This window comes from Oncorhynchus clarkii, chromosome 18 (genome assembly GCF_045791955.1).
Source record: "Oncorhynchus clarkii lewisi isolate Uvic-CL-2024 chromosome 18, UVic_Ocla_1.0, whole genome shotgun sequence".
Taxonomy (NCBI): domain Eukaryota; kingdom Metazoa; phylum Chordata; class Actinopteri; order Salmoniformes; family Salmonidae; genus Oncorhynchus; species Oncorhynchus clarkii.
The window spans coordinates 19,869,852-19,941,940 of record NC_092164.1 but is presented as its reverse complement, the minus strand read 5'-3'; the positions used below and the strand labels follow the sequence as shown (position 1 = coordinate 19,941,940).

The 72,089-nt window shown below is 44.0% G+C and overlaps 2 protein-coding genes and 1 long non-coding RNA gene across 3 annotated transcripts; all 3 read left to right on the top strand.

Annotated features, from left to right (window-relative positions):
* The first annotated feature begins 13,773 nt into the window (after nt 1-13,773).
* LOC139372270 (FERM and PDZ domain-containing protein 4-like) lies at nt 13,774-53,356 on the top strand. The gene is given in 17 exon segments (XM_071112027.1): nt 13,774-13,790; nt 35,814-35,930; nt 37,875-38,038; nt 39,769-39,871; nt 40,720-40,765; nt 40,883-40,987; nt 43,357-43,464; nt 43,718-43,849; nt 45,337-45,456; nt 45,836-45,972; nt 46,140-46,266; nt 46,698-46,787; nt 47,052-47,234; nt 47,693-47,828; nt 47,991-48,590; nt 48,593-49,024; nt 49,272-53,356. Coding segments are annotated over 17 exon segments (6,087 nt in total). The 3' UTR covers nt 52,742-53,356.
* Nucleotides 53,357-54,709: 1,353 nt separating this feature from the next.
* LOC139373177 (ribose-phosphate pyrophosphokinase 2-like) lies at nt 54,710-67,654 on the top strand. Its single transcript, XM_071113348.1, has 7 exons — nt 54,710-55,054; nt 59,724-59,907; nt 62,888-62,986; nt 63,234-63,358; nt 63,640-63,813; nt 64,430-64,589; nt 64,856-67,654. The coding sequence occupies exons 1-7, from the start codon at nt 54,933-54,935 to the stop codon at nt 64,946-64,948; spliced, it is 957 nt and encodes a 318-aa protein (XP_070969449.1). The 5' UTR covers nt 54,710-54,932; the 3' UTR covers nt 64,949-67,654.
* Nucleotides 67,655-67,845: 191 nt separating this feature from the next.
* Nucleotides 67,846-69,486, top strand: LOC139373178 (uncharacterized). The gene is made up of 3 exons (XR_011627540.1): nt 67,846-67,909; nt 68,860-68,972; nt 69,361-69,486. It is a non-coding gene; the product is annotated as an uncharacterized lncRNA (long non-coding RNA).
* The last annotated feature ends 2,603 nt before the right edge of the window (nt 69,487-72,089 follow it).

Below are 72,089 nucleotides of genomic sequence, written 5' to 3'. Positions count from 1 at the left end.
ACAGAGTTCAAGTAACAGACACATCTCAACATCAACTGTTCAGAGGAGACTGCGTGAATCAGGCCTTCATGGTCGATTCACGCAGCAAAGAAACCACTACATTTGAATTTTTGTTACCTTAAAAAAAAAACGTATTTTGTACATAATGTTGCCGTTACTGTCTCTTATGACCGAAAATTACTTCTGGACATCAGGACTGAGATTACTCCCCACGGACTGGCAGAATCCTTTTTTCCCTTTAACGAGTCTGACAAGCCCCGACGTGAACAATATACTGCTTCCTCGGGAACAGGCCCAGATCCCCGTGATTTGCATGAAGAGGAGGCGGAGAAAAGGAGGCCAGAGGGCCAGAGGGCGGGCTGCCTTCGGAGAATCCATAGGCAATCGAATAAACCCCCACTTCCTTCCATTCTGCTAGCAAACGTGCAATCTTTGGAGAATAAAATCGATGACCTACGCGCAACGGGACATTCAAAACTGTAATATCTTATGCTTCACGGAATCAATGCTGAACCGGCAGGATAGAACAGTGGCGTCTGGTAAGACAAGGGGCGGCGTACTATGTATTTTTGGAAATAACAACTGGTGCATGATATCTAAGGAAGTCTCGAGCTATTGCTCGCCTGAGGTAGAGTATCTCATGATAAGCAGTAGACCACACCACACTATCTATGTAGAGAGTTTATCTGTATTTTTTTCGTAGCTGTTTACATACCACCACAGTCAGAGGCTGGCACTAAGACTGCAATGAATGAGCTGTATTCCGCCATAAGCAAACAAGAAAACGCTCACCCAGAGGCGGCACTCCTAGTAGCTGGGGACTTTAATGCAGTTGAACTTAAATTATTTTTACCAAATTTCTATCAGCATGTTAAATGTGCAAATGTGCAACCAGAGGGGGGGAAAAACCCTGGACCACCTTTTCTCCATACACAGAGACGCATACAAAACTCTCCCTCGCCCTCCATTTGGGAAATCTGACCATAGTTCTATCCTCCTGATTCCTGCTTACAAGCAAAAATTAAAGCAGGACGCACCAGTGACTAGAATAAAAAAGGGGTCAGATGAAGCACAGACTGGAATATGTTCTGTCATTCCTCCGATGGCATTGAGGAGTACACCACATCAGTCATTGGCTTCATCAATAAGTGCATCGATGACTTCGTCCCCACAGTGACCGTACGTGCATATCCTAACCAGAAGCCATAGATTAGTTGTGAAGAGGGCACGACAAAACCTATTCCCCCTCAGGAGACTGAAAAGATTTGGCATGGGTCCTCAGATCCTCAAAAGGTTCTACAGCTGCACCATCGAGAGCATCTGACTGGTTGCATCACTGCCGGGTATGGCAACTGCTCGGCCTCTGACCACAAGGCACTACAGAGGGTAGTGCGAACGGCCCAGTACATGGCTGGGGCCAAGCTTCCTGCCATCCAGGACCTCTATACCAGGTGATTTCAGAGGAAGGCACTAAAAATTGTTAATGACTCCAGCCACCCTAGTCATAGACTGTTCTCTCTGCTACCGCACGGACAATGATCCAACACACCTCAAGGCTGTGTAAGGGCTATTTGACCAAGAAGGAGAGTGATGGAGTGCTGCATCAGATGACCTGGCCTCCACAATCACCTGACCTCAACCCAATTGATATGGTTTGGGATGAGTTGGACCACAGAGTTAAGGAAAAGCAGCCAACAAGTGCTCAGCATATGTGGAAACTCCTTCAAGACTGTTGGAAAAGCATTCCAGGTGAAGCTGGTTGAGAGAATGCAAAGAGTGTGCAAAGCTGTCATCAAGGCAAAGGGTGGCTACTTTGAGGTTCTCCAAATGTGAAATATATTTTGATTTGTTTCACACTTTTTTGGTTACAACATGATTCCATGTGTTATTTCATAGTTTTGATGTCTTCACTATTATTCCACAATGTAAAAAATGGTACAAATAAAGAAAAACACCTTGAATGAGTAGGTGTGTCCAAACTTTTGACTGGTATTGTATATCAATCACTTTAGAATTAACATTTAATCATGTTGACCTTTAGAGTCACCCATTTTATATTTTCTGTAAAGGTCATTGTATTTATGAAACATAAATCTCAGAGCTACATATATTGGCAATGTCCAAAGAATTATCTCAGTTCAATGAAGGGGTAAAATAGAGATTATTGGAATAATGCCAAACCTTTGTCCCGATATTCAATCATAACCAGTGACATATTTTGATGATTCAAGAACATTATTCTTGTGACATATGGTTACATCCGGTAGGATTGTGACTACAGGTTACATAATATGACCAAGACCACGGAGTACAGGACACACCAGTGTTCTTGATCACATGACTTTGAAAAAGAGATTGCGAGATCACACATCGTTGTGGAGGATTACAACGATTGGGTGAAGGGTCACTCCCCATGAAACATGTGGCCTAGAAACCAGATAAATGAATTGTGCGTGTGGGTATTTGAATTGTTTGTAAGGATATTTTAAAGGTGTGTAAGGGCAGTCACCAGCCATTTCTCTTTCTTGTTTCACTCCTTTCTACCATTGGTAGTTTCAACAGGAAATGCAGATGTGTTGACACATTGATAACTCCTAATAATTGATTGATCATTTCTCATAAAACATGTCTTATAAAACGTGTAAAACAGGAGGGCGTTCAATAGACCCAACTGTTCAGTGCGGTCTCCAGACACATGGATGTCGCCACAGAGCTGGCAGGCATCTATAGCGCTGAATCTTGCATCCCCTAATCCCATGTCTGTCCGGCTCTGGAGCCTGGTGCATTATGGGATGCTGCTTTAGATGTCGCTGGGCCAGGCCGGCGGCCAAAGCGGTCAAGGCCGATTGGTTTACACCGCAGAGGCGTCCACATCCGAACACAGTCAGCGTCTCTTTACCTCAAACTCCTCCCCCTGTTTGTGAAACGTCATGGTGTCTGGACCTGACGCGGTTAAAGCTGTTGACCACACATTGACCATGCTGACCACTGAATCACTAGGGAGTGCAGACTCTCGCAGAACTGTCAATACTATAGAGCTGGCTTACACAGACATGCTGGGGTCAGGTTAGCCCGCTTGTCACTCATTAGCACGGAGCGCTTGTGGTTGTCTGCCCTACAGAGCTTGTTAACCCAGTGCTAATCCAAAAGCTAACAGGGACGAGATATTTTTTTCTGGTGTGGTGGCTGTGTGTTTGACCTATCGAAAGTCATTTCAACATGGTGATTGCTGTGGGCAATAGAAAGGTGTTGGGAACATCTGACTCACTCATCGTACCCCCAAAAGAGAAGCCTTCCAGAGTTCATATGCCACAACAAATATTAAGTAGCCCCGAAATGGCAGTTTTCCTAAACAAAAGAAACAGCATCTCTATATACATCACCAACAACATTTTAGAAGTGTGGGATTAGACAAATACATGATGTACTCGCTTACATTCCCATGACACTGTGTGTACACTCTCATCAGCCAATCATAGTCTTCTCAGTCCCCCATGGATGCAATAAGAGCGCCCATTACAGTTCCCGTGATAAGTAGGAAATAGGACAGATTGAGATGAATGACGTTGGGGGAAACACTGTGTCCACACAATGGCAAGCCGATGGGTTCCTGTGTCCCGTGATCATAATCTTCCAGTAAGAAGGATTTTAGCATCCATGTCAGCCTTACGGATAGAGTCCATAGCGTAAATGGGTCTACAACTCATGCTAAGTGGGGATTTACAGTGTTGATCTATGAAAGGCTCATGATGTTTGCAAACTGTCAGAGATCTTTTCATGAGGCAGAGCAGACCATGTTTAGTCTGGTTCTCACACAATGGATCAGATAGCCTCATTTGCCACCAATAAACCAGATCAAAGATTCAACTCTTGCCTTAATATACTCTTCTCCGGCTCAAAAAGGTATTTTGTTGGTTTTGTATTTCAATTCATCGCTACCAAATGGGTCCAGTGTAAATCTGTCCTTGAGTAAGATTTTAATAAAGACATCAAAACATAGTTTGGAGAACAAGCCCCTAGTGTAGAATGCAAAATGAAGTGCTCTCAAGTGGAGAGCTGACATGCAGAGAGAGCACCGCCAACTGGCTCTGAATACAGAGCATGTTTTTTCACAGAATTACAATGTCTGACATTCAGATTCTGGTCTGGGGTCAGCATATAGAGAGAGTGTCCACATGTTTAGTCTGGCATTGGTCTGACATGCAGCAGGTCTAGATTCAGTATTTAGGAAATGTCAGTATGTGCACGTCTTAGAGTCTATGTGTGTACATGCATTTTGAATTAGTGTGTGTGTTTGCATGTGTCCCTGCTTCCATGCATGGCTGTGCGCCTGTGTGTGTGTGTGTGTGTGTACCCTCTCTTCCTCTGCAGTGGTTCTGAATGTGGGGTGACAAGCAGACTGTGACACTCTCATCCAGACTGTGAAGCAGTGATAAATGGCTGTGGCTCTGTGACTCTGTCGTATCTAAACGTGCCACATGGAGCTCTACTATTCATTTAGTATTCTGACAGCAACCATACGTCGCTGATCTACCCTCCTCGATGTCACAGACTGCATGAGTCAGGGGAGAGAGAAAGAGAAGGCCCCGAACGCCGGTAATCCATAAAAAAAGATATACTTTCCCTCCAAGAGGGAAATTCACAAAGTTATAGCTTTCGCTTGACTCTACTGCCAAGTCAGGATCAAAAGCTTTTCGTTCCCTGCAGGTATAATTTATTGATGTGCATTTGCTTGAATAGAGAGATAAGAGAGATTGAGAGATGAAAGTTGTTCTTTCTTTCAAGACAGGTAGAGGTTTTTAGTGTTATGATGTGTTTGGACTATCAATCCACAGAGAGTTAGACAAGAGGCCATAACTGGTACTGAAGCGTTACTGTATAGCTTATTTCTGGAAGGTTTTGTCATTTGAAATGGTATTAGCGATAGCCTACAATTGCAATCAAAACATTCCCTCCATTAGACAATCTTGGTAGTGTTAATATATTCACAGTGCTCTGGACCCAGACATAAGCATGGACCCAGCATATTGTTGTGGTCAGACAGAGGTAATGGCATACCAGTCACAGGCCTATTCTTAAGCCCAGTCTACGTTATATTACTCTAAAGTTGCTGGCTGGTCAGATAATTTTTGCCAAAGACATGTGAGTTGGTCTTGAATAGGGCATTCGATCTCTCTAGGTAGACAGGTTGTCTCCCACATTAACAATGTTCCAGCATACACGTGTCCACAGGTACAATCGTCGGTTGGGCCAGGTGGAAATGGACATGCCGGAAACCCGTCTAGAGCCTTATCCGTATGTGCCCTGGTATAAACATCCTCACCAGACATAAAATTGGTAGCTAGCTAGTTGGCACTTGTGGAGGATATTATCAATGAGTGTATTTCGCAAGCGAGTGTTTATTTATTTTTTGATGCGCCAAGACAGCTACCACTGACTGGCTGCGGCTATAATAAGTCTAGCTATCTGCGTCCACATTGTGTTTGTCTCTGTCATGTTTTCAAGGGGATTATTTTTCAACAGCACAATTCCCGCTCTAATTTTAAACACCGCCTACGCAGACTCGTGATTTGTTGGGAGTTGTCTTTCTGAAGAGCACCTTCCCCATGAGTGTTTAAAAAAAAATCCCATCTAGAAATGGTCCAGAAAACCCACCATGTTACCCAGACCTAGTACTGTTGCCCTAGGTCTGGGATTTCCCAGACTACATGAGATCCTTCTCTTTATATCTGTCAGGGGAGCAGAGAATCACTCCAGCACTGTTTGGATGCCCCCCCCCCCCCCCCCCCCTCTATTTCTCTCTCCATCTCCCACTCTATCTCTCTGGAGGGAATGGCTACAGTGTTGTCTGGGGATTAGGCAGCAGGCTTCCTGATAAGGAAAGAAGACATTGCTGCTTGGATTACGGGAGATGGGGTGCGCAAATCTATGATCTTATTGTTTAGACAGGACACAGAAGGCTGACATGCACTTTATCCCTAATAATTACTGCAGGGTCTTCAGAGAAGCCAGAAAAAAGGGTTCCAAAAGGGTTCTTCGGCTTCCCCAATAGGAGAACCCTTTTTGGTTCCAGGTAGAACTCTTTTTGGTTGCATGTAGAACCCTTTTGGTTTCCATGTAGAAAGGGTTCTACATGGAACCCAAAAGAGTTCTACCTGGAACCAAAAAGGGTTCTTCAAAGGGTTCTCCTATGGGGTCAGCCGAAGAACCCTTTTAGATTCTAGATAGCACCTACCATAGCCGCACCCTCAGCACCCCCTGAAAATTATTATTTTATTCACAAAATTAGTGCACTGGGCCTTTAGTAGTCGTGTATTAGCAGACCGATATAGCCGTCTGTAGTAACCCCCACCCCCAAAATTCTTCCCACGGCTATGACTACTACTACTATTATGACTACTAAAAAGAGCTCTATAAATAAATGTGATTGATTGACTACTATTGTAGCCTGGTCCCAGATCTATTTGTGCTGGAAACTGCTATGGTCATTGTCATGTCAAACATGTTGCTATTCACACAGTCACCCAAACAGATCTGGGCCCAGACGACTAATACAGCTGCTGCTACTACTTTGGTGGGTTTAGTTGTATAGTTGTTCTAGAAGACATTCTCAATAATTTGAAGTGTATTGTTACTATAAGGTTTAGAAAGCAAAGCAGTTACTCCAATACACTATCTATTATGGACTGTTGATGATCCAACGCCAAAGAAACCAGTTAGTTAATGGAGAATTGGTACCACACAGTACCCATTGCAGTTCCACTGTGTAGAGTTAGAGTGTGTCCCAAATAGCACTCTATTCCCTATGTAGTGCACTACTTTTGACTAGGGCCCATAAGTCTCTGGTCAAAGGTAGTGCACTATATAGGTAACTGGGTGCCATTTGGGAGCTGCAGTACAAAGTGTACAGGACACTTCAGTGTACATTATGTCATGTTAATAATAAAGCTCATTAATCATAAGATGGAGAGATATGTGATATGTACTCTAGGTGAGAGAGCGCTGCCAGCCAGTCATGTAAGAGCAGAGACAAGGCATCACTGCTGATGAATTAGACACATGACATTGTGTTGATTCCTTTGTTAACATTCATTACCAGCACTGCTCTTTAATTGAATGCCACTATAAAATCGCACTCTGTAGGATGGTCATACTGTACCAATCCAAAGAGTGGACCACCAACAATGTTGCAAATGTGTCCTCCATGATATTTTCACATGCAAATAGCACTTGACAACCAAAACACGGGAATATAGGTCCTTTAGTTATGATAAGTTCATACAGATCCTATTAGTGTACATGACATTATACGTCCTTAATTGAAATGACTGGAAAGCTTACAGACTGTGTCTTTAAATGTGATTTTCAATACACCCATTTGGAGGGAGAACTGACAGACTATGGATAAGATGCGGGAGCTTGGGGCGTTGTTACGTAATACTGTGGATCAGCCTCTGTCAATCGCATGAGACACAATTACAAAGTCATCCTGATCAAACAATAGATGTCTCGTTAAGAAATGCTCCAAGTCACTTTGGCTTTTCAATACCCCCCTCATGGAAAAAAAGATTTACAAAAGGAGCATTTGTTGCAGCTGACGTACTACGGTATTTGAATAGTTAATCTTGTGGTTGTTCATGTAATGTTATTCATTACTACATCAAATGTGGAACTGATCCTAGATCAGCACTTCTACTCTGAGTGGCTGTGTTCATTTGTATTGCTATAACCTTCCTGCACATTATAAGGCATCTGCAGGTTCAGGTTTTACTACTGCAACTACATACGATCCCTGTGTGTGTGAGCTGATATAATTCATAGTGCTATATAACCTTGCATGCATATTATAGCAACCCTACAAGAACATACATCTAACTCTTTTCCCAGGCCCATAGCTGTTTGTTTTCAGTTTTCAACATTCTGGACCATCCCTTGGGTTACAAGGAGAATACCAAAGCAAAATACTAATGTGGTTTTTAATAAAACACACACAGTCTCCCGTTGTGACCTTGGGTATATTGGTTTCCCCCTGTGGACAGTGTAGCCGATCACGTCTTCCTTATCTCCCTGCAACACAAAGCATCATTGACGTTCTATCTAGACGAGCACCGCTGAGCACGTCCCTTGGCCCTATAAGGTTTAGAATCAGTGCAGGCGGTCTATTAAACCCAAGTCCAGGGCTTAGTGCTAGAAGGTCTCTTGTGTCTTGTGTAACTTTGATGTAGAGGCTCTTGGCTTCCTGTATGGATGGATTCTTTGGATCGCAGAAGTTCCAAAAGCTGAGTTGACTTTCATGGTGTGGTCTATGGCAGGGGCGCGACTTTGGTTTTAGAAATAGGGGGGGCGAGGCCTCCCGGGTGGCGCAGTGGTTAATTAATAACCTCTTGATACTAGCCATCCCGGATCCGGGATCGTGAATACAGCCTCAAGCTCATTACCATAACGCAACGTTAACTATTCATGAAAATCGCAAATGAAATGAAATAAATATGCTAGCTCTCAAGCTTAGCCTTTTGTTAACAACACTGTCATCTCAGATTTTCAAAATATGCTTTTCAACCATAGCAAAACAAGCATTTGTGTAACAGTATTGATAGCTAGCGTAGCATTTAGCGGGCAACATTTTCACAAAAACAAGAAAAGCATTCAAATAAAATCATTTACCTTTGAAGAACTTCGGATGTTTTCAATGAGGAGACTCTCAGTTAGATAGCAAATGTTCAGTTTTTCCAAAAAGATTCTTTGTGTAGGAGAAATTGCTCAGTTTTGTTCAAAAACGGAAGAAAAAAAAAGAAACGCCAAACTTTTTTCCAAATTAACTCCATAATATCGACTGAAACATGGCAAACGTTGTTTAGAATCAATCCTCAAGGTGTTTTTCACATATCTCTTCGATTATATATCGTTCGTGGAAGTCTGCTTTCTCCTCTGAATCCCATGGAAGAATGCTTGCAGCTGAAGATTACGCACCAATTTCGACAAAGGACAGCGGGCGGACACCTGGTAAATGTAGTCTCTTATGGCCAATCTTCCAATGATATGCCTACAAATACTTCACAATGCTGCAGACACCTTAGGGAAACAGCAGAAAGTGTAGGATCGTTCCTGGCGCATTCACAGTCATATAAGGAGACAATGGAAAACAGCGCCTCAAAACTTTTGCTCACTTCCAGTTTGAAGTTTCATCTTGGTTTCGCCTGTAGCATCAGTTCTGGGGCACTCACAGACAATATCTTTGCAGATTTGGAAACGTCAGAGTGTTTTCTTTCCAAAGCTGTCAATTATATGCATAGTCGAGCATCTTTTCGTGACAAAATATTGCGCTTAAAACGGGAACGTTTTTCATCCAAAAATGAAATACTGCCCCCAGAGGTTCAAGAGGTTTTAAGGGCGCTGTACTGCAGCGCCAGCTGTGCCATCAGAGTCCCTGGGTTCGCGCCCAGGCTCTGTCGTAACCGGCGGCGACCGGGAGGTCCGTGGGGCGACGCACAATTGGCCTAGCGTCGTCCGGGTTAGGGAGGGCTTGGTCGGTAGGGATGTCCTTGTCTCATCGCGCACCAGCAACTCCTGTGGCGGGCCGGGCGCAGTGCGCGCTAACCAAGGTTGCCAGGTGCACGGTGTAGCCTCCGACACATTGGTGCGGCTGGCTTCCGGGTTGGATGCGCGCTGTGTTAAGAAGCAGTGCGGCTGGTTGGGTTGTGTATCGGAGGATGCATGACTTCCAACCTTCGTCTTTCCCGAGCCCGTACGGGAGTTGTAGCGATGAGACAAGATAGTAGCTACTACAACAATTGGATACCACGAAATTGGGGAGAAAAAGGGGTAAAAAAAATAAAAAGAAAAAAATAAAATAAAAAAAGAAATAGGGGGGCATATAAAAAAATATTTGTATCCAATCTGATTAACACTCCAAACAGCCTACCCAACCGTTCGGGGGCGTCCGCATGGCCCTAAAGCACACCGAAGCCATTCCAATTATAAAACTGTGAGGGACAGAAATGCAATTTCAGAATGTGGGGGAGGCATGTCCCCAGGGAAAGTTGCACCCCTGGTATATGGTCTGAATATGGTCTCTAAATATGCTTTGTGTCTGCATCCCACCCATTCAACACAAAAAAGATCATCAAGAAGAAAGTTTAACCTCTTTGAATCTACATGACACTCTGTGTTGCCTATGTTTGAAAAGGTAGGAACAGGCTACAGATGTGAGAAAGAGTTTTACGCTTCAGGCTCGTCTTTGAGATGGGTTGTCACGGCGGCCCCTGGAGACAGCGCTCAAACACAGGTAGAGCTCTTTAGGAAACGCTGGGGTCCTCATAAAAAATGGATGCGACATAAAAGAGCCTCTCTCCCACATCAAAGCTGTCTTCTCCACTGCCTGACTTAAAGCGCTGTTTTAACTTCGCTTCCCGATGCTCTGTTTTTAGAAAAGGGACGCTCTGTTCTTAGTGCGCCTTTGATTCACGGGGGGATGCAGAGAATGGCATACAGCATTGAGCCATCAACCTCCATGGGATGAATGAAGGGTTCTGCAGCCTTGTTTCCAAGAGAAGTTCAAAGTTCAGCAAGTGCTTGGACCTCTTGGTCACTTTCACCATAGACACCCATACAGGTGTGAGATCAGTTTGAATTTGTTGAAAGTAACCCCAGGTCAAAAAAAGGTATACAGGTCTGGGATCAGGTTGAACATGTTAACATAGCCTGTGTTGACTGTGGATGGAGAATGTACACTGACCCCAGGACAGTGGTGGGTGTGTGTTCTGGTGCTGAGGAGATGAGCTGTGTAAAGGGGCCGCTAATATAACTGACACAATAAGGGCAGACCTGAACCTGTGCATCTCCAATATGTAACTTTTAGGGCAGCCCAATCAAATTCACATAGAACTATGAGTTATAGACCTGTCAATCTCATTGAAAGCAAGTCTAAGAAACAGTAGATCTGTTCTATGTGTGCTATTTCTATGCTTCCCTTTCTTAAGTTGAGGTTTTGTGCACCCCCTTCAAACAGCTGGAAATACAATATTTTTGGTTATGGAAAATATATTTCACAGCGGTTTAGATTGTACAATGATTATCTATGCTATACTCGCTTGTTTTGTCACATAAACTGAAATTAGGCGAACTATTAGAATTTTAGCTACCATGAAATATCTGAGCGATTTCAGCAGAGTGCATCTCCTAATCATGGGATTACATATAGGAAAACTGAAAACGATCCAACATGTTTCTGATAGTATTTCAGTTCATCTTGGTTGCATATTTTATGTGGTTGAAAATGAAATACTGTCATCTTTTATGTCATTGAAAGAAATGGCCTTCTTCGGCTATACAACAGGTCCCTAAGCGGGCGCTCATTCTCTCAAGATGCTGAAAGAGAGAAAAAAAAATGATCCACTCCTGTTCCCGAGACAAAAGGAACATTTCGGTCTATCATTTTACGGTAAGGAACACAGCAGTTAATATTATAATAAGCTACATGTGAGGTCTACAGTCAGTGTCCAGACAGTTACTATTCCAACTATTATGCTACTTATATTCTGCCATCCATCCATATAGTGCCATTTGATAAATTCAAAGACACCACTTACAAAACGCCAAAAAGTGTTATGACTTTCTGTGATTGTCATCCATTAATTAAGCCTACACAAGTCTTGTATTGATGCGTACACTGCTGCGGTCTCGGCCACTCATCTTTGGCAACATTTCAGTGATATCGGCCACTCATCTTTGGCAACATTTCAGTGATATCGGCCACTCATCTTGGCAACATTTCAGTGATATCGGCCACTCATCTTGGCAACGTTTCAGTGATATCGGCCACTCATCTTGGCAACATTTCAGTGATATCGGCCACTCATCTTGGCAACATTTCAGTGATATCATCGAACTACACTGCATTTTGGAGCATATTCCACCAGTTGTCAAGTCTATTTGCTCATTTTTCATGCGACTAAAATCTCGTATGCGGGCATTGATAAATACTGTAATAGCCTACAGTTTTTGGGAATCTGTTTTAATTATTGTGATAGACTCACGTGTCACCGGTTTGGGTTACCCCGCTATTTATTTTGCCTGTACTCCATATGGGACCGTTCCAGCTTACTTTCACCCCTGATTCTACCCTCGAACAGAATGACACAGTATAGGGCATCAGAAACAGATCTAAGCTATTAGTTAATATAGGAAAAAGAGGATATAGGTCGAAAAGGAATGAGGAAAGATCGAAATAATATGGTGTAATAAAATATACAATTAGAACAATATAATTTAACAGAAGGCTAGCCTGGCTAGCCTGAATGCCAGTCTGTCTGTGCTTTCATGCCAAAATTGTCACTCTTTGTCATGCCAAAAAACGCTTGACAATTCCATAAGGAGTTGGCATGTGAGTAGAAACAGACACCCAGGCTGATATGCAGTAAAAACACCACAGCACAGAAACAATCAGAGCAGAACTGAACAGACTTGCCTTTTGGTTGTGTTACATTGGGTTTGTGTGTTGAATTGTATTACATGGTGTGGTAAAATAGGCTGTTTTGAATTCGATTACAGTGTGTTGCTGCTGAGAGGCACGTTCATATGGCTGCCATGTTTTGTCCTTGGCCCCTGCGGGCTCACTCACAGAAGGTAGAGCATCCTGTTGCTCCCTGGACCATCTGCAGGACCACCGTCACTGCTTCAGGGTGAATGAGGATGGGTCCTAATGGACTTATGCATTCCTGTTTGATGGTGTGTGTGTGTGAGAGAGAGAGAGCTGGTGAGAGAGAGAGAGAGAGAGAGCAGTGTGCAATCGACGTACATAAAATGCCTACAAAGCATGTCAAGGAGTAATTACACAAAACGCAAACAGTCCTAACGGCTGTATCTCTGCTCATATGTAACTACATATATTTCTGAGGCTCATCAAAGAGTTGTCAGGCATAGCTCTGTTTCAGGTTTGTAATTATATGAAAGTTAGCAGTGTGCTGGTGTTCTTTCTATATGGCAGTGTGGTTGCTGTGGCTCACTTAGCAACACAAATAAACCAGAGAGACAGGGTCCTGCTCCCGCCAGCCTCCCTCCCTCTCTCTCGTTCTGCAGAGTCAGCGCTCCTCTCCTCTCCCAACGCTCGACACGTCTCTCTCTTTCCATTCCTCTGCTGCACTCCGCCCTCCCCAGGCAATTCCGAGCATCCCTCCCTATCTCTCTCCACCCCTCTCACTTTCGTAAAGGGGTGAAGACCAGGGGGACGGATGGCTCCTTTCTTCTCCGCGGAGGATGTGTGAGTGCTGGGATTTGTGATTTGAGTCCCTCCTCCTTTCCTTCCCTTCCCTCCCTCTCTCACTCCTCCATCCCCCCTCCTTTTCTTCATCACCTCCCTCTCCTTCTTTGCTTTTATTCTCCATATAGCTCTGGACCGGCACAATCTTTCAGTTGAGCTGAGATGGAGACCACCCAGAGAGGGCTCAGCGTTGCCCACCACGGCCAGGAGGAGAGCGGGATAAAGCGGACTGGCTAGTCAGAGGGGGGTCCTTCACTGGCCCACCCTATACCCTCTCAAGGGCTTTACTCTGGATAGGCAGGACAGGTCTTAAGGCTTTGCGCTTTCAGCAAGGAATGACACTTCTGCTTGTTGGATTTCTCCAATGTTTTGGCACCTTTACTTACTGAATCCTAATTATGGTGAAAATGTGGTTATCCCTACTCTGGATTTGAATCTGGATCTAATCGCCATCTGGAGTGCCTGAGTTTTTACAGCCGTAACTCAAACGCATGGACGTCTTTGGTTTCGCGAAGATGGCAAAGCTGTCAGGGTGAGTGTGTGTACTGTACTGGGACAACGGAAACTAAGCGGGCACGCGGGGAGGGGTTGAGGGTGGCGGAGGTTGTCTCTGCATAGGAACAAGGAGTGTGTGACCAATGAGCGAGCAGTCTGTTGTGCCTGGGAGCCGAGTGTGGATTGCAACACGAGCAGTGATTCAGGACTCAGGCCACGGCTTTGTGGCTGATCCAAAAAGTTCTGAGAGAGAGAGCTGAGCGACTGTGTTTGGCCAGAGAGTTAGATAAGTTGCAAGAGAGTTTGACATAGAGAGTGTGAGAGAGTAAGATAAAGACTAAGGGGAAGGGAAGGTGTGTGAACTAGAGAAGAGTCATAATTTATGTGAGTGAGAAAGGACAGAAAGCAGACATGGAGATGATGTACCAGAGAGCTACAGAGGGAGGAGGAAAGGAAGAACAGAGTAACATCAAGATAAAGCAAGGTAAGTAAAGTGACCAGAAGCAGAAAGAGGAGAAGGCCCAACAGGGAATGTGAAAAGGATAGTGAGGGTTGGTGAGATACGGAGGAGGAACGGAGGGAGAGAGAGACAGAGAGAGAATAAACTCACTATCAATGAGAATTGAATTGAAACAGGAGGTTCCATAAGTAGAATGTTGTTGTAATGATGAATAGCTCAGAACACAATTCTTCCTGATCTCTGTGACTTTACACTCCAGTCACCCTGCTTCTAGTCCACACACACACACACACACACACACACACACACACACACACACACACACACACACACAGTGCCTGTAGCACAATCACACACGCACACACATGCAAACAGAGCCTGTAGCACACACAAACACTGAAACACAATCACACACACAGACGTTGGGATGATCCCTCCCCTTGAGTGGGGTCGCAACACTAAACCCACTAAACATGGCTCAAAACAAATCTTTTAAACCTCAGCACACAGAGAGAGGTCTACAGCTGGAATGAATCATTCTCTCTCTTGTAAAGTAGTGGGAGTGTGCGGCGTAGCTCGGCACCTAAAGTTTGTAGAGGCCCGGGATCTTCTGGGTTCCTTCGAGGGATTACTTTAAGAGAGATTAGGCAGCTCATTGGAACTAGTTGGGGCTGTTATTGGCTGAAAAAGTTTCAAACGGGAGTCATCGATGCTTATTGATGTCTCTGTATTGTTTCCAGGGGCACCACTTTCACTGGGGACGGGGGGCACATTCTGAAAATGCATTTCTGTTCCCCCCCAGTTTTATCATTGGAATGTGATTTTAAAAAAGCGATGCAACAGTGTGCTTTAGGACCATGAGGATGGCTCTGAGCAGTCGGGTAGAGACTGTTTGGAGTGTTTATCCGACTGGGGGGAATATATATACACTACCAGTCAAATTTTTGGACACACTTACTCATTCCAGGGTTTATCTTTATTTGTACTATTTTCTACATTGTAGAATAATAGTGAAGACATCAAAACTATGAAATAACACATGGAATCAAGTAGTAACTCAAAAAGTGTTAAACAAATGAAAATATATTTCACATTTGAGATTCTTCAAAGTAGCCACCCTTTGCCTTGATGACAGCTTTGCACACTCTTGGCATTCTCTCAACCAGCTTCAACTGGAATGCTTTTCCAACAGTCAAATCAAATACAATTTATTTATATAGCTCTTCGTACATCAGCTGATATCTCAAAGTGCTTTACAGAAACCCAGCCTAAAACCCCAAACAGCAAGCAATGCAGGTGTAGAAGCACGGTGGCTAGGAAAAACTCCCTAGAAAGGCCAAAACCTAGGAAGAAACCTAGAGAGGAACCAGGCTATGTGGGGTGGCCAGTCCTCTTCTGGCTGTGCCGGGTGGAGATTATAACAGAACATGGTCAAGATGTTCAAATGTTCATAAATGACCAGCATGGTCAAATAATAATAATCACAGGCAGAACAGTTGAAACTGGAGCAGCAGCACAGCCAGATGGATTGGGGACAGCAAGGAGTCATCATGTCAGGTAGTCCTGAGGCATGGTCCTAGGGCTCAGGTCCTCCAAGAGAGAGAAAGAAAGAGAGAAAGAGAGAATTAGAGAGAGTATACTTAAATTCACACAGGACACCAGATAGGACAGGAGAAGTACTCCAGATATAACAAACTGACCCTAGCCCCCCGACACATAAACCACTGCAGCATAAATACTGGAGGCTGAGACAGGAGGGGTCAGGAGACACTGTGGCCCCACCGATGACACCCCCGGACAGGTCCAAACAGGAAGGATATAACCCCACCCACTTTGCCAAAGCACAGCCCCCACACCACTAGAGGGTTATCTTCAACCACCAACTTACCATCCTGAGACAAGGCCGAGTATAGCCCACAAAGATCTCCGCCACGGCACAACCCAAAGGGAGGGCGCCAACCCAGACAGAAAGATCACATCAGTGACTCAACCCACTCAAGTGACGCACCCCTCCTAGGGACGGTATGAAAGAGCCCCAGTAAGCCAGTGACTCAGCCCCTGTAATAGGGTTAGAGGCAGAGAATCCCAGTGGAAAGAGGGGAACCGGCCAGGCAGAGACAGCAAGGGCGGTTCGTTGCTCCAGAGCCTTTCCGTTCACCTTCACACTCCTGGGCCAGACTACACTCAATCATAGGACCCACTGAAGAGATGCGTCTTCGGTAAAGACTTAAAGGTTGAGACTGAGTTTGCGTCTCTCACATGGGTAGGCAGACCATTCCATAAAAATGGAGCTCTATAGGAGAAAGCCCTGCCTCCAGCTGTTTGCTTATAAATTCTAGGGACAATTAGGAGGCCTGCGTCTTGTGACCGTAGCGTACGTGTAGGTATGTACGGCAGGACCAAATCAGAGAGATAGGTAGGAGCAAGCCCATGTAATGCTTTGTAGGTTAGCAGTAAAACCTTGAAATCAGCCCTTGCCTTGACAGTCTTGAGGGAGTTCCAACAAATGATGAGCCCTTTTTGGCTGCTTTTCCTTAACTCTGTGGTCCAACTCATCCCAAACCATATCAATTGGGTTGAGGTCAGGGATTGTGGAGGCCAAATAATCTGATGCAGTACCATCACTCTCCTTCTTGGTCAAATAACCCTTACACAGCCTGGAGGTGTGTTGGGTCATTGTTCTGTTAAAAAACAAATGATAGTCCCACTAAGTGCAAACCATACGGGATGGCGTATCGCTGCAGAATGCTGTGGTAGCCATGCTGGTTAAGTCTACCTTGAATTCTAAGGTCAGGTTTTACTGGTTCCATCGATAAAAGATCACAACGATAATTTCCAGTTTTACCGCCACAGTCGACCGTTGAGTTATTCTATGAATCTGCTGTTTCTCAGAGCAAGGTGCAAGCAGCGTCACACATATGTTTGAATATAGAAATCAGAGAGGCAGCCAGCTGGGAGAAACCAATCGGTCAGCACAGGCAGACCAGCCTGAACGGGCTCTCCATGCAACCCTTAAAGTTGCACGATTTTCTTGATTTGAGTCGCAATAATCCTCCCAAGGGATTTTGACGGGTGATCACCACGGCACACATGACCCCCGCTTCATTCAACTGGATGAAATCGCTGCAGCATGTCTCCCTCTGTCCGTGTGTCTTTCAGTCAGTCCGTCAGAGGAAAGCGAGAGAGAGAAAGGAAGGACAAACAAGAATAGAGGAACAAATAAATACACAACAGGGATCCACAATGCGTTGTATTATGAAAGAAAAGATTGAGGGATATTAAGTGGAGGTTGTTGCTCGTGGAGCTCTGAGTCGGGACACTGTAAAGACACCCACATGTTGTGTGGGTAGTTAGTGTTGATTATGTAGAGTCTACGTAAGGGATAATCAACGTGGAGCTATGAGTTCTATGGAAAATAATGAACGACGTCAAAGATCTTTTGTAACTAAACCAAGATAGACCACAGCTTGTCGTTTCCAATGTGAACAAATTAATCATAGTGGGCAGAGCCTAGCACGCGCTAGCGATATGCTAATGACACGTTCTAGTATACATCTGCATATTTCCGTTAGGGAACGCCTACTCTGTGAAGTGTGTGTGTGCAATAACGCAATTTGCCTTTGCACTCATTCTAAACAGTGCATTTATTTGTTTTACTTTTGCAAAGGGTAAAGTCCACTCTGTTCATAACAAATTCTAGTTTTGGGAACAGAAAAATGTATTTAGATCAAATGTTTAATTGATGCGAACATTTACAGAATGTCTGCCAATATCCATCTCGTTCCATCTTCTCCCACTGCCCGCCAGTGGGCTTCCTCTCACTACTATGCTTGGTAGTGGGTGGAAACGCCACCTGGATGCTTCCCATTTGTACATCCAGGGAAATATTGTTCTCTTTGTTCTATCTGTGACAATGTGGAAGGTGTATCCTTCCATGGAGTTAGATTATTATATTATTCTTCCAGAGAACACAGAGCTCTGAGTTGATTATCCATTTTATACCGTTGCTATAATTGAACACAATTGTCACTAGAAACATGTTAATTTTCAGGTAGAAATGTGTTCAACATCCACTAAAGTAGCTAGCAAGTTAGCAAGTTAGCTATAGTTGTTGCCGTGGTTTAGCTAACCAAACCATCAGTCCTAGCTTCCTATTATGAAAATCAAATTCAACAGTACCAATAAAGTTTTCAATTCGATTTTGCTTTAAAAAGCAGCTCAAACCCAATATGTAAGAATGAACTATAGCCACTGAATTCTACCTTGTGTTACAGGAAATTAGAAAACGGGTGGGTCTAAATCTGAATGCTGATTGGTTAAAACCGCATTCAAGCCGGCGTCTATTCCACAAGTTACCACTGGCTAAATCTATGATGTTAAAATGCCCAGCCAAGCAATTTATAAACTGGATTTCCACTATAAAAAACATCTACACATTATCTCACATTTCTTTTAGACTAATATTTAGTTTTAAACAGCGGAGATTTGAATAAACCTTGCTGTCTGTCTCTCCGACATTTGCAACATTGTTTCAATATTCAAATTCGATCTCCAGCTGTCCCATAGTAATGAACGTGTTGGGAGTCGGGACAAGACAGACAGGCTCAATGTTTCTCAGCCAGTCGACATCATGAATCAGCTGGCATTGCTTTTATGGATTTATACAAAGAAATGTTAATTGAAAAAAGGTCAAACGAAAAACAAAGTGCAGCTAGTTTGCAGTCTTTCCAGTGTCAGTTTGAAGTGATTGTGTTAGTTGTGTTGTTGGCTAGCTCCTCTGAACAATAGTGTCCCTACGAGAGAGCACATTTTCTATGCCAGGCGAAATCGCGCCTCATTAGCTCATTGTTATGCATGTATCCAAATAAATGTCAATACAAAACTGCTTAAACAAATGCTAATGTAGCTACTATTGTTATTCTGGCTGCACTGTTGATGTAATTCGCTAGCTAGCAAGCAAGGGATAAGAAAGTTGCCAGCCAGTATGTCCATAGATACAGAAAAAAAACTGAATGACTGGGTCGTGTCTCTGGCAACCGAACCGATAGAACGAACAACCATCCGGCTTGGATAGCAACCCTAGATTTGTATCGGGACTATATCGTGTCGAAAGATGAAATAGTATGAATAAATTAATAAAAATAATGTTTTCAATTAAAATATGTCAATCAATATTTGAATCTGGTGGTAACCCATTGTATAAAAGTGATAATGCCCTTGAAGATTGTTTGGAGGACATATTGGCACGGTTTACTGGCCCTCGACGGCTTCTCAGGCATTATCATTTAAATAACGCACGCTCTAGAAAGCCTATTCAAGCCAATAAGAAATGTAATTATCTGTTCCATTGTTGTTGTTTTTTTGCCTTTGCCAAAAAAACAAGAAGGAAACTCATCATCAAGCTTTGATTATTTGAATCAGCTGTGTAGTGCTAGGGCAAAAACCAAAACGTGTACCGAAACCCTGGTGTAAGTTATATGTTTGTAAGAAGATACTTGCAATAGAAAATGGCTACTGGGCTTTTGGGGGTTTTCGCAATATGTTGAAATTAAGGTATTGTAATTATCTGTTCAATTGTTGTTGTTTTTTCCTTTGCCAAGCAACAAGAAGGAAACTCATGTTTGAATCTCCCACCCACCTTCCGGTGATGTAGAGCAACAGCCTTCTCTGACAAATCATGATCTCGTGGGGGTGGAGCTCCAACGCATTGATTGAAACTAGAAAGTAATCTTCAGCCAGGAAATTAAGTCCACTGTATGGAACCAATCAGTTTGCTTGTTTTTGTTTTTAACGGAAGCAAAATTAGTCACGGCAGAAGCCACCAAGTCTTAAACCTCTTGTCAGATGTGGTGTCGAAGAGACAAATACAGCAGAGGAAGAGACTACTTTTTGAAAACAATAGCTTGTATAGACAGAGGATTAATCATACAGTAGCATTTCTATCTTCTGGTTACACTGAAGAGACCAAGCACATCCTTTCGTCTCATCTTCCCTCCTCTCCTCCATTTATCACCAGCTTCCCCCAGATCAATTATGGAAATAAAGAAAAGCAAACAACCTTTTTTTTTGCTTTGAATTTCATTTCTAGCTCACGCTGCTCTGGCAGGAAAATAAATGAGCTTTCGGGGAGAGTGCGCTGGCTAACCACTTACATGGTGATTCGCACCAAGCGAATGAACGGAACAGAACTGAACTTTGGGTCCCAAGTCCTCTGGTTACTTTTAGATGTTTGTCCATTTTGGTTTTTTTTTTAGGCCTTGTTTTGACAGCAGTTTGTGTCAAAGTAATTGTCCGATTTCTGGCTAAACTTAACATGCTCTTCGGGTAGTGCCTTTTAGCAGATGCTATTTCCAGCTGCTCTCTGTTTTACTTTCCATGCATTTGTGCAGTGGAGTGTGGAGGGGAGAATGCAGTGTTTATGCTCCTGAGCACTGATCAACTTAGAGTTATCCTGTTTGGAAAATGTAGAGTGTTTTTAATGTTGACCGTCACATTTCAATTGGGTGTTTTCCAATTAAGTGGGTGCTATCATTTTCTATGTTAGATTACAACCACAGCCTTCAGTTCTGAGGATATTCAGGTAGTGGCTTTTAATATAGAACTTGTTTTAGAGTACATAGAAAATGCCTCTCTGAGTGGTGGGCTAAAGTAAGATTTATAAATAGGCCTCTATGTTTGAAGAAAGACAGAATCACCTTTAAGGGACATTCGGCACTCTGTGCTCAACCAACCTGGCCTCATGGCAATTTGTAAGATTTAGTACGTACATTTCTTTCATCCGTTGAGTATGATACTGTATATTACATTAAGTTACTCTATGAATTAAATTAATTAAACACTATGATACATTGCTTTCCATCCGTTTAGAATGACATATTACGTTAAGTTACACTATGAATTAAATAGTGGTCGTACAATAGGATACGAATTCGAGAAATTACAGTATCATACGTCTTACCCGGTCATACAATATCATAGGAATTGGATGATGTAACGTATTATACATTTAGGGACATATGCTATTATACCTCTTTCTCTGAGACCAGGCTGCTTGTTGCGCTGTAACAACAAAGGAAAATTCAGAGGAGAATTTACATTGCTGGTAAGGAGAACTAACAACAAAAGTTAGGAGAATGTACGTAGCAGGTTAGGTGAATTAGGTTAAGGTTTGGGGAAGGGTTAGAATTTTTTTTACAGTTCCCCTCTAACAAGCAACCGTTGGTTTGCTAGACGATCCCTGTAATCCTATGAGCAGGCCTTAGAGGACTGGCCCAAACTTCCGTATCTCCTTTCCCATCCAAATAAAATATTGAAATATTGATAATTTATTTGACCGAGACGCACGACGACAGAAAGACTCATCAATCTCAGTTAGAGCATCCGAGAGAGCGAAACAGCGCCGCTCTGTCTCAGTATGCGTAGACCATGAATCTGATGCTTTCTGGACCAAAAGAGTGTGACATGTCATACTATTTCTGTCCAGACAGCATACATGGGCTACATATATAGAGGTGCTGTTTCGCTTGCTCGGATACTTTCTCTGGTGTTATAGTTTCAGCAGAGAGGAAGAAGCGAAGCGAGAGGGTTCACTCACAATCAGTCCCGTGTAAGACCAATGCGTTTCTATGGGAATAATATGCAGATCTAACCTTGTCGCCTGCCTTGTCGCCTTTGGGACAAAGACTCCCATTGTTAGGGCGGAGACATGAGCATCTCATCATTATATACAGATCTCTGGTTTCAGCCTCCTGCGAATTTTGAAAGGAAAGTTGGCGCATGCTCAGTGCACTGTTAGGATGCTGGATTGCCCTAAAGTAAATTGATGTTTTGCCAAAAGTATATATATATATATATATATATATATATATATATATATATATATATATATATATATATATATATATATATATATATTTTTTTTTTAACTAGGCAATTTACAATGACGGCCAACCCGCGGCCAAACCCTAACCTGGACGACGCTGAGCCAATTGTGAGCAGCCCTATGGGACTCCCAATCACGGCCGGATGTGATACTGCCTGGAATCGAACCAGGGTCTGTAGTGACGACTCTAGCACTGAGATGCAGTGCCTTAGACTCGGAAGCCCCATATTGTGACGACCCTCCCACTCTGTCTGCCGAATTCTCTCTTTGCGCTTGTTTTCCTTATTAGGATGTTGGTGGTCGTCAGCAAAATGGGACACACCGGTTCGTGACAATATCATTCCGCCAGTCTAAATAAAATCATTCAAAATACATCATATATTAGCTTCTTTTCTTTCTTCTTTAGCTTATTTTCTTTAAAAAAAAATAGCTGTGTTTGGGAAGTACTCAATTTGGGTAGTGCGCGTGACAATAGGTCTAGCTGATTGAGTCGCGGCTGTCAGTGAGAAGCGCCTAAAAGGTGTGAAGATCTTTTAAAATGTTTATATTAAAATGTTGCATCAAGAAGAAGGGGAGGGGTGTGTGGTGAAGATACTGTGCGTCCCTCTCCAGAATGCATGCATATTTGAGTGCCCATATGGCAATGTCTTATTTCTGATTGTCTTAACTCACCACATACTCCACACATTTTTTCTTCGCCTCACACAAGTCAACGAAGGCAGTTTTGTTTTAACATCCATTGGCGATTACGCTTCCTCAGTAGCTAAAAAATCTTTCGAACGCTCCCAGCCTCGATGTAAACAGAACGAATCAGTTGGACGGGCCTTTTGGTTTCAATATGCGGGCCAGTAATTTTTCACCGATAATCACCAAGCCTCGATGTGAAAGAGCAAAATATCATGATCTGATGATTCCATATATTCAGTCGAAACGTCATTAAAAAAAACTTGGCCTGGACCAGGAAACTCTGAGGGGCCGGAGTAGTCTATTTGATTCAAAATTGCAAATTCGCTAGTGACAGCTTCACAGAGTTATATGCTCTCATTTCTTTAGCCTCCAATTGATCACAGTGTATCAATGTGTCCATATGGCAGAGGCTAGTGTTCCCATAGTTTAATTTTAACTTTTAGATTTATATCATTTTACTTCAGATTTTTATGATTAACCACGTGACAATGATTTTTATAATCTAAAACGTTATTAATGAAAGTAAACTGTTTCACGAAAATGTGCACATAAAAAAGTTCATATCTCTCATTCAGATCGGTAGAAATTCTAGGTTAAATTGTGAGCTTTCCCAAACTTCTAACTCGGGAGCTGCCTACGGTCTTTATTATAACACCCATTAAAAAAAATGTGTGAATGCGCAAGCACGTGCACACACAGCAGTTTCGGTGAAAAATTACTGGCCAGCATATACAAACCAAAAGCTCGTTCAACTGATTCGTTCTGGCTTCGGGTCAGCGCGGACCAACCCCCCTACTTTCGTTTCTGTGACCATACAGTTCTTAATGTAACGTAACATATCATACATAATGGAGGTACACACATTTACGTAAAACAGTCTTTGCCTGTCCAGTGAGTCCAGTCTGGCTCAACAAACAGCTATAAAAAAAAAAAAGATTTATATTATTCATGTTTTTTATGCGATCCATTCAAATTGGTAATTTGCATCTCATTATCTTAGAGTTATTGTCTCATGCTCTAGTCTAGTGTGTCTCGGACCCGTTAGGTATAGGACTGCCCAGTCTAGCTTTTATCAGCTAATGATGTTAACTCACTCAGCGATTTGTTCTGCTCTAGGTAGTATCACCCACTCACCACATGGATTCACAGTCAAAGACAAGCTGGGAGAAAGAGACCAAGACATTAGTGGATGTCAACATGCAGGCAGGCACAAGCAAACACAGACAGACACACTAACACACACACACACACATATCCCCTGTCTCTTTGCTGAATAACAGTAGTGGAACAAGTACTCAATTGTCGTACTTAATACGAAATTATTCAAGTAAAAGTGAAAGTCACGCAGTAATATACTACTTGAGCCAAGTCTAAAAGTGTCTGGTTTTAAATGTGCTTAAGTACAGTGACGGGAAAACTCACTTGTCATGTTTATAAACTCAGCAAAAAAGAAACTGTTTTTCAAAGATAATTCATGAAAATCCCAAAACTTCACAGATCTTCATTGTAAAGGGTTTAAACATGAAAACTTGGGACACTAAAGAGGCCTTTCTACTGACTGAAAAACACCAAAAGAAAGATGCCCAAGGTCCCTGCTCATCTGCGTGAACATGCCTTAGGCATGCTGCAAAGAGGGATGAGGACTACAGATGTGGCCAGGGCAATAAATTGCAATGTCCATACTGTGAGACGCCTAAGACAGCGCTACAGGGAGACAGGACGGACAGCTGATCGCCCTCGCAGTGGAAGACCACGTGTAACAACACCTGCACAGGATCAGTACATCCCAACATCACACCTGCGGGACAGGTACAGGATGGCAACAGCAACTGCCCGAGTTACACCAGGAAAGCACAATCCCTCCATCAGTGCTCAGACTGTCCGCAATAGGCTGAGAGAGGCTGGACTGAGGGCTTGTAGACTTGTTGTAAGGCAGGTCCTCACCAGACATCACCGGCAACAACGTTGCCTATGGGCACAAATCCACCGTCGCTAGACTAGACTGGCAAAAAGTGGTCTTCACTGACAAGTCTTGGTTTTGTCTCACTAGGGGTGATGGTCAGATTCATGTTTATCGTCAAAGGAATGAGCTTTATACCGAGGCCTGTACACTGGAGCAGGCATTTGCAGGAAATTGCTCCCAAGGATGAACCAGACTTGTGGTCTACAAAAAAGTTGAGGTCTTGGCTGATTTCTTTTGGTTTTCCCATGATGTCAAGCAAAGAGGTATTGCATTTGAAGGTAGGCCTTGAAATATATCCACAGGTACACCTATTGACTCAAATGTCAATTAGCCTATCAGAAGCTGCTAAAGCCATGACAATTTTCTGGAATTTTCCAAGCTGTGTAAAGGCACAATCAACTTAGTGTATGTAAACTTCTGACCCACTGGAATTGAGATAGTGAAATAATCTGTCTGGTAACAATTGACTCCTACAGAAGAACAATGTGACAATTTGTCCATAACACTTTATTTTGTGTACCACAGTTCTCATGGTTGACAAATAATTCACCATACCCATATCTTCCAACAATACTTTCATTGCAGTTAATTTTTAGAATGTAGAACAGTTTCTCCAGTGATGTGTTTGTGGAAGAACAGTATGTGACATTTTGCATGACTCTAGTAAGATGTCTTTTAACACCTGTTTGAAGTACTTTCAAGTAGATGCCCTTCATGTAAATAACTTAAATGCAATATGTAGTTAACTCATTTGTATGGAGGTTCAGTTAAAGGTGGTCTAACTTTAGCACTGATGACTTTTCTTAAAAGTTGAGTCATGAAATCTTGGTCTCATTTAAAATGAAGCCCTCAATGTGAACATACCATAGAATAACTACAAAAATACAATTCAATTAAATTCATTCAATCAAAACTTGTAAATATCAAATATGGATCAATGTGATGTGCTAATATGCATGTCCATTATGCAGGTCTCTAAAGTCAATATTACAAAACCATTCTCTTTGCGTTTAACACTATGATCAGCAATTAAGTTTTGAATTGCGTTAAACTCATGCTAAAGGCAAGACATGTCCTTCTGTACTGAGGTGACGGCAGTAAATAAGTATTAACTGCTTAGAGTTAATGCTAAATGTGGTGACAGACGTACTGTATATTGTAATGAATAAAAAAAAAGGGAACCAAGATCAAATGAATACTCACATACTGTATGTGATGACTTAGTCGTTTTTAATTCATTCAGATTAAGGTTCAAATGATCACACAAAATAATGCAACAGAACACATTGTAAAACATTAAATCAAGTCAATATATTGTGCTGGTTCAAATCATACACAAATTGATTCACATAGAACACACCTACAATACATTTAATTTCTGACAATAGGGGTGACATGTCTTCTGAAATGTATTCAGATTCAACATACTATACAGGTTCATAAACTCACAGAAACGGTTCATTATGTAGCTTGGTTTAAACAAATGATTCACTCTGCAGTGATTTATAAAAAGAGCGTGCAGCAGCTGGCAAGTACTTGAGCATGGTCATCAGATCTTGGTACTTGTTTTTTTTGAAGGGCAGAGGACTCATATGCTCTAGGGTAGTGGCTTGCAAAATAGAGAGGTTGAGGTTAGGGGTGTACATCACCCCCTGTAGATCCACAGAAATGACATGGCAGTCAGCATTGGCTTTAGCCCACTCAGTCACTTTGAAGCCATGTGTAGGCCTTTTCGGTGGTGCAACTCACTTTCAACTGCAATCTTCATTTTTTCCCCTCTTCAGATGTTGCTGCTGACATCTTAGTGAAGGCGTCACAGTTGCTGCAGGTGTCACTCCTGGGTTGGCTGAAATTGAGACTGCTGTTTGAAAATGTCCTTAAAGACCCAGAATTTTGCAGATGTGGTATTCTTCTTTGTAGAGTCGGTACAGTCGCAACACATTCAGATCAGGGCTGAGGTATTCTGTGTACATCCCCCTTCATCCGAGAGTAGTGGTTCTGGGTTCTTGGGTGAGATCGAATGTGCTCCTTGATGCCCTCTTTTCACTGTAGCATGTATCCGATGTGGCCTGTAAGGAGACAACAAGATGTTAAACTACTATTCTCTCAATGGTCTAGGGACCTGCCTTAGAGTGCAACTGTCGCTATAACCGTGGTACAAATCCTGGTCACGCCATTGCAGTTTGTGGCCGGGGGTCCTGTAGGGCGGCGAGAATTAGGCCAGTGCCGTCCGGTGGGAGGGGGAAGGTAGTTGGCACTCAGTCCTCAATGCTACGGTTGTAGTTGGACAGCTTAGTTACCAACATTTTTATATTTGTTTCAGAATTTGCTATTCATCCATTCGATACTCTGTTTAGAGCACTGCAATAGTGAAATAATCCAGGCTGGAATCCATAGCGCATTACCTATTGCTATGCTACCCTCTTCCATCTACTAAAGGATACCTAGCCTCAGTAGCCTGATCTGGAGACCTTGCATCCTCACCTGCCTCAGCTTGAACTCCTAACTTTTCCTGAACAACCTGACCAAAACAATTACATTTCAATAAGCAGGTTCTTAAACGAGTACAGAGAAAACTGTTTGTAATTGATATTCATAGAGACATTAATTCATAAGACGGCTGTTGGTTAGCTGGAACACAGACATGAGTGACCATGCACACATTCAATCTCTGGCCTTCTTGCTGTACATGGTATTTGAAGGTTTGTTCCGGTCGTTTGTATCCTCAGGTTTACGTCTCCGTTTCACCTTATGCTACAATAAAAATTGACAAGGATAAATTCAGAATTTAATATACTGTAGCACATTCAGGGTATTGCTTGATCAGGACCTCCATCTTTCACACACTTCCAACCTATACACAGAATGACTTTGTATTGCACCATTGTGCAACACTGCACTTTTAGAGTTAACGTTAATGTACGTATCATTACTGTCAAAGTTAAACTATGCAAGTGTTCAATATAGCCATTATAATAATAGGCGTCGTCTTATTTCTAACCTGTTCTAAGCCGGAGATAATCAACGCTTGTTTCTCGTATGGGACAGTGTAGAAACTGTTGAAAAGATGCAGCTTGCGCTCATCAGTCAACTTTCCACCCTACTTTCTGCACGTCGTGGAACACGCTCTTCCCTGCAGGATACAGTGTAACGTTACATATCACTAGCTAGCTACTGTAGCCATGTCGAATCATCCGGTAGATGGAGAAAAACTGTTACCTCTATAAATCTACCAATAACATTTGTAACGATAATGTATAAAATAGCAGCCAACGAACTTCAGCTAATATGTTCTCTATAGTTACAAATTAGACAACCCAGAACACACATGTTAGTTACTGTACTCTATAGCTAGCTAGCTTGATATACGGTTCTTCCACATACCTCTTTTGACCCTTACGATTTGTATAGGGTTTTCCCGCAAGATCTTCCTTTGCCAGTCTTTCCATTCTTGTAGTTTTGTTTCTTTCCCACATTTCGGCGATTTTCATCAGCAACAGAAAAGTTGTGCGCTTGTCCGTCCATTCTGAGTGGTGCACAGAAAGGGTTATTCCACGAGAGCCTATCTTTAAATGATTTTTAGTTAGCGCGTGGAAAGCTTGTGAAACCAGTTCACTATATAAAAAGGGTGTCCAATAATGATTTTATGTATATCTTTTTTTTTGTCACATATGGTTCTTCGTCTGTAGAATTCAATTGTTGGAAAAATGACTTGTCATTGTCACTTTTGTTGTATGGAGGAGACCAAGGCGCAGCGTGGTAAGCGTACATCTTTATTTAACGAATGAACCGTGACTGAAATAAGAGTATTGCAGCCAGGCAACTAAACATAGAATAAGAACCCACAAATACCCTACACAAAATGGCTACCTAAATATGGTCCCCAATCAGAGACAACGATAGACAACTGCCTCTGATTGGGAACCAATTCAGGCCACCATAGACCTACATATACCTAGACTACAAAACACCATAGATATACAAAACACCCTAGACAATTCAAAAACTAACATACGCACCATAGTCACACCCTGACCTGACCAAAAATAATAAAGAAAAAAAAGATAACTAAGGCCAGGGCGTGACAGTCATGCACAAAGTAGATGTCCTAACCGACTTGCCAAAACTATAGTTTGTTAACAAGAAACTTGTAGAGTGGTTGAAATGACTCCAACCTAAGTGTATGTAAACTTCCGACTTCAACTGTATTTGTCATGTATTTAGTGATTCTTGTTCTGTGGAGTTTGTGCTCCAGTGTTTTGCTAATGCAGATGTTGCATTCATCTGTGTTTAACACTGGCGAACGTGATGCACCCCAACCCCACCACAAAATCTGTGTGTATGTCCTCAAGCTGCTACCATCAGCTGGGGCTTTGTCAACCAGAATCTGCACAGATCTCTTAATGATCGCTTAACAAGACTTGTGTTTCCTAATTGTTTAAGAAAGTCTAAGAACCCAATCTGGCAACCCGGAGCATTTATTAAAATGGGTGAATCTCAAAACAAGCTTTTATGAGCCCTTTAGAAGATCTAGGTCTACAGCATAGGACTACAATATTAGCGCTCCATTTTCCATATGTGTGGGATATGTTTCATCAGTTTTCATACTGAAATGAATCATAATATCCTAAGTGCCAGCCTGGCTATCATGCCAACTCCCTGTCACTCATTGGCATGCCAAACATGTTTGCACAAACAGGTCTGGGACCAGGGCTAGGCTAGAATCATACTGTCTGGAATGTGTTCTATTTAATCCCAACATCAGTTTGGGCAGAAAAGAGAACATTTACAAAAACATCTTGTTCTGCAACTCATAATATATCAATTAAGTAAACAATGTAATCTATACAAATCATGTCCACATTGTACTACTAACATTGTACAACACTTCCTTTGGCTGCATTTCCTTTCCAATGACTGGAACGAATTGCAAAAATCACTGAAGCTGGAGTCTTATATCTCCCTCTCTAACTTTAAGTATCAGCTGTAGCTTGCCGATCACTGCACCTGTACACAGACAATCTGTAAATAGCACACCCAACTACCTCATCCCCATATTGTTACTTATTCTCTTGCTCTTTTGCAGCCCAGTATCTCTACTTGTACATCATCATCTGCACATATATCACTCCAGTGTTAATGCTAAATTGTAATTATTTCGCCTCCATGGTCTATTTATTGCCTTACCTCCCTACTCTTCTACATTTGCACACACTGTACATATAATTTTCTATTGTGTTATTGACTGTACATTTTGTTTATGAGTAACTCTGTGTTGTTGTTTTTGTCGCACTGCTTTGCTTTATCTTGGTCAGGTCGCAGTTGTAAATGAGAACTTGTTCTCAACTGGCCTACCTGGTGAAATAAATCAAATTAAAATAAAATCATAGAAATGATCAGGTTATCTCAGGATTATCAGTACATTGAAGTGGGAGGAGAACAATAATGTGAGAAATAGCTGGATTAAATTATTTTCCATCAACAACAAAAAATGACAGCGATTATCTCTAATCTGTGGATTTGAAATATCCCTCTTGAATGACCTTTGTGTTATTCAGAATTGGCATGGCCGTTGCAAACTATCACAGATGCATGTGACCTAGCTCTATGAATCACTTTGTTAATGAGTGAGGTGTGTGTCAGCCGGCCAAATAAGGGGCCAAGTAATGGGCTATAATGCAATGTCATAACTTTATGTTAATGCTTTCTTTAAATGAAGGACGATACAGGTTGAAGTATTCAATGGACAGGTGCCTCTAGATTATAGGAAGTCAAGCCAAATACCCTAGTAGAATATTTCCTTTCCACATCATTCAGTACTCAAGGACACCCCTTAAAGAGGGCATTTGGCCCATTTGATCATTGTTTGAAGGACTAGGACAAACAATATAGAGAGAGCACTACTAAACACACACACCTGCCATAAGACTAAGGGCAAAGGATCAGCTCCCTAGGGAACCACACTTCAGAACATAATCTCAAAGGGTTCAGAGCCAGCCTTTGAGTCTTGAACTGAGTACGGATAGTCTCCCTCCCTCTGTGTGAGTGAGTCTTACTGGCTGGCTGGTGGAGCCAACTTAGGGTGTGCTGTTCTTACTGTTCTACTGCAGAGGGTCATGCTGTACTGTGCAGTGCTGTGGGCTGCCTGCCAGACCATGTGCCAGAGTTAAAACATCCACCCCCACTACTACCACCATTACCACCAGCAGGCTCTATGGCAGCCTCCTACAGCGTGCACACCCCCAGGACCCTCTCTCTCTCTCTCTTTGTGTTTCCTGCTACTGTCACTCAGGGACAGGAAGGAGGGCCATGGCTTTGTTTTGTTCTGTCTTTCATGTTCTTCTGATCTGTGCTCCCTTGAAGCGCAGTGTGATAGGTGTGGGGATGTCAAAACAGGTTATGTCATTTATAGTAAGATCAGAGCAATCAGCATCGATGGAGGTGTGTGTGTGTGTGTGCGTGCACGTGTGCAGTATACACGCACTTGACTTGATGTGACTGTAAACTACACGTAAACGAAGGAGTATCGTGGCGTCACCCAGAGAATGTAGCTGATAGCTGTAACTGTATCATTGCATTCGTTACTGAGTATCAAGACTGTTCATTTACCCAATTAACATACATCATTATATATAGCAGAGCCATGAATGAATAGCAATCAGATTAAGAGCATGGGGAAGCCTTTGGGAACCGTAGCCTAACATGGTCTGTGTGTGCCGGCAAGGAGGCCAAAAGGCTCAGGGGCTATGTGTGTGTGTGTGTGAGTGAGAGAGAGAGTCACTAAGTGACAGTGAAGAAAGAGATTTTGCAGGCTTTGTCATTCCAGCAACGTGTTTCTTGACCTTCCATTTTAGTAAATTGCTGCATCAAGGCGATTGCATTGAGTGCAGTTTCAGTAGGGTGGATGGATTGAGCACTAGTGCTGTCCATGGTGCTGAACAATTCAGGGCTACTGGTGGTGCTGAATGGAAACCTAAACCCCTTGTTTTACATTGTGGAACATCATGCTTTTCCCATACTCTAAAGCAATGAACTCTTAATGAATAGCAATTAACTCTGAGAAACAAAATCCCAATAAAACTGCAAGATTATCCACTTAAAATGCACATTTTTGACAACTCAAAAGCTTCCATACATTGCATTTTAACGACAGCTGCCTCTGCGAAACGCCTGCAGTTTTTATGTGGTCCTCAGCATTCCCTCGTCTAGGCCTATAGTGTATCCTCCCTGGACAAAATGTTCAGAGCAGAGCACGGGTTACATGAAACGTCGCTGTGAGAGCTGAAGCATGTTGTCATCTTCAGAAAGCTATGCTGTATTAATAGGGAGCACATTGAGGGCATCCTTTAAAGACATGGAGGGATGTTTCATTTATGACTCTCTGAAGCACCACAGACCGACATGGGAGGGGAGAGGAATCTCTAGTAGGCTGCTGGTGGTGGAAAAAAAAGTTAATGGGATGCCTTGAGTCACAACACTCGGATGGAGATGAAGTCAAGATCATAGATTGACAATGTGTAGAACTTGCATTGTACGTTGCCGACAGCGGCTATATCGGTGGGGCTATTTGTATCTCTAAGCCTGACTGATTTTATACCACATTCTGACCACATGACCTGTGAAGATGTACGCCGTCTAGGTAGAATTTAAAGTCCTCTCCATTCTGCCATGTCTATTTATACAGTTTGGAGCAGAGTGCAGAAGTGATAAAATGGCTCCTGGCAGAGTGTTTTAGTCATCCACAGGGAATGTTGTAGAACCACATAGGGACACACTGATGCTCTCTAGCCACTGCCTTTGTGTCTGTTTCTATCATTCATGGCAGGGAACCAAACCTCTACACACTTTAGATGGAAGATCCCCAGATAGAGGGAGAGTAGGTTGTTGGGGGAAAAAAGCCTTAAATACACTCAGGATCACTTTAGCCTTTGCTCTCTGCAACTGTAGAACTCTCGCCGAACAAGGGAGGCCTTTTAGCCAATAAATAATGAAAAACAGCTATATCGTGAAAATATGCTGTAAAGAAACACAACATAGAGTTTTCTCAAATGTTAATGTTTCCTGTCCCCAAAAGTGCTAATTTTGGTTCCTTAAGAGACCGAGGTCGAGACTCGTCTCAATTGTATGACTGAGGTGCTCTCTTGTCGTTGAATATTTCTATGCCCTCCATCCAGTCTTGGGGCGAAGGGGGTATTAGCCTAGTTATTCCTTCGAGTGTAAAAAGAGAGGCAGAGCCCGGGGAGGGAGATTGTAGCATCTCTTTTTGGCATTGTGCTAATGGAGACTAAAACATCATGGAAAAGCTATTAACTTGTGTGTGGCTGGCTGAATGTCTGGGTAGAGGTCTAGGTGGTGGGGGGAGAAAGAGAACAGGGTTTTAGCCAGGGCTCTCTACTCTCTCTCTCTCTCTCTCTCTCTCTCTCTCTCTCTCTCTCTCTAGCCTCTTTACCCCTGCTTGCTGGAGCATGGTGAGTGAGTATCCGTCCAAGCTGAACATACTGCTGTGTGGAGTGTGACGAAAGCCTGCTAGCACTAACGGCATGAGGTCTCCTCAGCCATCAGAGCTTGACAAGAATGCAATCCTCTGAACCAAGCACTAATTGCTCTGACGATCATAGCTGGCGGTGGTTCCACAGAATAGTCCACAACTAGATGGGTATTTGAGGATGGGAGCACTCGGGAAAAGGAAAATGGCTTTTGACACACTTCTTGCTTGAAGAATAGGACAATGCTGGACTCCATCCTCACGAAAACCTTTCTTCTCCAACAGAGATGGTTTTAGAATTGTTTTGGGGAAAGCTGGAGACTGTGCGTGGTCCTTTTCAAAGCACGTAGGTTAGACATAGCGAAGATATTTCGCTGAGCAATGCTTGCACAATGGGTAAACTGTCCAGAGACCAGAATACTTGTTACCTCCCAATGCTCATGCACACACACACTAACATGCACGCACACACGCATGCACACACACACACACACACACGCGCACAAACACACGCGCGCGTGCAAGCACACACACACACACATCCAGTGCAGGGAGATTGCTGATTGTGTAATTTGCCATTGTTTGTTTCAAGTGTTTTACGGACCTGATCAAAAGAAGGGGAAATCAATGGAAGTAAGGTGTAACCAAGCAATAGGATGTAAGACTTCATTCAGGAGGCTATGACCATCATACAACAGACTATGTGTCATCATGAGACTGGCTGTCATTCACAGCTAGGCATTAGGCTAGAAGCCCAGATCTTACAACAACTTTAGGAATTGACTCGATTCACCATCATTCTGTTCAGATAGGCCAAGAGATAATTGTTCTGTTTTTGAATTTGTTGCTAATTTTTAGTTCTTTGGGACCTTTTGGAGTTGAATCCGAATGATTGATTCAAAGCCTTGAGTGGTTCTGCTATCTCTTGAGGGGGGGGGGGGGGGGGGGGGGGGGTTGCAGCAAAAGCTTTTCAGAAAATACCAATTCTACCTCTGAAAGGGAAAGTGCTTTTCGATTTCCTTGAAAAGTGTTGCTACATGCCCACGTTTCATATTGATTACAGGCTTCATGGTTGAATGGTTGCTTTATTTATTCATGCAAAGTACAGCCGCTCTGTTTTATGATGATGATGATGATGATGTTGATCATTGAACTGATAATTTGAATATTTTATTATCATAGTCTTCTCCTCTTTTTAAATCCCTCCCACAACTTTTCCTTCCTGCAAAAACAATGAGCGTATTTGCACTGAGACAACAGGGTTCCCACATCAATACCCTTTCCCTTTCCCTTCCGTACATCAACTGTTTTTGAGGAACAGTCTCCCCCTTCTGCTCCCTGCTAGTCTATGACATCAGATCTCTAGTGGAATGGCATTTTTCATACACTCCCTCTCTTCCTCCTCTTCCTATAAATCCTCTTACTACACACACACACACACACACACACACACACACACACACAGTCAGTGGTGGATTTGTTTTGGCTCTGATGAGGAGGATTAGGAGATGAAGGCCTCAGCTCTGAATCCGCCACAGCAGTTTGATTTAGAGTTTAGACCAAAAGCCTCTTCAACACAATGAGACACACGCTGAGACACAAGCATGTCGACCGACTGCATGGCTGGCTCTCTGAAACCCAACCCCATGATGGGATAATGGGGGTGATATTGTCCCACTGATGGCTTAAGGATGATATTTTTTGAGGGCTATTTAAGTATCAGCTGATTTAAAATCCACGCTAAATTGTTTTCACTGGGGTTTTGTGTCCGTAAAGAAAGGCTACTGATAAAAACATGTTTTCTGATCTTGTCTTTATTGCTATGTTGCCTTAACACGTTGTACAGCAGACATCAATGCAGCGTGGAGGCTGGAAGGCTAAAGTGTGACCGAACACACTGTGACACATCAATCTGTGGGTGTTTGTCACCTACTGTGTGATCCTGACATGATGTCCTCCATGTTCCATCGTGCCCTGGCTTGGCGTTGTCGTTGCACTGTCACAACAATGTTATTTCTACCTCACGGTTTCAAAGTCAACTGGAGAGTGTTATTCTCGAGGCAAATCTTTTGTATGTGAAACAAAAATCAACAGATGGTGTCTATTGTATGTTCTGTATGATTTGGCCCTGTGAAGGGTTGAGAGTGGCAATGATACGTTTTGACTTGCATAGGCACACTCTATGCAAAAGCTTGTCCAAGCGAGGATGACAATTTTAGTGCTGTTGATACAAAACCAATTTCACGGATCTCTAGCATTAGTTTGAAGCCCGTTGTGCTTTGACGTCTCGATTGCGTCATTCATTTCATTTACAGTGAGCCGTCCGACGGTCGTCTCGGGGTTCTCTAACCGTCTCATGCCTTCACACTCTTGACACAATTTCGTGGCAGGACTTGGCTACAGCGGCTATGTAATGACCGTAGCAGCCAATTATGTAGATATCCAACTCGAAGGACCATGAAAAAAGAATGTCCCATAGTCCAGTAGTGGTTAGGCAGCGAGAAAGGTGCTGCTCAGAGCAACATCACAAATTAATAAGACATCCATACGGTTATCCTTATACCTCATTTTGCTCTGCTTCAGCCACAAGACCAAATCATCGGGCTGGCCTCCCCCCTCTGGATCCTGGGGCACCCTGCCGGGAACCCCCTATGGCTGGGATATGTGCTCTTCCAGGGACGGCCGAGACTACTTCAGCAAGTAAGTACCATCCTTCCCCAGGGGGGTGTACAACAACAGTGTCCAGGCCCAACCCCCAGTGTCCAGGCAAATCATTCTGCTTCTAGGCCGAATTCAAGTCCACCTATAATGCACAAACATTCTCAAACATTCTCATCACTTGTTTGCGCATTATAACACGTGACACACTGTTGCGCAGTGAGTGTGCCTTACAATATAATTAGTGAGTGTGATCACATACATTGTTTGATTAATAGTCCTGACATATACTTTAAATGATCCTCAAATAAAATTTCCCCCAACATGCTTCACAGGGCGTGACAAAGTGTGATTACTCAAAACGTCAGTTATGACTGGTGCTAGTGAGCGCGTATGCTGTAATGGAGGTTCCTAAGTATTATGAGCACTAGTGTGGTGTTTTTAAAGGTCAGTCGTTCCAATTTTGTCTGGAAATTCAAGACACGTCATGTTCTCCCGTGTTCTGTATCAACAGTATGCCAATGGAATACTGATTCCCCCCCCCCCACCTCCATCCCCTCATCCCTGTCTGACGTAGACTGCCTCAGTGTCTTGAATTCTTTCGGAATACTGATTTCCTTTGCTACTTCTGTGGACTCATAAAACACACCTTTTCTCCCCTGAGTGACGCAGGAGTTCTGAACAAGGAAAGGGTGCTGTCTCCTATCTCTAGACGTGTCACTAGCACGGAGGCTTCTTTGATCCCAGTGAGGATGGGGTGACGTTCACAGAGATGACACCGTAGTGCAGATAAGGGAGCGTGACAATTGGATTTCTAGGCGCGAGAAATAAATGAATGAGGACAGGTAAACAGAAGAGATTGTTCTCCTAACCTAACCTAGCATAACGTACCGTTACAGGTTTAGTGAATGTTGCTGTTCTCCTTCATGGCAAAGGGGAATGTACGTGCTTGCCTGCCTACGTGTGTGTGCGAGCTGCACCATCTGAGATGTGAGACAGGTATTAGGAGGATAATATATGGCTGGTCTCAGAGCAATATATCTGGCTTTGTGGCGATATATTTCTCTGATTGGCCAGAGTATAATAGACGGGTCTTCCTATTGGGCATAAAGGACTGAGTGGATTTCAAATACATCACCCTCTCTGTGCACTTGGGATAATGATAATACACAGAACCCTCTGAATCCTCAATCCCAGACAGTCCACACTATTGATGTTATCCTTCCATATCCAGGGAGTATGAGACATTCCAGTGTTTACTGTGTCCTTGGTATACCCATGTATGGATTACCTGGTCAGAACCATTTGGAATAGGTAAAGAGAGGGCAGAAACCAATAAACATGGAGGATGTGGACTGTGGGTATGGTGCAGTGGGTACATCAGAAGCACAAATGTAGGATGTGTGTGTGTGTGTGTGTGTGTGTGTGTGTGTGTGTGTGTGTGTGTGTGTGTGTGTGTGTGTGTGTGTGTGTGTGTGTGTGTGTGTGTGTGTGTGTGTGTGTGTCAGTTGGTTTAGGAGTGTTATTTAGCACAGTGTAAATTAGATGTGCGAGTTATCTACGTGGGAAGTGTCTATTTGTAGAATGTTGACCCCACCCTGATACAGGGTGCCAGACTGCTGATTGGTTTTATGAATCAGGTCGTAATTGTAAATAAGAGTGTGTTCTTAGTTGACTTACCTGTGTAAATAAAGGTCAAATAAAAAATAATAATTACTGGAGATAATAACAGAATCATTCTGGGGCCCAATTCCAAACTGATCCCACGGCTCTCTCGCTGGTTTCTGTCAATTGTGGGACTGGAGCCATTTTTTTTAGGCAGGGAACAAAAGAGTTTGGTGTGAGGCCTACCCAATAGTAGGGAAAACACTGTTCTAGTCAAGACAGTCCTATGTCCTTAGTCTCCTGTTGGATCAGTTAGGACTGAGAGGCTGATCTTTTGAGTCTGTCTCTGATGATGCGTTGCCTGTTCCTGTTTCCTCTCAGCCACGTGTCCCAGAGCAGCTCCCTGGAGGAGGTGCACCGTCTGGATGGGGTGCAGCAGGTGCCCCCTGCCCCCCGGCTGGTGGAGATGAGACGGGACCCCGTCCTGGGGTTCGGCTTCGTGGCCGGGAGCGAAAAACCGGTGGTGGTCCGCTCCGTCACGCCTGGTATGCATCAATGTCCCACCAACTGCCTACGTCTCCCATGACCCCTCCTGGTATATCCCTCCGCCTACATCTCCCATGATAATCACTGACGACCGAACTCGCCTGAAGAGCTGGAATTTAAAGCTACATCAATATACATGACACTCATGTCAGAACAGGGCCGTAGCTGTTTCATGGGATTATGTCCAGACATGTCCCTACATGAAGTTCAGAAATCTACTGATTTAGTCATATTGGCACAAAGTGTTCAAAGACATTTTAGTGAAGGCAAATAACATTGTGGTGTATGTGTCACGGATACCTTTACATACTTGGGTTAATTCTGTCTTTCCCACCGACCTTTCAAGGGTCAGTAACACTTCCTTGTCTGTCTTTTGGTTGATAAGAGCAGTTCACTCGTTGTCACACATTTGCAGTATGACATTGATGCCATAGGGCTTTTCGCGCTTAGCACTTGTTAGCGGTGGTTCTCGGCCCCAAGCTCGTCACATCTCTATCAGCCTAGGGGGTATATCAATAATCACTGTTTGATCAACAATACAATTCAATAACCACTAGTGTCATGGTCGGGTATTATTTTAAGGAATATGAGGGTCGTGTTAATTTTAATGAGACTTTCGGCCCTGGTGTGATGTTGCCTATCTGCCTGACTAAATAAATGCATGAGGCAGCCACGGCCATGGATTGTATCTTGCCTATAGCAGCCTCTAAGCAATTATGAATTCTTGACATAACAATTACCTCTTGAACTGAATCTCCACTCTGCTGTATATGAGCTCACTGAAACAGAGTGCTGTAGTGGTGGCTTTTCACTGTTAATTAGTGTGACAATTACAATGGCACAATGCAATTGGACATGCAGTGACAACAATCAAATTATTTTTTGTTCCCATATTACAATTTTAGTTAAATATAGTGATTATTAGTCGGTGAGAAACACCAATCGCTGATGGGTTACATGAAGGATGTTGGACAATCGTTCATTTAGGTATTCCATGTTGTTTTCATTTCATCCCAATAATCTACTGAAAGAATATGACACATTAAACATTATGAGCGTTGCTCATCCGGTGCTTAGTGTGACTACAGACCGAGACCACAAAACAGTTGGCATTCTATGACTAGGTGAGGCCGAGGGACTCTCTCTCAGCTCCTCTCTATTCTATTCACATGTTTGGAGAGTTTCTGAAGCCCCCTACGCTCTCTCCCCACGTCTCCTCTCCTCAGCCAGTGTCATCCGTCAATCCGTTTATTCAGCGCTCCACTATCATGGGAAACAGGATTTCCTGTGGCATGTGGAAAATAATTAGCGCTTTCCGGATCGGTGCAGGCATCGGGAACAACGGCCCAACGGCCCATCTTCTTCTGTCTTGTGCCTCTACAACACAAGGAGAGAGATTCAATTGCCAGCGCCTGGCTGAGAAGCTCATAATCTCCACAGGAGAGATTGGGACACCGAGACTGTGTGTCACACCTGGGAATTGATGGAACAGGAGCTTTTGAGGAAAAAAAGTCATGAGTTTTCTTTGGTGTTAGCAGGCAGCGTTGATGTTTGAAAGCAGATTTGAACCCAAGAAAACGTGAACATGGAGTCGAAACGTCTCAGTGTATCGGCACTGTTTACGACAAATGTATGTGCAGATCGCTGACAATCTGTGTGTGTTTGTGTGTCTGTGCATTCATGTGCATGTGTGCGTTTTGTGCGTGTGTGTGTGTGTGTATGTTTGCAGGAGGTCCCTCGGAGGGAAAGCTGATCCCAGGAGATGAGATCGTCATGATCAACGACGAGGCAGTCAGCTCAGCGCCCAGGGAACGAGTCATCGACCTCGTCAGGTAACCCTGTCTGACTTATTGTCTCTGTTTATCTAGGGTATTCAGCATGGGTAACTATGTCCAGTTGTGCCAACAGCTATCATCTCCCATGGCCCTTCAGGCACCAGACTTTTCAGGCACTTTTTGCTTTGAGAAAAGAATTTCATGACCAACTATTTCTGTCACCTTAACAAAGTCAAGACGTTACAAAATATTTGGTGAGTTGATGGCTGTAATTTCCACGACACATCCAGGCCTATCCAGTTTTTGTTTTGTGATTAGGCTCTCAGAAATGGGTCTTGTGTAGAGCGTAAACACGGATGCCAGTTGTTGTATTTCTGAGGGATGACCAGACTTTCTCAAAAGGTTTTCGGTCGTTTATGTGTTCAACTCTGAAAAGTGAACGTTGCATTTTAGTGACTGCATTACTTGATTGGGCATCTCTCACGTATTCCTATCCAATTATTACTGAACAAATCTGCCAAAGGCTTGGGTAATTGTATTTACATTATATAATTATATTTACAATTATGTAGCAGACATATGACATTTCTTATGAAATGGATAAATGTCAGTCTGAAGTGAAGCTGTGTTCTTGCCTGTTTGTTTGTGGAGACGTGATTATTTTGAATAACATCTCACACCCCCAGATACCAGAATATGGTGTGTGTGTGTGTGTGTGTGTGTGTGTGTGTCAGCTCACGTGCGTGCGTGTGTCTGTGCTTCTGTGCGCGTCTGTGCCTCTGTGCGCCTGCGTGTCCCTTAGTTAATTACATTGGATTGGAAATTGGTTTCCTGTTTACGTTGACATTAAATTGAAGTCATTCACTGTAACTATCAGTCAATTAGATGTGCTTTTCTCCCTCCAGAAACTGTAAGGAGTCCATAATGTTGACTGTTGTCCAGCCGTACCCTGTGAGTATCTTTATTTCTTAGAACTGTTGGTTATAATAACAGGATGTAACATTGCTGCACACCCGACACAGGGATTGGTTTCATCCTGACCTCCATGCTCAATCTCTCTGTTCTCAGTCGCCCAAATCAGCGTTCATCAGTGCAGCCAAAAAAGCCAAGCTCAAGTCCAATCCGGTCAAAGTGCGCTTCGCAGAAGAGGTCATCATTAACGGTCAGGTTCCGGTAAGTTCTCCTCCTGTCACATGGTTGACCGTTGAATTTGTCCATTTGACCTTTGACCACCAATTGAACTGTCAAAAGTGATTTGTGTATATTCGGTTCACATTAATTATATCTACTTTGTTTTTTTTTGTACAAGTAAGACTCTGTTCTAATATCCACACCAGCATATCACTTCAAATGAAACAATGTATTGGGGATGCATTCTAAATGGTGTGCTAGTATGGATATTGGTATTCAGACCTCTTGACTTTTTCCACATTTTGTTACGTTACAGCCTAATTGTAAAATGGATTAAAGAAAATATTTTCCTCATCAATCTAAACCCAATACTCCATACAATGCGAAAATATGTTTTTAGAATTTTTTGCACATTTATTAAACATAAAAAACAGAAATACCTTATTTACATAAGTATTCAGACCCTTTGCTATGAGACTCGAAATTGAGCCCAGGTGCATCCTGGTTCCATTGATCATCCTTGAGATGGTTCTGCAACTTGATTGAAGTCCACCTGTGGTAAATACAATTGACGACATGATTTGGAAAGGCACACACCTATATAAGGTCCCATAGTTGACAGTGCATGTCTGAGCAAAAAGGTTGAAGGAATTGTCCATAGAGCTCTGAGACAGGATTATGTCGAGGAACAGATCTGGGGAAGGGTACCAAAACATTTCTGCAGCATTGAAGATCCCCAAGAACACAGTGGCCTCCATCATTCATAAATGGAAGTAGTTTGGAACTACCAGCGCTCTTCCTAGAGCTGGCTGCCCAGCCAAACTGAGCAATCGGGGGAGAAGGGTCTTGGTCAGGGAGGTGACCAAAAACCCGATGGTCACTGACAGAGCTTCAGATTTCCTCTGTGGAGATGAGGGAACCTTCCAGAAGGACAACTATGTCTGCAGCCCTCCACCAATCAGGCCTTTATGGTAGAGTGGCCAGACAGAAGCCACTCCTCAGTAAAAAGCACATGACAGCCTAGTTGGAGTTTGCCAAAAGGCACCTAAAGAGTCTCAGACCATGAGAAACAAGATTCTCTGGTCTGATGAAACCAAGATTGAATTCTTTGGCCTGAATGCCAAGCGTCACGTCAAGAGGAAACCTGGCACCATCCCTGCGGTGAAGTATTGTAATGAGTGCGCTGAGAGTTGGGAAGCAAGTTCAGGGAGTGAGTGTTTTAATAAATAAAATAAACAATGAACACGTAACACAAACAACGCACCGACATGAAAACAGAGTCAATAACACCTGAGGAAAGAACCAAGGGGAGTGACAGATATAGGGAAGATAATAAAGGAGGTGATGGAGTCCAGGTGAGTGTCATGAGGTGCAGGTGCACGAGACGATGGTGACAAGTGTGCGGGATAATCAGCAGCCTGATGACCTAGAGGCTGGAGAGGGAGTATACGTGACAAGTATGCTGGTTAGCATCATGCTGTGGGGATTTTTTTCAGCGGCAGGGACTAGGAAACTAGTCAGGATCAAGGGAAAGATGAATGGAGCAAAGTACAGAGAGATCCTTGATGAAAACAAGCTCCAGAGCGCTCAGGACCTCAGACTGGGGCTAAGGTTCACCTTCCAACAGAACAACAACTCTAAGAACACAGCTAAGACAATGCAGGAGTGGCTTCGGGACAAGTCTCGGAATATCCTTGAGTGTGCCCAGCCAGTGCCCGGAATTGAGCCTGATCTAACATTTCTGGAGAGAACTGAAAATAGCTGTCCAGCGACGCTCCCCATACAACCTGACAGAGCTTGAGAGGTTCTGCAGAGAAGAATGGGAGAAACTCCCCATTATAGGTGTGCCAAGACTGTAGCGTCATACCCAAGAAGACTTGAGGCTGTAATAGCTGCCAAAGGTGCTTCAACAAAGTACTGAGTAAAGGGTCTGAATACTTATGTAAATGTGATATTTCCGTTTAAATGTTTTATACATTTGCTAACATTTCTAAAAAAAAATAACAAAAAAATTGCTTTGTCATTATGGGGTATTGTGTGTAGCTGGATGAGGGTGAAAAAATCAACTTAATAAATGTTAGAACAAGTCTGTAACAAAATGTGAAGTCAAAGGGTCTGAATAGTTGTTGTGTTGGTATACACTTGTTTATCTGAGTACATCCAGACAGGTCAACAACGCTAGCAAGAAATATAAGGTCATTCATTTATACTGGAGGTCTTTTGTGTCCTGCTTCCACCTAGAATGCAGCGAAGGACAACTCTGTCCTCTTCATGTGGGCTACTGTATGCCTTGTGTGTCATTCTTCTGTGTCTCCTTTCCACCTAGAACACAGCGAAGGACAACTCTCTCCTCTTCATGTGGGCTACTGTATGCCTTGTGTATCATTCTTCTGTGTCTCCTTTCCACCCAGAACACAGTGAAGGACAACTCTCTCCTCTTCATGCAGAAGGTTCTGAAGGTGTACCTGGAGAACGGGCAGACCAAGTCGTTTCGGTTCGACTGCAGCACATCCATCAAGGTGTGCGTGACACAGAAGGGAGGGGGGGGGGGGGTTAGAGTGGCCCTGTTTCCATAATTACTGTGGCTAAATGGGAGGAAATTAATGGAATATGGCGTGGGGACTCAACCTTGACTTGAAATGCAACTGCATTCTATCCATCTCAGCTACACGGTGGCAGAAAACGAGGATACAAATAAAAGATAGTCTTGTTTATTTGTTTTATCATTTGGTATTATGACATTGAAATTGACCTTTGTTTATGGTGTGATAGGATGTTATCATGACCCTACAAGAGAAGCTGTCCATCAAGTGCATTGAGCACTTCTCCCTGATGCTGGAGCAGCGGACGGAGGGATCGGGCAGCAAGCTGCTACTCTTGCATGAGCAGGAGATGCTAACTCGGGTAGGAATTACAGTGGGCATGCTAACGCGAAGTCATTGGTTTGACCTTTACTTATCCAGGAAGTCCCATTGAGGTCAAGCGACCGCTTATGTAAAGTATACCTGGGCAATTCATGACAGAGATCAATCAATCAATTTATAAAGTCCTTTAATAATTTGAAAAAGAGTGGAAGAAAGAGAATCATAAATGTAACTGAACTTAGACACCCCTTGGCCATATCAGGAGGATAGGTCTCAGTATGGAGCTCTCTAGCTACAGGTCCAGGTTATCAACATCCCAGAGAGAATGAAAGTCAATCATATGTTGCTAGCCCAGAGTCACCCTAGTGATCCCATTCTGCTTCCTTAAAGTACTCCCACCTCGACCTCTTCACTTAGTATCCTATAGATAAGAGGCAATTCTATTCCAGCACGACACCACAATCACACTCCAAGCTTCTAGCTGAGACAAAGTACACATCCCGAATGGCACCCTATTCCCGTTATACTTTTGACCAGGGCCCATAGAGCATCCCATAGAGCGCTGGTCAAAAGTGGTGACCTAGTGAATAGGGTGCCATTTGGGACGTACACAAACACTTCCTGCTCAGTATTCATAGAGCGACTCAAGAACACAGCATGATTTATCAAGTCTGGCACAAGCAGGGCGCCTCTGCTTTCAATGTTTTAATGAAAGTGTACTGCGATCATAGTGAGGATATTATAATATGCATCACCCTCATCCCGCATAGACAGCCCTGTGATGATAATCAATAATGGAAATAACCGATGAATAACAAATGTTGATTCTTTTCAAGGATGAAAAGAGTTATGTAATAGGTTTTGTTATGGTTTTGGTAAGGGGCTGAAATCTGTAAACTCAATGCTCAAGATGGTACATTCTTTGGGGGAATAAAGGTGCTATCTAGAACTTAAAAGGGCTCTTCAGGCCATCCCCATACGATAACCCTTTGAAGAACCCTTTTGGGTTCCATGTAGAACCCTTTGGCTCCTACATGGACCCCAAAAAGGTTCTACCTGGAACCAAAAAGGGTTTTCCTATGGGGCCAGACGAAGCACCCTTTTGGAACCCTTTTTTCTAAGAGTGTACCTGTGAAGGAAATAGGGAATGAGGGCAATCTACTGACCCTTGTAGCACTTACAATATATCTCCCTCTGCGTGTCTTAATGAATTCCTGTCCCTTGACAGAGGCCAAGAACCTGTCCAATGGATGTAAATTTGCCTGACTTGTATTTGCAACAATGACTCACCCTGTCCTTAGCACAGACCTTACCATCCCATTATGTCCTCGGGAATGAATTTACCTGACCAGTTTATGAAGTTTGACATCATACCTAGCACCTTGAGGGACCTTGCATTTGATGTTTTCCGTTTTGATGTGTCACATCAGTATACATTTACAGCACAGTAAAACATTTTAATATTTTCTCTTTCACACTTTCCCCCCCTCCTTTTCTCACATTCTCTCGTCCTCTTTTTCGTTTCAGGTGACACAGAGGCCGGGGTCCGATAAGATGAAATGTTTCTTCAGAATCAGCTTCGTCCCCAAGGACCCGGTGGATCTGCTCAGACGGGATGCCGTGGCATTTGAATACCTCTACGTTCAGGTGAGAGCACCACAGGAGACCTGGCCCAATCATAGTGGAGCATAACACAAGACCGCATTCCTGTGTTCTCAGGTAAACTTGTCTAACAAGCATTGAGACCAAAGCATGTCAATAATGGCCTTTTGATCAATGCATATCAAGTTCAAGGTTCCCATCCAAAATTGGTTGGTTGTCCAAGGTTTTAGGCTCATTCAGAACTTCAGAATATTTGCTGTACACTTGGGATTGACTATTCAAAGCAATATTGCTTCTATGTCAATGACAACAATGTCGGTTTCTAGCTTGGCCTTCCTCTACTTGTAAATAGAACAAAATGTGTCTATTTTGAATGGCTTTGAGTCGTCCACTGGTTCTAACTGTCCCTCCTGGTCTTCCGTAGAGCTGTAACGATGTGGTTCTGGAGCGCTTTGGCTCGGAGCTGAAGTACGACGCCGCGCTACGATTGGCCGCTCTGCAGATGTACGTCCTCACTATGACGACCAGACAGCTGCAGAAGGTCTCACTCAAATACATCCAGTAAGTCCAGCTCCTTACTGTTGTGGTTGTTTTAAACTCAAACATGGGCGACGGAGCTGCTCAAAAGGAGTCTTTGTACAGGTGCATAATAATCATTGATAAAAAGGTGAACACTAATTTGCATTATTTCCACGCCCTTGAATATCAAATGCCTTCTTAATTTCCAGGAAGGAGTGGGGTCTGGCCCTTTTCATCCCACCAGCAGTGATGACCAGCATGAAGGAAAAGAACATCAAGAAAGCACTGACGCACATCCTCAAAACCAATCAGAACCTAGTGCCTCCGGGAAAAAAGGTACGGTACGGATTCCATCGTTGCCTCTCTCTCTGTCTCTCTCTCTCTCTCTCTCGCTCTCTCTCTCTCTCTCTCTCTCTCTCTCTCTCTCTCTCTCTCTCTCTCTTTCTCTCTCTCTCTCACTGTCTCTGTCTCTCTCTCTCTATCTCTCTCTTTCTCTCTCTCTCTCTCTCTCTCTCTCACTGTCTCTGTCTCTGTCTCTCTCACGGTCTCTCTCTCACTGTCTCTGTCTCTCTCTCTCTCGCTCTCTCTTGTGCTTAGCAGAGCTGCCCTCTAGAGGAGTGTAGCTGTCTGTTTGCTTTCTTTTTTTTGCTTCATCATCAGTTATGATGTCATTTGTGTATTTGAGCCTGAGATATGGTCAAAGCCATAAACCGTTAGTGTATTTTTGTTAACCTCGAGATCTTTTCCTCTGTCTTTTTTTCCTGCAGTTGACTGCATTGCAGGCTAAAGTGCACTACTTGAAGTATCTCAGTGAGCTGAGGTTGTATGGAGGGAAAGTGTTCAAATCCATACTTTTGGTAAGACCACTAGTTGTAGCTTTCTCTATTTCAGCCATTGGTCAAATAGAAAACCAATCTGTATCCACATAGATATTGTTCCAAATCCATATCCTGCCTTCTCTCTTTTACACACTCACTCACTCGCACAAATACACATACACACCCCTATTCAACTCCAACACACACACACACACACACACACACACACACACACACACATACACACCCCTCTTCAACCCCAACACACACACACACCCTCACCCCCAACACACACCCTCACAGCAAGGGGAGAAGCAGACAGAGGTGACCTTGCTAGTGGGGCCCAGGTACGGCATCAGTCATGTGATCAACGCCAAGACCAACCTGATGGCCCTGCTGGCAGACTTCAGCCACGTGAACCGCATCGAGATCCTCACAGAGGATGATATCAACGTCCGCGTGGAGCTACACGTCATGGATGTCAGGGTAAGGAGTGGGGCCTGACGTGTCGAGTTGACACTGTTAAGTGGGTGGCTTGAGGCTTGGGCGGCAGGTAGACTAGCAAATAATAGCATTGGACCAGTAACCGAAAGGTCGCTCGTTCGAATCCCGAACCGGCAAGGTGGTCAAATCTGCCGTTCTGCCCTTGAGCAAGGCAGTTAACCCCCAACAACAACTGGGCATCGATGACGTCGATTAAGGCAGCCCCCCGCACCTCTCTGATTCAGAGGAGTTGGTTTAAATGTGGAAGAAACATTTCGATTGAATGCATTCAGTTGAGCAACTGACAAGGTATCCCCTTTCCCTAAAAATCTAGGCATCATGCCCTGGTCAATATTAGCAGGCTAATAAGTAGAAAAAACAGTTTGTACATAAATACTATTCTTGCAAGACCATATCCTTGTGTTCTGTAATGTTTTAATTTTTTTATGTTTGATCTGTAGCCCATCACGTTGATAATGGAGTCTAGTGATGCCATGAACCTGGCGTGTCTGACAGCAGGGTACTATCGACTCCTAGTGGACTCTAGGAGATCTATCTTCAACATGGCCCACTGCAACAGCATCGCTGAAGAAATGGGTTGGTCAACCTAGTACTATGTGGTGTGTGTGTGTGTGTGTGTGTGTGTGTGTGTGTGTGTGTGTGTGTGTGTGTGTGCGCATGTGCGTGCTTCTGTATACACGTCTATTATATCCAGTATTTTGTCAAATTGTTGAATTGAGTTCCTCTATTAAACAACAGATCAGGACAATCTTCTGGAGTGGCCGTACAGCACTTCGTTAGACAACTGTGAGGACCCCAATGCTGCCTGCCAGGACGAGCGTTACAGCAGTGACATGGACTTCTCTAACAATGGAGGGAGAGAGAACAACATCTCTCCCTACATCCCCGAGCCCCAACACCATACCCTAACCCTGCAGCAGAACGAGAGGCCGTCGGAGGGGCGGAGGAGTCCCCGGCCCCCACCTCTCCCCCCTGCCAGAAACAAACCCCAAGACTCCCCCCGGAGCGCCAAGGTCTCCTTCATCTTCGGAGACCCCCCTTTGAACACTGTTAACCCCCAGAACTTTGGCTACGAGCGCCTGATGGATGAGAGTCCCGAGGTGCCCGAGCACAGGCCCATAGCCTACTTGCACAACAACGTCAACAACCCGGGACACTTTAGGACCCAGGTACCCGTGCCCTTCCAATTCGCTGACGGCATGCCGCATGTGGTCTACAGCAACATCGGCGAGGAGCTGGTAGAGGAACCGCTGCTAAGGGACCTTTGTTATGCAGACACCACGGACGACGCCGAGGATGAGGACGACGCCAGCTGTGAGGAAGACTCTACCGGGACGGGAGGGGGGAGGGTGGAGGAGGCGGCACGACCGCGGCGAGCAAAGCCACGATCCTCACCCTCTCGGGCTCCAGCGATGACATCATCGACCTGACCTCACTTCCTCCCCCCGAGGGGGGCGATGATGACGATGATGATACCGACGGTGTCCTCCATTCGCTAAATCTCGCCATTGCCGCCCCACCCCCGGGGTTCAGAGACAGTTCTGATGAGGAGAGTCCCGAGAGTCACCCTTTGGCCACTGCCGGCAACAATGACATGCCCGTGTCGCTGATCGACGCTGTCCCCACGGGGTCGCATGGTGAGGGGAGCGGCAGGGAAAGGAGGCTGGAGGATGCCATGGTAACAACCCTGCAGGCACTGGAAGCCCTGACCGTGTCCGAGGAGAGGCCACACCCACCACGCCCACAGCGACCACAGCCCAACAGTAACCCAGGTCTTTACCACTACCAACACCACTTATAGTTTATAGCTGTTGTGCATACAGTGTCATGGCCTTGCTCTAGTTTTGGTTTTTCAGTGTTCACTGTTGTGCTTTGTGATCAGACCTGGCCCAAATTAGGATTTCTTCAAACTATATGTTGAACTTTGTTAAAAGTGATATAATAGAATTGTATTACTTTTATGTAGACAAGGTTGAAAGAAGCTCAAATTATATATTTTTTTCTCCCTGGCTCACATAGGTGTGCAAATGTCTCGAGCTTTCAGTCCTGAGTCTTCCTCTGACTCAGGCAATGAGACCAACTCCTCAGAGATGACCGAGACCATGGAGCAGGCCGCCGCCCACAAACTCTTCCACGAGAACCACAGGCGCCTCCTTATCGCCACCTCCGAAGGCTACCAGCCTTTGACGGAGGAAAAGACAGACTTCCCCATCTCGCCCAGAGTGGCCACCCAAAAGAAAGCCCACAGCCCCTCCCACCATCGAGACGGCGGGCCGCCGTCGTCCACCACGCTCCCTAAACAGACCCTCCATCCAGATGGCATAGAGCTGGATCCAGAAACCACTGATTCTCTGACTAACCTCTCCTCCGGCTTCAGCAAGCGACCCAACTCCGTGGTTGTTGGAGGGAAAGGGCTAAAAAAGTTGGCCGACACCAACGGGAAGTTCAACACGTTCAGTACCAGAGACGGCCACAGGGGGAGCCAGCTGGATGTGGAGCGTACCTCGTTCTGCGAGAGGCTGCAGAGAAGGCTGCCTCTTCCTCTACCAGAGAATTCCATCTCCATCATGGCGGAGAACCTGGCGGTGAACAGCCTGCCAAGGAGTCACCGCAGGCTGCCGCGCCCCCCTCCCCCACACCCTGAACGGACAGAGCCTGAGGAGGAACCAGGGGAGGCTGCAGTGGGGGACACTGGGGCGATGGGCGGCCAGCAGGAAGAGTACCTGGGGGGAGCGGCAGGTCCCTTCCCCTCCTCCCCTACCAAGAAGCCCCGGGACCCCCCCGGTGGACAGGGAGATGCCCCAGGGGAGCAGCGGCAGCAAGTGAGGCAAGGGGTTGCCCGGCTGTGTGAGTACCACCTAGCCAAACGGATCTCGTCCCTTCAGAGCGAGGCTCACAACTCCCTGCAGGGCTCCCAGTGCTCATCACTGGACGCGGGCTGCAGCACGGGGAGCAGCGCCTGTGGCACCCCAACGGATTCGCCCCTCTGTGCCCCCGACGGCAACCACCACCCGCTCTCCGAATCTTCCACGTCCCTCAGGGTTTTCACCTATGAGGACAAGGCTCCCCATGGCACCCCGGGCCAGATCCCTGTGGGCAGGGACCTCCACCCCCAAGCAGACCCCACACTCCTGCGGAAGATGCTGCCCAACATACAACCTCCTGGGTCAGACACCAGCAGAGAGGGTTCCCTCCGGTCGGCCAAGATGAAAGAAACCACAGGTAGTATCGCTAAAAGGAGTAACCTTCAAAATGATCTGCATGCCAAGACAGCCTGTGTAAGGGGTGCTAACCTCAAGGAGGGGAACGAGTCCTATAGGCAGCTCATTAACTACCTGACAGTGAGCCAGATGCACCAGGGAGGCAGGTTGCATAGTGCAGGCCTGGGAGGGGGAGTCAGGAAGGACACTAGGAGATATATTACCAGTAATCCCCAACTGATAGAGATGGTTAGGAGTAAAGGGAACACCATTCACCGCTATCCCTGCATGCCCCCCTCGTCCTCGTCACCCTTCCTCAGCCCGAGTCTAGTGAACCCCAATGCAGTCACCTCACGGGTTGACAAAGGCCCCCGGCCCTATCACTCCGCCACCCTGCCCGCTAAGTTGAAGAGCAATCCTGACTTGCATGCTCAGAGACCCGCTGACAGTGTTGAAGTAAGGCCCAGTGGCACAGAGAGGAGGAGCTCCTTTTCGGGCCTCGAGAGTGAGTTAGAGAGGGCCGCCATCGACCCTGAGGTCGAGCGGTTCCTGTCCCTGAGGGACAACATCCATGGAGGGGGTGGGGGTGGGGGCATGGTCCACAGGCCCCCCTCCAGGGCGCGGAGTGTGATGTCCCAAAGCGGTGCCAGCATCTGTGGCACAGAGGACTGGCTCAGATCTGACTGCAGGACAAAGCATGCCATCCGACAGACTCCTAACGATTATCTCTGTTTTTCTACTGCCCCTAGTGTAGCTCGCACAGAGCAGCTGGGGACGTCACTGGGAGCGGAAGCAGGAGATCACCCATCAGCTTTCACTAAGCAGGCCAGAGCCTGTGCCACGGCTCCGCCCCCACCTCCTCCACCACCTCCTCCACCTCCCCTACCAGCCAACATGAGCACCCACAACTCCACTGTGCCAAAGCAGTCCACCGTCACATACAGACAAAACCACATCCAGTCAGTCACAGCCAGCCTCCACCACCAGTGCGAGCCCAATATGAACAGCCTCCAGAGGGGCAGGGACTCCAGTATGAACAGCCTCCACTTGGGCAGGGAACCCAGCACCAACAGCCTGCAGCGGGACAGGGAGCCCAGCATCAACAGCCTCCACTTGGGCAGGGAGCCCAGCATAAACAGCCTCCACCTGGGCAGAGAGCTCAGCACCAACAGCCTGCAGCGGGACAGGGAGCCCAGCACCAACAGCCTCCACCTGGGCAGGGAGCCCAGCATCAATAGCCTGCAGCGGGGCAGGGAGCTCAGACGGAGCACCAGTAATGTAACGGCGGGCTCCGGGAGTGTGGAGGTGCTCTTCGACAAAGGCAGAACCAAGTGCCAGCAAGGACCAGTTGACCCCAAACTACAGAGGAGACCCACGAGGAAGAGGCTGTCGAAGAGCTACTCGCAGGGCTCAGTAGCGTCCACGTGCGGGTCGGCTGGGGGCAGAGACAGCCGGAGGGCCTCAGTGATGTTCCCCCTGCAGAAGGACGCCAAGCACATGAAGGGCTCGCAGAAGATGGACTCGAGCAGCCCCTGGAGGTGCCACGGTCCCTTCAGCTACTGCTTTTTCAAGAGGAAGAGCCAGGCAGAGGAGGATGAAGTAGAGGGGGGTGAGATGGGCGAGAGGGGCGAGAGTTCCAGGCGCTGCCATGGCAGGGAAATGGAGGAAGCAGCGTCTATCTACGGCCTGGCCACCGACGCAGCAGGCGACCAGCTCTACAGCGAGGTCCTGACCAACATGAGCTTCAGCGACCGGCTGTCGCGCATTAACACGCTCAAAGACCGCATGTACGTCTTCCCCGTTGGCTTCTCGGATGTACGCCGCGACGCCAGCGAGCTCATCGCCCTAGTGCGCTCAAGCGTAGGCAGGGGGGACCGCAGCGGCCAGGTGCCACAGATCACAGCCGACCTGTCCCAATACAAGCAGCTGCTGTCCATCGAGTCTAAAGAGCTGGGGCGGGCATGTCGCAGGATGGCCCAGGCCCACGGCAGCCCAGAGGAGATGCTGCTGGCCATCACCTGCAGTTTCCAGGTGCTGTGCTGCCTGTCTGAGGCCTGCATGTGCCTGGTGAGGGGCCTGAGGGCATCAGCTGCCCAACAGCAGAGGGAGGTGGTGGCCAAGGTGGACGAGCTGGTCATGAACTACATCTGCCTGCTGCGCGCAGCCGAGGCGGCGTCCATCGGAGCGCCCAGCGACCACAGCGTCAATGCCCTGGTCCGCCACTCCAGCACCATGTCAGCCATCGCCAACGCACTCACCCGCTCCCTCAAAACGCTGCTTAGCAAGTAGTGGGACGTCCAGCCGACAGCAACGTCTTTTAGTGTTATGTACATTATACAAAGCCATACAAGACCCGGCCTTTGTAATAAGAACTGATGTTATTATAGACACCCTACTTCTTGTGTACAATTTATTGTCCATGTATATAATGTACATACAGTACATATGATACACTATATAAATATATAAATTGCTATAGACATTTTGAGAGGTCATTGGGAAGACATGTACTCTTTAATGTGATATTGATGATGCAGTTCTAGGTTGCAGTGTGGAGAGAGAGGATTGACGTACAGCACTGAACTTGCACTGCATTTAATACTCCTTATTTCTAAATTATTTTGACATGTTTTTTTTTTTTTTAAACAAATACAGAGGGCATAAAACTATACTGAAAAGACATCAAATAAGTAGACAAGTATCTTATTAAAGAGCTTTTAAGTCGATCGGTGTGTAATGTTTCATCATTTTTTTACAGCCTTTCATTGTATGTGTTTTAATATGACCCTCTCTGGACTAAATGGTGTCCTTCAACATGTATGTATCAGACTGCATTTTATTTCTCTGACCATAAACGTAAAAATCCACTCAATATTTTTTTTCAGCTTCTCTGACCCATTAAAATGTTTTACATATCCGAGGGTCATGGTGTGTCTTCACTTGCTATTTCATTTGCTCCACTAATATCTTGTAGAAGAACTCCAGTAAAATAAATGATTCACTTGTGCACCGCCTCATTTTTCTACACCCTAGGCCTAGTTGCTTTCTCTATCTACAAAAAAAATAAATGATAATGCCATTTTGAACATGTTTCATTCTGAATTACGTCTTATTCATTTGGATATAAAACAATCTATTCATTTCAAATTAACAGGCCCTTCTTTCCTAGCGTGATGCTTCTCATGTGAGCATAGTAAGAGGGAGTGTATCACCAAGGCGTTGACAAAGGTTTCTGTGTGTGGATAAAAGAGGCACTTGAGGTATCATCTGACTACAATCTCAGAGTTAAATCAAGTTAAAACACACAGATCGAAAAGCCTTAAAGGGGGGGGCTGTGAGGACATTTTGAAAGACCAAAATCTGTAAGGGACCATTCCTTTCAGACTCTCTAGCCAGTGTGCTTTTCAACCAACACGTGTAACTATTATGCCTTGATCCCACCAAAAGTGTCATCATTTGGATATGTGTGCAACAAAAGTTCAACACTCACCTTCTGCTACCATTTCTGTTAAGCCGTCTACGCATACAGTTTGACACAGAACGCACTGCAAATGCCTCTGCAACGCAAAGCTGCAAGGCAAACGCAGCGTTACTTGGAATTGAATGTACTTCTGGTGTACCAAAATGCAATGACGCTGTCGGTCTGATTGAGGCGTCAGTCAAGTCATAGTAGGCCTGATGTATATGTGGCAGGACAAGCAAATACATGATTATTTTTTAATGCCCAGTGCAGACAAAACAATTGTTTCCCCCGCTTTTATATATATTTCCACAGTATGAGGTTAGAATAATACTGTGAAATTGTGAAAATTATGATAATGTCATTTTAGTGTAAAAACTGTTTGAAAAAACCGCCTGAAATGTCAGCCTGTTTTGGTGGGATGGAGTTTTGGTCTTCCAAATAGCATGGGACCATAACGTCAGATGCCAACCGCAGAAAAAAGCCACCTAAGAAGAAAGGCATCGATTTTGTCCAATGAGGAAGGGGATGGCAGCCGCAGAGAAATACTTGGGTTTGTAAGGTTGCAGGGGGTGTTGAGTAGGATTAGATAGGGTAAATAGTGGAATAGGGTGGTGTTTCTTTATAATTTTATTAAGGGCTAATAGTTGGTAGGATATTTTTTTCCTTTTCCCCGACTGTATAATACTGTATCACAAATAATTTTATGTAGGTACGCCGTGAATAGCCTCATACTCCGGTACAATAGGTGGCAGTGCATGCACCTTAAATCGGATGCGAGCCGCCAAAACAATCCCAAATAAGAAGAAGAAGAAGAATTAGGAAGCGGCATTTCCGCTCTACCATGCAAACACGATTCTCACTTCCTTTTCAGTTTTAGGTCTCCTCTCGTGCTGATCTGCTATGCGTGGGCTACAACGATAATAAGTTAACTTGTTAGCTAACTTGCCCCTCGAGGGATAATTGTTGCATCCAAAATCTCCTACTCGCATAACCAAATTGCACAGACATATTTAGGACATGCCGAACATCGTGCTTTTCAGCGGGAGCTCCCACCAAGACCTGTCACAAAAAGTGGCTGATCGCCTCGGACTGGAATTGGGGAAAGTGATAACGAAGAAATTCTCCAACCAAGAAACATGGTAGGTTTATTTTTTACTCATTTCTCGTCTGTCTTTAGATAGGTGCATGATTAGCTAATTTACCAGCTGCGTTAGCTGAGCTAGCTCGCAGGCGCTGGACGTTAACTTACTGCAGCCTGGGTCATGCATGCACATGTGCGCAAGAGTAGTAAGTTTGCCAGCTATGCGAACGTCACTGAATAACACTAGCTTGCTGACGTTATTACATCAATCACTAAATTGGCTAGTTAGTTATATCTAGTTATGTAATCACATGGTCGCGCATGCTGGTGTTCATTGTTGAGTCGTAACTTTGAAAGATACATGCTAGTTAGTTTGCGAAAATACTCACGTGACTTGATAATAGCCAACAGTTCGTGTAAACAGAACCAACTACTGCAGCAACAGAGAACAAGGCCACGTTCAGTATGCAAACGTCTTGAAATGTTGCAGTTACATAATGTAATGAAAATGAGTGATACCTGTGCAGGTAGCCTAGTGGGTGAGAGGGTTGGGCCAGCAACCAAAAAGCCGGCTGTTTGAATCCCCTAACCGACTAAGTGAAAAATCGGTCGATGTGCCCTAATTGTACCTTCAGAGAGCCTCTGCTAAAATTATTTTTTTTTTTATCCGTTTTTTTTTATCCGAATTGTTCCTATAATTGTTTGCCCTACTGCCACCCCTGGTTCCTTCCCTGCCCACATTGTCATGCACTTCATCCTAATTGCACCTGTAAATTGCTCTGTATATGAACCTCTGCTAAAATGATTCAAAAATAAAATATATGTTTTTCATTTATACATTTTCCTTATCTGATTTATTCCTATAATTGTTTGCCCTGCTGCCACCCTCAGTTCCATTTTAGCCTAAATGATGTCACGCCCTTAATCTAGGTTCATTTCCAGCCAGTAAGCAAACTGACCTAATTGTTCAGTAGAGATGGTAACTACATAAACCTGCGCTGGTGTATGTAGACGTTACAATACTTGCAATATGATGCAATGGGTGTGAGTGAGTTCACTGCACTGCCCCATGAACCAAGGTGAGCTAAGGTCTCCTATTGATTTAGCCTAGCTACATTACTTTGTCCCCTATGTGCAATAGTGGGTTTTTGTCAGCTATATTTATACAATAATCTGTTTTAGCATTTTGTGGATACTTTTGGAGAAAGATTGGTCTGATAGTGGGACACCTATTAAATAAGATCTTATTGTGGGATGTCCTCCTTGCAAGGACAAAGTATTAATAAGTATTAAGATCATTGCCAAGGATAGTTTTATACTCAGCTGGCCCCTCCCTGGATTTTGTGTTAAATGCTCTACACCAAAGCTTTCTCTGCCTCTTACCTTGTTCTGAACTCCTCCAAAACAAAGGTCATATGGTTTGGTAGGAAGACTGCCCCTCTCCCAACCGGTGTGATTACTGCCTCTGGGGGTTTTGGGAGTACTTGGGAGTAAGGCTAGACGGTACATTGTCCTTCACTCAGCACATAGCAAAGCTTAGGTTAAATCTGGACATGGTTTCCTTTATTGTAATCGCCCCTCTTTCCCCCAGCTGCCAAACTAACCCTGATTCAGATAACCGTCCTACCTGTGCTAGATTACGGAGATGTGATTTTATAGATCGGCAGGTAAGGGTGTTCTCGAGCGGCTTGATATTCTTTACCATTCGACCATCCGATTTGCCACCAATGCTCCTCATAGGACACATCGCTGCACTCTGTACTCTTCTGTAAACTGGTCATATCTGTATACTCGTCGCATGACCCATTGGTTGATGCTTATTTATCAAACCCTCTTAGGCCTCACTCCCCCCTATCTGAGATATCTACTGCAGCCCTCATCCTCCACATACAACACCTGTTCTGCCAATCATATTCTGTTGAAGGTCCCCCAAGCGCACACATCCCTGGGTTGCTCGTCTTTTCAGCTCGCTGCAGCTAGCAACTGGAACAAGCTGCAACAAACACTCAAACTGGACAGTTCTATCTCTTCATTCAAAGACTCAATCATGGACACTCTTACTGACAGTTGTGACTGCTTCGTGTGATGTATTGTTGTCTCTACCTTGCCCTTGGTGCTGTTGTCTGTGCCCAATGTTTGTACCATGTTTTGTGTTGATACCATGTTGTGTTGCTACAATGCTGTGTTGTCATGGGTCTGTCTATGTTGTGGTGTCTCTTGTCGTGTTGTCATATATTTTTATTTTTCATCCCAGCCCCCGCAGGAGGCCGTCGTTGTAAATAAGAATTTGTTCTTGACGGACTTGCCTAGTTAAATAAATAAAAAGTATAAAACACACCGAGAATCTCACTGCCTATAGGTACTTAACACAGTGGGAGGCCGTTCCTTCTCTTGCAAGAACAAAAACAGAACCTGTAACTACGAACCTACTCATTCTACTTGTAGAATTGCAACGCTCATCAATGGCCCTCAATTTGACTTTGAGCTAATCAGAGAGCACAAACCCTCGCGTGGGGAGCTAACAAAAAATATTTTAAAAAATAAGGGCATTTTCTCCGCACATCCATGGATGAGCCAGTCGCACTTCATATTAGAGGTTGACCGATTATGATTTTTCAATAGCGATACCGATTATTGGAGACCAAAAAAAGGCAATAACCATTTTATATAATGTATATATATATTTTTGTAATAATGACCATTACAACAATACTGAATGATCACTTTTTTATTTTAACGTAATATAATACATACATACATCTATTTAGTCTCAAATAAATAATGAAACATGTTCAATTTGGTTTAAATAATGCAAAAACAGTGTTGGAGAAGAAAGTAAAAGTGCAATATGTGCCATGTAAAGAATAGCTAACGTTTAAGTTCCTTGCTCAGAACATGAGAACATATGAAAGCTGGTGGTTCCTTTTTAACATGAGTCTTCAATATTCCCAGTAAGAAGTTTTAGGTTGTTGTTTATTATAGGAATTACAGGACTATTTCTCTCTATACCGTTTATTTCATATACCTTTGACTATTGGATGTTCTTATAAGCTCTTTAGTATTGCCAGTGTAACAGTATAGCAACACAACGACAACAGCCACCATCGAAGCAGCGTTACCCATGCAGAGCAAGGGGAACAACTACTAGAAGGCTCAGAGTGAGTGATGTTTGAAACGCAATTAGCGCACGCTAACTAGCTAGCCATTTCACTTCGTTTACACCAGCCTCATCTCGGGAGTTGATAGGCTTGAAGTCATAAACAGCGCAATGCTTGACGCACAATGAAGAGCTGCTGGCAAAACGCACGAAAGTGCTGTTTGAATGAATGTTTACACGCCTGCTTCTGCCTACCACCGCTCAGTCAGATACTTAGATGCTTGTATGCTCAGATTATATGCAACGCAGGACAAGCTAGATAATATCTAGTAATATCATCAACCATGTGTAGTTAACTAGTGATTATGATTGTTATTTATAAGATAAGTTTAATGCTAGTTAGCAATTTACCTTGGCTTACTGCAAGGCAGTTAACCCACCGTTCCTTATTTTCACATTTCATTATTTACTTGAGGCTAAATTGATTTTATTGATGTATTACATTTAAGTTAAAATAAGTGTTCATTCAGTATTGTTGTAATTGTCATTATTACAAATGAATAAATAAGAATTGGCCGATTTTAATCGGCTTTTTTGGTTCTCCAATAATCAGTATCGGCATTGAAAAATCGTAATCGGTCAACCTCTAGTTCTTAACTAACCGTTTATGTTTGGGGGGAGGTCAGGAACAGATTTTTTAACTGGTTATCTTATTGTTTCATCAAACAGTGCGCTTAAAGCATCAGACAAGCTCAGTGCATACTGTTGATTTTATTAACTTAAGGTGTGCCTTTATATGGGAAAAATACACGTTTTAAAAACCAATCGATTGGTCGAAAGAACACTCTCGGTCGATCACTTTTTTTTTTTAATACTCTGCGACAGTCCTAGTCTGTACAGTAGCGGTGGGTCTCGTGTCTCCTCACGTCTTGCTTACGCTCTCCCCTTAGAACACAGATTCCCTCGTGCCTCCTCTTCTGGGTGGTTCAGATGGGTAGACCAGCTGTTGCGTTAATTGCCTCTCTTGGTCAGATGTGAGCACATGACTGCAGCGGAGGTAGGGAAGGGGGGTTGGTCTGTCTGGAATGTTTCAGACGTTTCTTTTTTTTTAACTTGTTTTGATGCCTGAAACTTGTGGAGAAGTGTGTGTGTGTGTGTGTGTGTGTGTGTACACTGATTCCCGGAAGTCTGCTTTTCCACACGCTCTTTCAAATGAGAGTTCTCATGTGAGGCTAGTTAGTCAACGTTAAGCTTGTTCCGGTCACTCCAATTTACTGTACCAGACCTCCATCAGTCCTCCGCTTTTGGTGTGCAGTTATGATACTGTGTTGTTGGAAAGTGATTCTTGGTGCAGTATCTTTCATGAGTGAGTAGCAGTTGCTCTTTTTTCTAAGCATACCTTGTAGGGGGAGGGGAGATGGCCTAGTTGATAAAGGGCCTTGGTGAGAAGATTATGATCAGCCTTCTCCGTCAGGGTTTAGGAGCAATAGGCGTAGAGCGAGGAGGGAGGAATGATCTTCTCTACCTCAGTGTGGAGGTGAGTGTGGGGTTCCGTGGTGATGGTAAGAATTATGATCCTCATCCTTTCCTTAACATGCCACTAAATAATAATCCCGCTTCTCTTGGTCAGCGTGGAGATCGGGGAGAGCGTGCGCGGCGAGGACGTCTACATTGTGCAGAGCGGCTGCGGCGAGATCAACGACAACCTGATGGAGCTGCTGATCATGATCAACGCGTGCAAGATCGCCTCGTCGTCCCGAGTCACCGCCGTCATCCCCTGCTTCCCCTACGCCCGGCAGGATAAAAAAGACAAGGTAAGCTTACCTTCCGGGCTGCTCCTAGGCACAAATAAGTCACGACTATGATTCACTGTGTGGTGTTCAGTATGTAGTGCAAAACGTAGCATATTTACAGTACCAGTCAAAAGTTTGGACACACCTACTCATTCAAGGGTTTTTATTTGTACTATTTTCTGTATTGTAGAATAATAGTGAAGACATCAAAACTATGAAATAACACATGGAATCATGTTGTAACCAAAAAGTGTTAAACAAATCAAAATATATTTGAGATTCTTCAAGGTAGCAACCAGCTTCATGAGGTAGTCACCTGCAATTAATTTCAATTAACAGGTGTGCCTTGGTAAAAGTTAAATGGTGGAATTGATTTCCTTCCTCCGTTGTGTTGTGACAAGGTAGGGGTGGTATACAGGCGATAGCTCTATTTGGTAAAAGACCAAGTCCATATTATGGCAAGAACAGCTCGAATAAGCAAAGAGAAACGGCAGTCCATCATTACTTTAAGACATGAAGGTCAGTCAATCCGGAAAATGTCCAACTTCTAAAGTTTCTTCAAGTGCAGTTGAAAAACCATCAAGCACTATGATGAAACTGGCTCTCATGAGGACTGAATAAATGCTTCACCGAGTTCAAGTAACAGACACATCTCAACATCAACTGTTCAGAGGAGACTGCGTGAATCAGGCCTTCTTGGTCGAATTACTGCAAAGAAACCACTACTAAGAAGAGACTTGCTTGGACCAAGAAACACAAGCAATGGATATTAGACCCGTGGAAATCTGCCCTAATTTTACATTTTTGGTTCCAACCACTGTGTTTTTGTGAGACCCAGAGTAGGTGAACGGATGATCTCTGCATGTATTGTTCCCACCGCGAAGCATGGAGGTGGTGTAGGGGTGCTTTGCTGGTGACACTGATTTAGAATTCAAGGATTCACACTTAACCAGCATGGCTACCACAGCATTCTGCAGCAATATGCCATCCCATCTTGTTTACGCTTAGAGGGACTATAATTTGTTTTTCAACAGGACAGTGACCCAACACACCTCCAGGCTGTGTAAGGGCTATTTGACCAAGGAGAGTAATGGAGTGCTGCATCAGATGTCCTGGCCTCCACAAACACCCGATCTCCACAATCACCCGACCTCAACCCAGTTGAGATGGTTTAGGATAAGTTGGACCACAGAGTGAAGGAAAAGCTGACAACAAGTGCTCAGCATATGTGGGAGCTCCTTCAAGACTGTTGGAAAAGCATTCCAGGTGAAGCTGGTTGAGACGGCTAAGAGTGTACAAAGCTGTCATCAAGGCAAAGGGTAGCTACTTTGAGATTCTTCAAATGTGAATGTCATCCAATAACTTCTGTGTTACTACACAAAAACCATATGAGAAATACAGCATCTACCAAATATAGCTGTAGGTTTGAATCAGAGCATGGTTCATCACCCGACAACAATTAGGCCTAATTCTCGTTAACAGTTCGTGCTAATGTTACTTAACTGAAAGTTGACGTCAGGCATTCCAAGAGGGGAGAAAGGGTTCACAGACCACCGCTTATCTGGTAAATGATTGTCACACACTGTTCCAGTTAATAAAGTAACAACAGTTTCCTCATGTAGCAAGCCAGTTGTTCTGAGGCCAATCCAACATTCCACCGTTTCTCACTCTTTCTCTCTCCATCAACCCAAAGACAGTGTATCAAGCACCAGTTACTATCATGAGACCCTAAGCATGAGATCTCTTAACGTTTTGGAGCATATTTAACCTTTATTTAACAAGGCAAATCAGTCTAGAGCAAATTCTTATTTACAATGACGGTCTACTCCGGCCAAACCCAGACGAGGCTGGGCCAATTGTGCACCGCCCTATGGGACTCCCAATCACAGGCCGGATGTGATACAGCCTGGATTCGAACCAGGTACTAGTAAGGCACTGAGATGCAGTGCCTTAGACCGCTGCGCCACTCTGGAGCTCTGTTATGTTTTCTAACATGAAGGTGTAACATGCCAGACCCCAAAGGCCCCTCTATCGTAGTGGCATACTGTAGCCCAGTGTCTCCCTGCTCTGGTACTCCAGTGTACCCCCAACAGCACACATTTTTGTTGTAGCCCCGGGCTGACTTAACTGATTCAAGGTCATGTCTAGCAGGGATCCTGCTAATGTCAGTGACGTCATAACTTGTATATTCGAGGTCACGTTGGAGAATTTTTGCAATTTAGCTAGCCCTTTTCCTAACCTTACTTCAATGTTCCTAACCTGCTTTGAAAAGTCACTTCTGCATCCCATCTAGAAACCCTGATTCAACTCATTGAGGGCTTGATGATTAGTTGCATCAGGTGTGCATGTCTGGGCCTACAACAAAAATGCGTGCTGTAGGGGTTACTGGAGGACACGTTGGGAAATACATCTGTAGCCTATACAAACACTCTGAACTACAAGTTCTAGAACAGGACATAACAGATTTCTGACAGAGGGTTTACTTACGTTTGTAAATCAAAGTTCAATACAAGAAGGATTTAGACGGAGTATGTTTGATTATACCAAATGATGGATGTTTAATACCACATGTTGGCCTATCACTGTTGTCTTTCCCTGAGGCATGTTAAATCCATTCATGGCACTGTGGAATGTGACCTAGTACAAAATTGAAACAAGTTGAAACAAGCATCTTGCCAGAGTTGAACTTGTGTGTGTAAATAAAGTAACCTGGGAGTTGTGATTTGTCCCCTGAAACCAGAATCTCTACGGTCACCTTGTGCTGCTATTTGGCTACAGAAGGCTTGTGTGTGCATTAACCGCAGAAGACTAAGATGTCTGTGTTGAACACGCGACAACCTGTAGCCAACAAGGATTGTGTTCCTTGTGGAGGAGCAGAGGATTTAGACTTCACTAGTTATTTAAGTCCAGGGCATTTTACTGTAGTACTACAATTGTTGCCACGCTGAATAATTAAATTGTGTGCTTCATTTGAAAGAACCTGTAACTCCCTCTGTCCCAGAGTCGCGCTCCTATCTCAGCCAAGCTGGTGGCCAACATGCTGTCTGTAGCCGGCGCCGACCACATCATCACAATGGACCTCCACGCCTCGCAGATCCAGGTAGGCAGCATCCAACACGTCACATCAATGCAATTGCAGGGTGCAGTTTCCCCTGTCGATTTAAATTAAGTTATATTGAATTGAAACGACTAGTAGTAGTTGCTCAATTTTAGTTTCATTCCAAGTTATGGCAGTGAAGTCTGAAGTTGTCGCTATGTTTTTGCTCAATATTGGGCTAATCGGAGAGGCTGTATATTATTATGTTAAAGGGGAAATGTTTGAAACTTTTTCTGGTCTCTCTCTGTAGGGATTCTTCGACATCGCCGTGGACAACCTGTATGCAGAGCCCGCGGTCCTCCAGTGGATCCGGGAGAACATTCCAGAGTGGAAGAACAGCTGCATTGTGTCCCCTGACGCTGGAGGAGCCAAACGGTAATAACCAATTCAATGTGGCAGGGTCACATGAACCAGGTACGGCTGGTCCTGAGGTCTTCAACAATGTGGAAAAGCTATGGGGAAAGTCAGAAATGTTTGGACCTGTTCATCTCTCCCTTGTTTAACCTTTCATTGGGGTTTGTTTGTACTTGTCCATCTTCGAGATGAGTAATGCTCGACTTCTGGAGGTCATGCGAATGAGATGCTATTTTCAGCTGAGCGCTGACGTGCATATCTCATATTTCTCATATTTCTTTGTTTTAAATTCCTGAATCCAGAGTGACCTCCATAGCTGACCGTCTGAATGTGGAGTTTGCCCTCATCCACAAGGAGAGGAAGAAGGCCAACGAGGTGGACCGCATGGTCCTGGTCGGAGACGTGAAGGACCGCGTGGCCATCCTGGTCGACGACATGGCCGACACCTGCGGCACCATCTGCAAAGCTGCTGAGAAGTGAGCGACCACACGTGTGTGTGTGTGTACACTCACACAGCTCCTAATAGCCCCAAAGTTATTCTACCATGGCCTTGATCTAGTTTATTTGTGTTTGGCTTGTGGTGTCAATACAAGTCAGTATTTATAGATGGTTGCTTTGTAGTCTCATCTGTTGAGCATCCGTCGATCTCAAATCACCGTATTGGTTATAGATCTGATCCACTGTATCAAACCTAATGAGATAGATTATGTAGAGGGTGAGGAGTGATGTGGAGACTCAAAATCCACTCAGGTGTTTTTTCTGCATCAGAATGGGGGCTTGCTCAAATGTAGAAGCCCTCCTGTTTGCTGCAGTTACAAAACGTTTTTAAAGCAAGTTTTCTGCTATTTGTATTTTACTGTTTGCAAAGGGGAAAAACCTGGAAGTCATTATCGTTTGTTCCAGTTTCAACCATGGCTCCCATTTCATTGTCTCTCTGAAACTCTTCAACATTTCACTCTTCTATTTGATGCTTGTGCATATATCATTTTTCTACTTTGTTCATATGCGTTGTTTTATCTGACTTTCAAACACAGTTTCCATATTACTGTCACATTGTTTTTTTTATATTACACCACTCATATCTCTCTCTAGATTGATTGATGCCGGTGCGATCAAGGTCTATGCTATCCTCACGCACGGCATATTTTCCGGTCCGGCCATCACGCGCATCAACGATGCTCCCTTCGAGGCCGTGGTGGTCACCAACACCATCCCCCAGGAGGAGAAGATGAAGTCGTGCCCAAAGATACAGGTACCCACTGTCCAGATGGGCGCACTTCCTGTTTACTCACACGTCCTGGTACCTTTTAGCCAATGAGGTTTGAGGAATCCCTTTGTTGATACATGCAGCATTTTGCCTCTCCCATGTCTCGAAACTGTAGCTTGCTGCTGTTAGAGCTAACCATTCCAACCAGATTTGATCGGCTGCCCTATAGGTTACCTGACCTGAGGCACTGGTTGATGGCGGTCTGCTATAGAGATGTATCTATTATGTTGTATTTCTATGGTCTCCACCAGATCATAGATATAGCCATGATCCTGGCCGAGGCGATCAGGAGAACCCACAACGGCGAGTCGGTGTCCTACCTCTTCAGCCACGTTCCCTTGTAAAGGATGGCCACGAGCAGAGGCCACAGCAGCCATTTCCTCTCCTCATGGTCCAATCAGCTCGCACCTTCAATGACCCCCGCCCTCCCTGAAGTCCTTAAACCCTGACGGTTTGGGCCAATTACATGTGACCGATTCCTGAAGGTCACGCCCACTTTCCCAGCTCCGTTGTTCCGTGTGGAGACCCAAGAAAGAGTATCACCTCCTCTGAGACCAGCAAGTTTATATTTATGCGTATTACCATGTTAAGATTTCCTTACTGTGTTTGTTTCAATATCATGCTTTGCCAGCCTTGCCACCCAAGGGATCTGGCTGTCGTTTTAACCGAAGGTCCATTGCCTAACGATGTTCCTGTTTGTTGTACCTCATTTTCCTTCCATTTCACTATAAATGAAAGCATTCCATTGTGTGATGTCACTTCTTGAGTCATCTGACTGTTCTAACCTGCTCTGTGGAGAATCTGCAGCGCTGCTGGTTTTAGAGGCACCTTTGTTTCATCAATACACACCGATTACGAAATACCAGGGTCCTATTCACTAGACTCAAAACAGTAGCAAATGGGGAGGGGGCTATCTGTACAATAAGAAATGCCTGTCTTCATTTTCTGTTGCAGGATTTTTTGCTACGGTGTGTGCTAATCAATGCCACCTAGGGTTGTTTAGTCATCAACAGCTGATTTGTTTTTGATTGCTTTATTTCTTTAACCAGCAACATTTTGGTTAGTGTGGGACTTTTTTCTCTCAAAAAAAATCTAGAGTTGAGGCTGTATTTGTTCAACCAGTAAATAGATTCCTACATAATGTTTAAGCATCTAGCATTGTCTTCTTAACGTCCCAATATTGTATCATGGAATTCAATTCAGATATGAGAGAGACCGTTTGGAAGCATTTCCACAATTTCTGGCATTCTAGTTTCAAACATTATTTCGTTAGTGCCACGTAACAAGGCCAAATCTGATTTGCCATTTTAGTTTCCTTCATTTAGTATGCCCCTGGTGGTGCACTCCCTCTTGTGACGGACTGTTGTCATTGCAGGGCCTCATGCTCACTTTCGTATTTCTGATTTACCATCTTGAAATTTCTCATTTACTAAAACTCCAACACCACTACTAATCTCCTGCTGCCCAGTTTTTCAACAGTTATCTTTTCAGATTTCGGCAATCGGATAGGATGAAATTAATAGAACGGGTATCCAAATTCAAGTCAATGATACACCCGCTGTATTTATGTAAAGTTAACCCGATCCGATTGCCGAAATCCGATCCGATAACTTGGAACAACTGGGGACAGTACCTCTGTATATCAAGTTTATCCATTTCTCAAAGAGTGATTGGTCGAACAACCCACACCCATAAGGTCATGAAGTATAAAAATTCTACTTTCCTCATGTCTTGAAATATATATTTTTTTTTTCAAGTATTAGTTGAGGAAAAAGTTATAATGTATGAGTAACTCCTCTGCGTTAATTTTATCCTGTTGTACGGTGAGTGTGCGCCAAAGGCAGTCTTCAGAACGAATTAGCGGATGGGTTGAAAGCTGCTGGCGGACAGGCAGCCACACGTTTTTTTTTTTTTTTTTTTACACCACCAGGGTTTTCATTGACAATAAAAACTTTGACAATGACATGACATAATGCTGACTCTTTTCTTTGACCTTTGGTTACTGAGGATCCTCAGATGAATTGTTATAGACAGTACACTGTTATTTTCCCTATGGGGGGGGTTGTGTGATCCCATTGGAAGATGTGAGTAATTAGGTGGCCATTTGAGGAGCATGTGTTGCTACTCATTGCACCATCATCTTATTGCAGTGCCATGTGAGAGCAAGGACCTTGGTTGAATTAATTTTTGTCGATTGCAGGTCTTTAGAAAGGCAAGTTCAGCAAACTGGGCATGCAACACTACTGCCCAACCACCATCTAGGATCAGGTCCTCCTTGACCATGTAATCGTATTAATTGTGATCTAGAAGGCTAAACTGGTACTAGATCAGCACTCCTAGTCTAAGACGCTTTGCCCTGGACTCCCATCCAAGGACCAACCAGAACTAATATCCTTGTTTAGGCTCAGACTGAGACAACTGCCAACAAGGGGGATGCTTGTTGGTGTGGCTGATGGCTACAGCCATATATAGTATGTGTGTGTGTGTGTGTATGTATATGTGTGTGTATATATATATATATCCTGACGGTGGGGGGTTGCCTTATTACTACTGCCTTGTCACGTTCTGTATGGGGAGTTGGCAACAGTTTCTCAGACATGAGGACTGTCATTTTTGATTCCTTAGTGATGGATAGTGGCTGATGAAAAGATCCATAGCTGGCGTCCACGTGCTTATTAGGTATTTAATCTGAACCAGGCCAAACTATCACGTAACCATAACAACATACTTCACAAAGGATCATCAGGTGAAAACAAGATAAGTGCTATTAGATCGTTGCTATAACTAACAATAGATACAATTTGCCAGTGGGAATAATCATATGCGTTTGTTCATATAGACCATATCGAACAGAGTTAATAGAAGGGACATGTTTTTTTTTCTCTTTTAGAAATCAAAGGGTGTAAGAAAGTCACATGATAATGGTGATAAATACAGTATGTAATACCTCCATTTTCCGACAGGTGGCGTCTTGTGCATACTTCTCTCTGTGGTGCCTGAAACTCGGTGAATAAAGTGATTAAAAACACATCTGTGAAATTTTGGACACGTATCACGTCTCCATAATTTGTTCAAATTCCCGCCGTTGAAAAATGAGGTTCAAATGTTGTAATTTTAATTCTGTAATTCTAATTTTAATATAGCATGTATTTAATTTCCAAATCGCTCCTGGATGGAAGCTGTGTGATGACGTCAGAGCCATTTGCATATTGCTCAGTATATCTCCTATGCTTGCGCAAAGGCGGGACACACTGCTGCAACGCGAAGCCTGGAGAAGTACAATTAGTCAATCAGTCCCAACTTTGGTAAGCACTGATATTCATATTAACTTCATGGTATTGGTCATATAAAAGTAGGATGCCTGATATCTGCTGAAATGCTGCCAGAATAGTGTAACTAACCTGAATTTATCCTTGCGAGAACATTCTAACCTGTACCATGCCAAGGACAAAAGGTGCGACTAGAAAGATGTTTGGATGGGTGCAACCTTTTTTTTTTGTTGAAAGAAACATCTAACTAGTAAAATAGAAACGACTGGATATGTGTTCTATTTGAGGTTCGTTGTGTAACACTAGCCATATCAGTCTATATCCTTTGTTCAGATTGTTTGTGGTGGCGATAGGCTACAGTCAATTGTCTAAGTCATGCGTAATAACATTTGAAATGTGCCTTTAGATAGATAGTATGTTGACACGTATAGTCATGAATGGGCCTATTTGAGGGAGTCGCGGTACAATTTGGGAGCCTATCTTCGAAGGTAAAGCGGATCTGGGCGGTGGTTCTCCAGATTGCGCTGCCCAAGGGAGAGGCGAGTCTTAGACCAAACATGTGGAATTGACGTCTGATCAGCGTTGTAGACAAATATTTTTTAAATGCATATAATATGCAGTATCTTTATACTTTAACCGTTGATTTGAACGCATAGTTGGTTATGTGTGGCCAACCGCTTTTTCTCTTTTCGGCGTTCTCAACATGGGAACGCGTATTGTTATGTAAATGTTCATTTTGGGGAATATTAGGCGCCATTCATTGTGGGGTGCGGTTTTGTGCCCCTGTGTGTGACATGGTCCCTGAATTGGGTAACGGGATGTGAGGCAAATTGCACCAGGCTCTGCTTGAGGCGAACAAAAGAATTGCAGGCGCACTACTTGCACGTTTTGTCACGTCCCTAGTTGCGCACTTGAGGAAAATATATTGTGGCTGCAGTACTGTCTGCGCATATGTTTAATTAAAACAATGCTTCTCGTTTTGACAGATTATTCGCAATCATGTCTGACAAGCCAAATCTCGAGGAGGTCGCCAGCTTCGACAAGACCAAGCTGAAAAAGACCGAGACGCAGGAGAAGAATCCGCTGCCGACTAAAGAAAGTAAGGATACAGACATTTATGCAATAGTCTGACATTATGATATGACACATGAATACTATATAAAAAAATAAAAAAAAATCTTAATAGACCGATCCCACTGGGCACACACTGGTTGAATCAACGTTGATTCCACGTTATTTCGATGAAATTGTTGAACCAATGTCTGCCCAGTGGGATGCATCATAAGAAGGCTACTGTAGGCCTACGGGTACTCCTATAGAATATAATCCTACCTTTTCAATATTAACATTGTGTGTCTAAACTACGCTACAGTAGACATGATAGGCCTAGGGTAAGTGAAAGACCATTTATGCCTCAAGGGTGTTGCCAGTGAGATTCTCATCACTGTTTTTTTTGTCTCTGTCTCTCTCTCTCTCTCTGTTCCCAGCCATTGAACAGGAGAAGCAGGCGTCGTCGTGAAGACCATCCCTCCGTCATGCACTGTACACCCCCTCCTCCTGCATTGCCTTCTTTTCACTCACTTCTTTTTAGCTGTATAACTTGTCAAGAGAAAACCGACCAACAACATAAAGCTGCACTGCGATGGATGACCATCCATGTCCAGGAGCTGACCCCGCCCCTCCTACCACCTCCACCAATAGAGGAGCAGGCCCTCGCCTAGCCAGGCCAGGAATGAGGAAGTACTACCAACCAACCAGGGGCGGTACGGTGAACAGTACCAAAGTTGTCGGGTGTGGTGTCCAAACATCAACACGGGGTAGAGAGGGCTACAGGATGTGGGCGTGGCCTTGGATCTAGGAAGTTGCGTCTCTCGTTCGACATCCAATTTCCTGTGTGGCCTCTTGTCGACCTGGTAACACACGCCCCAACGGTCTCCGGCTTTTTATATTTTAGTTTCGGAAAAATGCAAAACCTTTTTTTTGTTTTTACACTGGTAATATGATTAACATACCCATCGGTTAATACAAGTTTTCTGTCAGATATTTTTTTTATCGAACCAAGGATGAAAAAACATAATCCATCTAGTCTTGGGAGATACTCGCGTGGACTTTATTTCCGTTGATGTTTTTAAAACGTTTATTGTACGGTGACCTTTTTTATCGATGTGATTTGGGATAAGCTTTTTGTGTTGCACCCTGTCTCTGAATTGTTTAATATTGTAAGGAAAAAAGATCATTACTGGAAATTAATTCCATGTGTTCTGCAGTCGATCAAATTATTTGGAGTTTTCTAAATTCCCAGCAGTCATGTTAATCTACCACATACCATTACCAATAATGGAAACAGTGAAATGTTGTAATAAAAAAACAATTTGTTTCTATGAAGTGAATTGCGACATGCTTTCTTTATCCATGCATTTTTTTTTAACTTAGTGGACCACCCACGTTCCTTATGTGTCAACTAAGGCCAAATCTCTGGTCTGCCGACTAACCCACATTTCGTGCTCTACACAACCCAAGGGCGATGACCCTTGAACCTGCAATGCTATGAGGCTGTTTGCACTGGGAAAATCCACTCAAGAACCACAATATTTTGATTGATGTATTTTACAAATTTAACTAGACAAGTCGGTTGACAACAAATGGTTAATTACAATGACAGCCTATTAGGGAGCAGGTTAACAGCCCTGTTCAGGGGGCAGAACAACACATTTTTACTTTTGACAGCTCGGGGATTCGATCCAACAACCTTTCGGTTACTGGCCAATGCTTTAACTACTAGGTTACCTGCTGCCCCAATATCTTTGGGTATTTTACTCATTAGTCCACTGTTGATACAGTCCCAACATTTGTATCATGTCAGCAGTCAAGTTTTCAAAATGAATCAACGTGATGTGGCAGGTGACAATTTGCTTCTTGAAAATCCTATATCTGGAAAACTTGACTGCTGACATGCAAAATGTTTGGGACTGTCAACAGTGAACTAATACACATCTTTTTTTTAAAGAGAGTTTGAGTAAATGTACCCTTTTTAAAGGCATATCCAGGACATTTCAATTAAGAATGCAGTACTCTATTTCCAGAAAGATCCATGATGATTAAGGCCTTTTATGCCATGTGACATCTCAGACTGGGCATTGATTATTACACACATTCAGTATCAGCTCAGGCATTGTAGACACTTAGTTGAGAGAAAAAAGTAGTGGCTGCGTTCATATCTACTGTTATTCATGAAAGACACATCTATAGAGTATTTATTTGTAAGCCATGTGAACAAGTGTGTACGGATGTACAAATATCTGTGGCACAGTGTAGATGTAAACTCTTGACAGAAGACTATTTTTAAACGTTCAAAGAAATATAATAAGCTCATAATAAACGTGAGTAAGATTCACCTCTCAATTAGATTTTGTATGAGTTAGCAGTTCTTTGTCCTCGGTGGGGTCAATAGGGTGTTGCCGCTCTCTAAGTTGGGGATTTAGTCAGCCCAACTCCCTTCAGCTTGAATTAGTGTTCCCCTGCTAAGCCTAATGGTATTATCATGACATCAGACACTCCACTTCCTGGAGATGGACAGACCGATGGCAAACATACTCACCTCCATCCATACACAACCCAGGCCTGTTCCACTTCCTTATCAATATAAAAAAGACAAGTTGCGGATTGGGCCTTTAATGAGGACACTGTTCGTATTGTATGTTGCGACTGCAATCAATTGCGATGACTGAAAATAATGAAATCTTGAGATGAATACTGCAGTCTACTCTGTTGACATCTCTGTCCATCGGCCATATGCTAGTGAAAAGAGAAAGAACACTGAGTACTGTATAAGGATTTCAATCCAGTCCTCATTCCGGCCTGCAGTGTCCACAAAAGATGTCCAAGACCTGACAGTAGGTTAATCACACGCCAGTGTAAGTAGATTGATGTTAAATCAGTTACTCTTAATAAGACATTCATCTGCTGCCCGGGCTGGACAAGGCTGACGACTCTTGAGATGGTCCGAGAGAGAGAGAGTAGGCCAGAGCCACAGCCTCATTCTCACGCCTCACGCTGCTCACATGCATGGGCACCGTGACCTCCCTGGATTAACCCCATAACTAACTAACTAACTAACTCTCTCTCTCTCTCTCTCCCTCTCTCTCTCTCTCTCTCTCTCTCTCTCTCTCTCTCTCTCTCTCTCTCTGTGTGTGTCTCTCAGTCTCTCTCTCTCTTT

What these genes read in the sequence shown, in the direction of transcription:
- LOC139373177 (XM_071113348.1), top strand. Translation starts at nt 54,933, where the DNA reads ATGCCGAACATCGTGCTTTTCAGCGGGAGCTCCCACCAAGACCTGTCA. An exon ending in TTCTCCAACCAAGAAACATG is followed by an intron (nt 55,055 to 59,723) that starts GTAGGTTTATTT and finishes TCTCTTGGTCAG; the next exon opens with CGTGGAGATCGGGGAGAGCG. An exon ending in TCCACGCCTCGCAGATCCAG is followed by an intron (nt 62,987 to 63,233) that starts GTAGGCAGCATC and finishes CTCTCTCTGTAG; the next exon opens with GGATTCTTCGACATCGCCGT.